At 40.3% G+C, this 50,605-nt stretch overlaps 1 protein-coding gene and 1 long non-coding RNA gene across 4 annotated transcripts; one reads left to right on the top strand and one right to left on the bottom strand.

Annotated features, from left to right (window-relative positions):
• Positions 1-2,386: 2,386 nt before the first annotated feature.
• Positions 2,387-21,911, bottom strand: snx2 (sorting nexin 2). Of its 3 annotated transcripts, none has more exons than XM_017721826.2 (16): positions 21,727-21,911; positions 17,494-17,608; positions 16,117-16,256; positions 15,124-15,193; positions 12,630-12,673; positions 12,405-12,546; positions 12,065-12,143; positions 10,092-10,167; positions 9,193-9,306; positions 8,569-8,662; positions 6,947-7,152; positions 5,773-5,916; positions 5,302-5,313; positions 4,380-4,460; positions 3,501-3,572; positions 2,387-2,579 (listed from the first exon to the last, which is right to left on the bottom strand). In XM_017721826.2, exons 1-16 carry the CDS (start codon positions 21,898-21,900, stop codon positions 2,529-2,531), a joined length of 1,614 nt encoding a protein of 537 aa, XP_017577315.1. In that variant the 5' UTR covers positions 21,901-21,911; the 3' UTR covers positions 2,387-2,528. The 3 variants fall into 3 exon arrangements, with proteins under 3 accessions (XP_017577315.1, XP_017577314.1, XP_017577316.1); XM_017721825.2 differs by having other exon boundaries at positions 16,117-16,259; XM_017721827.2 differs by lacking the exon at positions 5,302-5,313 and having other exon boundaries at positions 16,117-16,259.
• A 17,607-nt stretch (positions 21,912-39,518) lies between these two features.
• Positions 39,519-40,010, top strand: LOC119262662. Its single transcript, XR_005129802.1, has 3 exons — positions 39,519-39,634; positions 39,732-39,791; positions 39,912-40,010. It is a non-coding gene; the product is annotated as an uncharacterized LOC119262662 (long non-coding RNA).
• The last annotated feature ends 10,595 nt before the right edge of the window (positions 40,011-50,605 follow it).

The raw sequence follows: 50,605 nt of genomic DNA on the forward strand, positions 1-50,605 counted from the left end.
CCGATTTATATTAAGACACAGGGGTAGGGTGGTGTGTTAGAGCTACATGGCCCTCCAAACAGAAGTGGAGTGTAATCAGAAAGAAAAGAGAAAAACCAGCAAGACAGCTGCACAAATGACCGGTCAAACCCACAGATGTAAGTATTTTCTCTGTTAAAAACTGAAGGCTATCATTGTGTTGTCTTAGTTTCATTTTGGGTTTATTGTATTATGGTCCTTTTCTTCAAAACAAGCTTTAAAAATCACTTGTAGTATCTGAGGTCTCAGCTAGATTTCCCATTCCACCTTAAATGGTGCCCCCTCTTTGAAGGCATATGATTCCCTAAATTTAACTAAAGACTGCTACTCTGCTATCACTTGCAGGACTGTCTATAAGGCACTGCTAGTAGCCTGATAATGAAGGAACATTCTTTTTTACTCAAGGGTCGTCCGATTTCATACAAGAAGATTTCAACCACTACCCCTTGCGAAGTAGTTCAGAGAGGCAAGGTGACACTCAAAAACAAGGGGTAATGACTATCTCATTGAAGGCCCTTCATAGACCTTCCCTTGTGTCCGGGGCACAGTCATGCTGGAACAGGAAAGAGCCTTCCCCAAACTTCCCCAAATTAACCCTTCACTGGAACTAAGGGGCCAGACCAAAAAACTCTTTATCATCACTCTTTAACATTATCCCTCCTCCACCAAATTTTAGGCATTCTGCATTCCAGTAAGTAGCGTTTTCCTGGTATTTGCCAAAACCAGACTCATCCATCAGACTACTAGATAATGAAACGTGATTAATCACTACAGAGAACATGTTTCCCTTGCTCCAGAGACCAAGGGTGTTGTGCTTTACACCATTCCAGCCAATGCTTAGCATTGTACCTAATGAGCTTAGGCTTGTGTGCAGGTGCTCAGCCATGAAAAACCCATTTCACCAAGCTCCTGAAAAACAGTCCTTGTGCTGGTGTGGTTTCCAGAGGCAGTTTGAAACTCTGTACCATGCAAGAGAGGACAGGTGATTTTTATGCACAATACACTTCAACACTCAGCTGCCCTACTCACTAGCGACCCTACACACTAGTTTGTGTGGTCTACTGCTTCAGGACTGAGATGCTGTTGTTCCATTTCACCGTAACAGCACTTACAGTTGACTGGAGCAGATCTAGCAGGACACAGATTTCACAAACGAACTTTTGGTAAAGACAGCATTCTTTATCAGTGTCATGTTTTAAGTCACTGACCTCTTCAGTACAACCCCCTTCTACTGCCAAAGTTTGTCTATGGCGATTGCATGGCTATGTGCATAAATTTATACCCCTGTTTGCTACAGCAAAAAAAAGCAAGTTTGCATGTTCTCCCCGTGTCTGCGTGGGTTTCCTCCGGGTTCTCCGGTTTCCTCCCACAGTCCAAAGACATGCAGTCAGGCCAATTGGACATGCTACATTGCTCCTAGGTGGGAGTGTGTGAGTGACTGTCTGTGTCTGTCTGTCTGCCCTGAGATAGACTGGCGACCTGTCCAGGGTGTACCCTGCCTTCCGCCCACTGACCGCCGGGATAGACTCCAGCACCCACCCCCGCGGCCCAGAGGGAGAAGCAGCTTAGAAAAAATGTGTGTTTGCAATAAGTGTGTAGCATTTAGACTCAATAATTTGGAGGAGTCTCCACATATTTCTGGCCATAGGGTGTATGTGAAGTATGAACCAAAACCATGAATGACTAAATATCGGACATGTTCGATACTGAAGTACATTCCTTTATTAGAATTTCAGCATTGTAGCACAGGAATGTAATGTAAAAAATTCATGAATTAAAAAAATCTGTCATAACATTGCTTTGAAAGAAAGAATCAACTCCATTTTCAACATTCAAAAATTTCAGGCTAAGAAGCAAAATAATAATAAAAAAAAAGATAGATATATATAAAATGTAAAATGTGTGTGTATAGCTACAGGCTACGGCAGCAGGGTCCAAGCACTACAGCCCTGCATAGTGTGGAAAAGGAGCGAACAAGAAAAAAGTTTGACTATTCATGTTTCAAACAAAACATGCTCAATTCATTCACTTGACAGAAATGTAAGGGATAAATTTGCAAAAATCAAAAGAGATGAAAACACATTCTTCTCAAAGGCTCTCCCTTTTTGGATCATTGCCTATGGAGGAAATAGTATCTGCTGGATTACAATCTGTGAAAACTGATTTCCAAGTAATGGCAAGAATTAACCACTGAACAGGAGATAGAGCCACTGTGGTGCTTGGACGACCTTTAAAGACAGAGCAGTCGTGTTTAAATAAGCAGGAAGCGCAATCTCTCACCACTGCCTCAAACCTCCCCTTTAAGAACAAACAACAAGCAGGTGTTCTGCTTAATACACCAAAAAGGTGAAAAGTAGGGACTAAGCAATTAAAAGATTCATAGTGTTTTTATTAGGAGTAGTATTTAAGTTCATTAAGTCCGTGCATCCTTTTTGCGTGATTATGCTGTACATTAAAAGAAAACAAAAAGTGTGATCAGTCCCGTTGCATCTGCGCAGGGGTTTGACAGCTTATGCGATAGCTTTGGCTTCAGGCAGGAACGCTTCCCAATATTTTATCAGCTAGAAAACAAGAGAGAAGAATTAATTCAACTGTTGAAAATTTGAAAAGATTAAAAAAAATGCTGCACTTTAATTCTGAAACTATAATATATACACACACCGGCCACTTTATTAGGTGTTTATTAACACAAATAGCTAATCAGCCAATCACACGGCCGCAACTCAGTGCATTTAGGCCTGTAGAGGTGGTCAAGACAACTTGCTGAAGTGCAGACCGAGCATCAGAACGGGGAAGAAAGGGGATTTAAGGGGCTTTGAACGTGGCGTGGTTGTTGGTGCCAGACGGGCTGGTCTGAGTATTTCAGAAACTGCTGATCTACTGGGATTTTCACACACAACCATCTCTAGGGTTTACAGAGAACGGTCAGAAAAAGAGGAAATATCCAGTGAGCAGTCAGTTGTGTGGACGAAAATGCCTTGTTGATGTGAGAGGTCAGCGGAGAATGGACAGACTGGTTCCAGATGATAGAAAGGCAGCAGTAAGGTACCACCTAACCAAGTGGCCGGTGAGTGTACATACAATATAACATACACTATATTGTCCACTTTTAACGTGTATGGTGATGAGAACCAAAAACATAATTAAAAAAAAAAAAAATAATAATAAAATTTTACATGACCATTTTACAACTCTCTCTCTATCCCTTAAATTAAAACCTTTTTTGTTATTGCTCCTTCAAGACTTTATGTATGATGCTGCTAACTTTTAACTGATGGGTGGAACTAAACTGCTGAACATTAGAAAAACAGCTCAGAACAAGATGTGGTTAGTTTCCATATTAAGAATGTAGGGATGTAGTGGTACATTTAGAAGCTTTAACAAGGTTTGCATTGCACAATAACTCAGTTTAAAAATTGTAAAACATTTTTTCATGATACAGGCCCTTTAAATGGTATAGGATTATAGTAAATAATGCATACTTGCTGCTGCGTATGTACTAGTGACTCTAGATATTTAATGATGACAACTTTGAAGTCCTTCACTCTTTGTTTCTGTAAAGAAAAACAGAAAGTCAGGCAACTGAACATGATAATAACCATAAAATGTTTGAAATGAGCTACAAGAGGATGTGTGTTCCTGTGATTTTATCATGGGTAAGGAATGTTTTGAAATCCTCTTACCCCGCAGTAAAATCACTGCAAAGTACAGCCTCAAGTGGCTTATTCATTTGAATAAAACAGCAACAACGTAATGACAAAATGCACCATTTTTCAGTAAACAGTTAAGGTTATGACTAATAATAATCACAAAACAGTACTTCCACCAAGAAATCTAGTCATTCACAGTATACGATCGCCAAGTAGCCATGGCCTCTGAACCAAGTAACCACAGTCCACTAACAGCACAATGGCTTTTAATGAGTTGGTGCAATAATATAGAAAATCACTTGTCGTGAGGAGGTCATACATGTGTATATCAGGTATTTTACAATGGCTCTAAACACAGCTCAGGCAGTATATCAGGACCTGTTTTTTAATACTACATACGCGTGATCACACACATTAGTCGAATTCACTACTCATATGCAAAGGAAATGTATTTCCATTTATTTTTCATTTTCAGTTTTTAATATATTTTTGACATATGTAAACATGTCAATATACTGAAATTTATATGTACAGTACATGTTCCTATACTGGCATACATTTACTCAAAAAAAGCACTTTTTTTTTGGTATGGATATTAATGCAGCAGAGGATGAATTGATGGATATATAAATAACTATACATATTATGCATCTTGTCAACAACACATTTTTTGGACTGAGGGGGGAAAAAATCCCTGACATGCCAACTCACCTCGAACCTTTCCACTTCCCGGCGAATGTTTTTAGATATCTGCTCAAAATCTCTCTCTCCCTGCTGTACTTTAGCCTCCCACTAAAACAAGAGTCAAACAGACAAGAGAACCATCATGCTGACAGATATAGTGGATTGTGTGTCTGAAGTGCTATGTGTTTGTGAGAATGTGATTCTTCTGTTCAACTCTCTTCACAGGAGAACAGAAAAGAAAAAGGAATGGCATGGAAAAAAAAAAACATACAAAAGGTACAACAAGCAGAACTGTCTATTTGAGCTTGACAAAATATTAGGAATATTAGTAGTACTCTTAGTAGTGTTTAGGATAGCTTGCATAAAATTTTGAATATGGTGAGAATTAGGCTCCACAGTGAACATTTGATAGTACTGCATGTGATGAGTCATGTGGCCAGTTATGTGACTAGCATTAAAACAAGTTTTACTTGCTGTACCTTTATGCAGATGTCTTGCTAATTACAATAAGGGTCACTGTCCAAAGTGTCAAAAAAAAGTGGCCAAATGAAACAAAAAAGACGGAGGATCTTATTTTTCTCTGCTACGGATGTTCATTTGTAAGACTTGACCAGTGGCACAATGTACTACATATTTTTTTGTGATTGACAACAGGATGCAACTATTAACCTAGGTCAGAATTCCCAAATAAAGGCCAAATAAAAAAATAAAAAAAAGAGAGATTATCAACCTACATTGATTTGAGTTCATGTTAGTTGATAACCTGTTCACGCTCATGTTTCATTTGAATGTGAAAGCATGGCAAAGAATGAATAAGTCATTATCAGCATGGAAAGATCTGATATGCATTAATTCAATGCGATATGCATTAAAGGACCACATCTGATGGAGGAAAGCATAAATAAATAAATAAATAAATAAATAAACAAACTAGAGCCAAGGGTCCTACCTCCTCAATCTCCTTTGTGGGGCATGACAGGGAAAATGCAAAAATTAAAAGAGGCTGATAATGTTCTGTGGTTAAAGAAATCAATAACTCATGAACTCATCAAGTGGAAGAGCGGCTTCTGAGGAGACATGAATGGACTCAAAAGCAAGAGAAAAGGCAGCATGCTTCATCATCAACAGCAACACCAGGGCTCTCGCTAACAAGTGTTGATGCTGAAAACAACTGGACGTTTGGGCCAAAGCCAGAGGCTTATTTTCTGTCATTCACTTTAAAGGGACTGAGGCACATCTTCTGTGACATACAGACGTTAAAATCTATGGTGCACAATTTTGCTTAGCAGTATCAAAGTGGGAAAACAATTTGTGGCCAATTCATGTAAATTTCATCTACATTATTTACTGCTAAGCTTTTAATATGATGAGCTTTTTCTCATACTAAGAAAACATATTTATCAAAATGTTTCTTTTTTACCTCCTTTATCTCATCCTTGGCCTGTTGGAGCTTATCCGGCTTGTTGGCGTACTGTAGCTTAGCTTCAGCCTCTCTTTTGCGCTGCAGCATGACCTGGGCATCCTGCCATTTGGACCACGTTTTCATGCGCTGGTCAAACACTCCCTAGCAGCATAAAGAGACTTTAATGTCAGGTTTATATAGGGTCATAAAGTTGGGATCTTTGGAGCACAGCACTCTTAGCCCTCAGCAACTGTGCACAAAAGAACCTAAAGTGAAGCAACAGCCTTTTCCAAAGGTTTCCTTGGTGTCTTGTCATTTTTGATGATGCTTTAAAAGAATTTTCCCGAGACCTTTCCTAAGAAAGTCAGTGAATGAAACTAACATGCAATTATGAAAACAATCCAGTTTTATCATCATGCACTGACACTTGGATCGAGGTCTGGAGCCAGCTATAGTAATGGGTGTTGCTTATTGGATTTTTTCTTATCGGACATGTTGGTTGGTTGTTACTACTTACCTCACTGGTGTCAGGCAATACACACTACATAGAACAGTTTGTGCCAAGCAGTCCAACATATAAATTTATTTCTGTGCCTTTGTCTTCAGACCGTGCGAATGCTCTCTGGGATGGTGTATATAATAACTGTATTTTATATTGCTTTATATCGCCATTCTTCAAGACATGTTTCAGCAAAGTGAGGCTTAGCATCGTCCTGTGAACAGTGCTTGTGGTTCTGCTTGGGTTCTGCGAGGTTCATAGCTCTTTGGCACCCCCTCTGGTGCATTGATAATCTCTTAAGTAAAGCATCACATTCCACAACGTGGTCATTTGGAAAAAGAGCCAAACAATGTCAGCAATAGGGAGCGTTAATTACTTTCTACACCATGTATATATGGTTTATACGAGACTCTGGGGCTTTTATATAAAGTAACTTCACACCATGTTGTGATTAAATAGTGTATTAATGCCATAGTTTTGCATGCTAGCCACAGGAGTTCAAATCTAGTCTTAGAAACCGTAGCAGAAAACTCCTAATACTGCATTTGGTTTTATCTGAGACATGTTCATGTTGCCCCTTTTCCCCCCCTTGTGCCCCCACAGAAATGACTATGTACATCAACATAAATAATCAACAAACAAGTTATCAAGCTTCCCAAATTCATTGACGCTGGAAGTATGAAACCTGCTCACCTTGACAGCAGTGATGAGGCGTACATAGTCCCCCAGCAGCTCTGAAAACAGGTAGAAGTCAGCGTAGGCCTGTTCATGATGCAGCTGATCAATCTTCTCCTCCACCTCAGCCAGCTGCGACAGGGCCCGCGACAGAGCCGTGTGGTCCTCAGAGTTTCCCAGCATAGCAGCACTCTTTGCGAAAGAGGCAGTGTTCACTGATAACTCTGCAGACAGGTGGAGAGACTCAGACTGCATGGTGATGATACTACCACTAGCATGGAATATAAATAGTGTGGCGTGGTCTAATATGAGGCAGAAGGTACAGGAGGACGGTGGAGGTCATAACGTATTGTTGCTGTCCTGCCAAAACCTCACATCTCTAAAATGTAACTTCACAGAATAAAGGCAACAATTTTAACTTTGAATTTTATTTAATGGAATAAGATGTTTTTCCATGTAAATGTGGAGCATTTCTACTGCTCCAATCTACATGACATTTGTATTTATTATATTTGGCTGACAGTATTTTCAGATTCAGCAAAAAAAATGAATAAATAAAAAAAATAAATAAATAATAATAATAATTTTAAATTAGAATTAGAATGCAAGGTTTGTTTTCCACCAGTGACTACATGCCTTCTTTTACATGAGGAGGAGGCATACGCACCTATCCATTTTAACATCCAATACTGACAGCAACAGCAGGCTACTATTCTGACAATTACCTTAAATTCTCCATATTACAAAGGGATTATATAATTAACATAGGCACACATGCATATTTAGTGTGCATTCTGTGCAATAAAACAAGAGTAACTGAAGTTCAGCACAGAATTGATTTAATAATTTATTTTATTTTAAACAGGATAATTAAAGGTGAAAGATCTGGTTATCCTCAATATAACACCAAAGTGAAAAAGGACCCAAACAATAGCCGGTACAATATCTTATTAATTTCATGTTCATATTTTACATTATAATTTTGAACTTTCTACTTAGTGGTTTGTTAAACGGTCAGGCTTGCTTAACTCAAAAAGTAGAAACTTGCAGATCTTCTTTTTTTTTTATTATTATTATTATTATTATTATTAATTAATTAATAATAGTGCTAAATCGTGTTCCTTATTTTTACTTCGATATCTTCAGAGCACAGGTTTTGGTGTTGCATTATGTTTCTGTTAAATGTTAAGTTTGGATGCATGTTACATGTTTTTGTTTTACTACCCATGAGGATCCCTGTGGAAGAGCTACCTAAGCTTTTCTCCAATCATCTAATGATTCTGGTTATCCAGACGCAATGCCTGACTAAAAAAGTAGCTAATTACCAATTACCACCAATAGACCACCCATAAAATTGCAGGTCTTCAACAGCAGCTCATACTATTAGCCACCTGATAAGTCGTTCAGACCCAAAAGTGAACTTACGTCCACTTCACTGTGACACTCTATATTATGGTGCATGTAGTCAAATATACCATATTTAATGACAAGCATTTAATCGTACAATTTGTTCAGACACGTCTAGTAAATGCAGTGCGTGCATATAATGGAACAGCTGTCTTAACCTTATTTCCTGGCTCTTACAACTGGTATGTTATTTCATGTTACATCTCACAGATCAAGCTGAAAAACAACTTTACCTTTCCTGTGACACACCAATGACTCCACACTGGCATGTAGTTTTCTGAGCTGGATGTCAAGGTTCTCAAACTGCTGTTGTTTCTCCTCAAACCACTTTATACAGAGAAAAATGTCAACACAAAGCTTTAACAATAACATTGGGAGAGAAAACATGAAACCGAAACAAACTACACAATAAAAGACTGACAGACACGATGAACATAACAGCAAAGAACTATACAAACGACACCAAATGGCAAAAATGTAATTTCACGATACGTTTATTATTTGGAATCATTAGCTGATATACTGCAATGCACTAAATCCAACCAAACAGGACTAATTATGTTCTCTTTGTAATGGCACAGAGTTGGTCAATGTTCCTTAAGCACCGGTGATCCACAGTCTGCTCAGAAAAAGCATATTGTGACATATCATATAGTTCATTGCACAGCAAAGAATACTGTCATATTGGCTACTCCTATGCTTAATGTATATTGAATGTACAATTCTAAATGTACATTACGGTACATTTGTCTACAGTACACACACACACACACACAAGGGCAAGGATCTTAGAATTCAAGCCAGAGAGTGGCTCATTAATTCGTCTCATTATTCAAGTCCAAAAATCAGCCCCTTACCGCATCCGATTCATTCATCTTGATTGTCATTTTGTTGACAGCGTCGGCCGCTTTGTTTACCATCCTCAATATTCCGGCCCCACTCAGTGCCTGGGTGCTAACTGCTCGCGGCAGCTGGGATAAAATGACAAATAAGGGCAAACAAACCGGTTAACAGGCCGGGGCCCGGACCCAATCCCACAGGGAGCTTCACTCCCTCCTTCCCCACCACCAGCCCAAGCCTGGACCACAAGAAGCCTGGGGTTTTCTCCACTCCCATACATTTCAATGCTGGATCCAATTTAATGCAATTTCGCCCCCAGAAAACTCTCTGAGGGCCAACAAGCAAAAATAGCTTTCAATTGCCCTCGGACAGTTTAGCCTCCATAGAATCATTGAGGGCTTGCGTTACAATTGCATTAATATAGTTTTCCTCAGGATTGTGGCAAAACCTAAGAAATGGCCTGTAAATTATTGACATTAACTATAAATATTTCAGCTGGAGATCTAAGATGAGGAGGAGGATCTGTTGCTTATAATGAGTGATGTACCAAAATAAATTGTTGACTGAAATCAAACTTCAGCACACAAAAAAACCAAAAGAGTCTTTTACCGCTGATCTGCTGCCGCTCAAACCGTCTGGATGCATGTGTACTGACCAGACATGAGCGTGTAGGAAAAAAGCTGCATTTAACCTCCATTTCCATTGAAATTATTCATTAAGTCTTACATTTTGTTTCTTCATTTTAGAGATATTTTAGCTTTATTTTTGGCCAAATTTTTTCGGTAAAGCGATATATTCTAACAATTATTTTCAATAGCAGAAATTTCAGGGCATCCCCATTTATAAAACCTGAAAAAGAGAGAATTCACTTTTCAACAGAATTGCTAGCACGAGTTATGAAGCACGAACACACTACCTCCGTGTTCTCCAGAAACTGAATCACATCAGGATCTTTCACCAGAGCAGGATGGTTCACTGTTCTCATTAGGTATCTGTTTGAAAATATAAGGGGGGGAAAAAAAAAAAAAAACATCAGTACATAGAGAAAGATCAACACAGCAGACTCATCTTCTTCAAAAAAGGAAGCTGTTGACAGAATCAATGCCCTACAAATAGTAACGCTTCGAAAAAACATTTCTCTTCAATATAAAACTTCACACTACACAAACTATAAAACTCTTTTTCCATGCATTAAACATCCTACGCAGGCCGCTCCTACATTAAGGGCTGCCATCAAGATTCAGTTCTTCAATGGATGAAGTGTATAAGCTGACATCCAGGGCCCCCATCCAAGCCGCTGACCTTCACGTCAATCAATGAGCAGATAAAAAGGGCAGAGAAATGTCAGCGCCTCACTTAACGTTAATTTTTATTCGATTCATCAGGCAGCGCAAAAACCAGGAGTACAGCAGCAAATCAGCTACGTACAGAATGTGCGAGAGACGGGAACACGAAAGCTCGAGAGAAAACTGCCAGCGCAAGCCTGCTTACACTGACAGCATGAAACCCTCCTGAGTTCAGTGATAATTATTTATCTAATACTTGTTGGTTAACCTTTCATCCACAAAAGACCGGAACAAGAATGCTCTTTCCACTTGAATCGTTTTTGTTCCAAAAAAAAAAAAAAAGTTTCAGCCAAAGCCAGACGCACTGGAAAGGAAGAGACTATCAGCTAGACAGGGATTTTATTTTTACCCTATCATAACAAAACCAACAAAGGGGATAAAAGACGGTGGTCAGAATTGACTGAAACTATTAATTACCTATTATTCAATTCAGTTAATCTTCGTACGTATGCTACCAGTCAAACAGTGTCCTTATATCTACTATTACAAAAATACTGAAGACAAAACCCATATGGACTCAAAAATGTGTTAAACAAGTCAGAAGATACAGCTGGGGTCCAAAAGTCTGAAAATGCTTCCATTTTGCATTCTTTTCTAATTTACATTTACGGCATTTGGCTGACGCTCTTATCCAGAGCGACTTACAGTTTGATCATTTATACACAGGTAGGCGAAGGTGGTGTTAGGAGTCTTGCCCAAGGACTCTTATTGGTGTAGTGTAGGGTGTTTACCCAGGTGGGGATTGAACCCCAGTCTACAGCGTAGAAGGCAGAGGTGTTACCCACTGCACTAACCGACCACTAACTAACGCAACAATTTTTCATTACAAATTATATTACCAGCAATGATAACCGTTTGAGCGAGAAGTAGAAGGTTTGAAATGTTTACATTCATTTCAGAATTTTAGTATTTGGTATGTTATAGGGCACTCAAGCCTCTGATACGGCGATGGAATTAAAGGCCTTACCAAGGACACTGTCTCAAATATAGTGCAGAATCTTGACCTTTCTTCAATATGCTTCACATAACTTTTCTTTCTTAGACATTCTTCTTCGACTCCAAATTGTTCTTTATTTCCAGGTTTAAATGAAAAAGAGACCTTACTGAAAACCAAACATAAATAAACGCACAATAAAAGTAAATAAATAAATAAATAACGATGAACTTTTTGAATTGTAAACATTTTGGACATGGGCAACAACTTCACGGTTCGCATTTTTCTCAGACCAAACATCCATTTGCTTTTATGCAGGAGCCTTTAGACCGAAACGTTTTAAGATTAGGAAAAATGCTAATTGGAAGTGTATCGGTTGAGGCTGATGCTGATGCAGACTAAAACTAGACACTGTAGTAAAGCCACCTAAATTAGTATAAAGAGACAAATGCAGCCAACTGAATAAAATGGAGATACTGCAGGTCAGTAGCCCAGAGTCACGTAAACGGAGGGGTTCTTTCAGAGTACAATATATATATATGTCTTTAAATATAAATGTTTTTAAAACAATTATTCGCCCATCTAGATGCGATGTCTTTTCCACAATACCTTTCCAAGGCAGATCTTCTTTTCTCTACAAATTCTGCGGATGATAAATCCTCTTTTCCAACCTTGACCTTGGTCATTCCTGCAGAAGTGAAGCGAATATTACATTAAATGTACTGTATTTACAGTCAACTATAGTCTTTCACAGGCCACAAGACAAAGGGCAGGTGTCCCGGACGTGAATTAAGCCTCTGTTTGGAATAAATTGTAGTGCGAGTAGTGAATCCCCACTGGAAATTGTTTTTAAGTCTCCACTTAGGCTTAATCTGGGTCTGGGAAACCAGCCCGTGCTGTATTAAGTTAGGTTTTTGTTTAAAGGAAAAAAGAAGAAAAAGACACTTACCCACAATGCTTTTCTCAGGTGCAGGAGGGACTATGTAGCCAATGTGCATGTACTTGGAAGCTAATTTGCTATGCAACCCCAGGAAATCACTAAACCTCCTTTTTACGGAAAACTCATTTCTGCTGAAGAGGCTGAGGGACGTCTAGAGGAAAGAAAACAAGATGTCTTGGTACAAGCTACATACAATAGCTGCTCCTCGATAAGCACTCAGTGGCTCATTCTCACCTTAGTGGTCACCTTGTATGCCATGTACGCATTCATTCCGTCACCTTGAAGACAAAAATAAAAAGCCTGAATAATTGAGAAAAGACTCCTTTAGACTTTTTTGGAACATGCACAAACATTCTGTCGTTCCTCACAGGACAACGTTTGAGGACGAAGCTCACTTGTGAAATCGATTGTTTCACATTTTTTGCTCCTGGTATTGATTTTAAGACTATTTAATTAGTCTGTCAGTCCTTACAATACTAAAAGTAGACTACATAAATCAAAACCACTGCACTATTTTAACCCCTGTTGAACATAAAGGCATATTATTCAAGTAATTAATAATTATTTATTATTGTTATTAATTTATTATTAACCCATTATTAACCCACTACAATGGAACTGGCATGCAAGCTATGCAGTTCTCATACTAAGGAACTGAAGCAATTATTAAAAGTACTGTCCACTCCCTTATTGTCCATACAGTCAAACTTTTCTGAGGTCACAAAAGCTGACAAATTTACAAATGCGCCATTATAGTTAATCTACTGACCCGCCGAAGTTATAAGGAGTGTTTTAACGCAAGATGAGGCGAGATTATAAAAATATAAAGATAATATTAAAACCACCTTCATGTGTCTACACTCACTGTCGATTTTACCAGCTCCACTTAACATACAGATGCACTCTGTAGATCCACAATTACAGACATACTTTGTTGGACCCTTATACCCTGTTCTTTGTTTACATTCCCTGTTTATGTACAAACGGATAGATTAAAACTAATTCCATCTCCCTGCTTTCTTTCCGAGTATATAATTCACCCATATGTCTGGCTGGACACTGAAGGACGACTGACTGCTGAGCCCTCCTGCTACCCACTTCAGACCAGCTGCCCACGCCCCAGCTACCACCACCTACCTTGGACGAGCTGCCCACCCCACGCTGATGTTCTCATAGACTCCTAGTTATTCCTAATACCAATATTACTGCTATTAATATTAGTAGTATAATAACTCTGTAGGTAGTCTGGCCAGAGGAGGATGGGTCCCCCCTGGTGAGCCTGGTTCCTCCCAAGGTTTCTTCCTCAGTTCTGAGGGAGTTTTTCCTTGCCACTGTTGCCCCTGGCTTGCCCACCAGGGGGTTTCTGTACATTCTTACAGTCCTGTTAAAACTTCTGAAATTCTGTAAAGCTGCTTTGTGACAACATCCGTTGTAAAAAGCGCTAAATAAATTTGATTTGATTTGATTCTTCAATTGTCAGGACCACCACAGAGAAGGTACTATTTGGGTGGTGGATCATTCTCAGCACTGCAGCGACACTGACGTGGTGGTGATGGTGTATTAGTGTGTGTTGTGCTGGTATGAGTGGATCAGACACAGCAGTGCTGCTGGAGTTTTTAAACACCTCAGTGTCACAGCTTGACTGAGAAGAGTCCACCAACCAATAACATCCAGCCAACAGCGTCCTGTGACCAGTGATGAAGGACTAGAGGATGACCAACACAAACTGTGCTACTGTCTCTGACGTTACATCTACAAGGTGGACCAACAAGGAAGGCGTGTCCAATAGAGTGGCCGGCTTGTGGACACAATGGAGCCCTGAATATTAAGACTTCTATGCCTGTTAAACAGTGTAGACGTCCAACATTATTAAAATATGACAAACTACCACTGTCACACTGTGATGCCATGGTTGAACTGGAGTCAGTCTTACGGAAAATAAGACAATCAAAATAGTTTTTCTCTCGAGTTTTTCACTCTCGCTAAAGTTGGAAAGGCTGAATGATGTGTTAAAGTTAAATAAGATATTTAGCCGGTTGGTCCTCACTCAGTGGACAAGACAGCAATGTTTCATTTGATGTGGCCAAGAGAATGGCAGCCTATTAATAAAATGATTTTGTCTATATGTTATTAATTGAAAAATTGCTTGCTTTATACAATGTATTCAAACAGTAATAGACATGTACACCACAGTAGGTAATGCTGTGTCTGATCCACTCAACAGGCACAACACACACTAACACACCACCACCATGTCAGTCAGTATAACTGCAGTGCTGAGAATGATCCACCACCCAAAATAATGCCTTCTCTGTGGTGGTCGTGACCACTGAAAAACAGGATAAAAGGGGGGTAAAATAATGCAGATAAACTACAAACGGCACCTATATAGTAAGTGGAGCTGATAAAATAGACAATGACTTAATAAGCATGTATGGTTAGGCATCTTCTTATTTTTGCTATGGCCCGAACAGAGCTATGTGATGTGCGGATGAAGCCCTAATTCCCACACCTTTCCTCGGAGAGCTAGAGTCCAAATCCTACACCTGATAACATTTGAAAAGGTCTATTGATTTTACACCATACTGCAACCTCCTGCAAAAGAGCTACCCATACAGAGCACTCTCAGGAGATGAAAGCCTCTCCAGATGCCAAAAGGCTCCCTTCAAAAACATTACAGCGCAAGAACACAGAGAGTGCTCAAACCCAAACACTCAGCTAAACTCACCGACTTTCTCTGGATCGGATACCGTTATCTGCATATCAAAGGTGTCCCCATTTTCCTCCGCTTCTTCATCCTATAAAACACAAGGCAGATTACTAGGAAATGAGTCTGCACCGCAACAGGAATTAGCGATAGGAAACGAGTCTGCAGACTCGACACAAATCTGCTGAAAGAGTCTGAGCTACACTCGTGCTGCAATGATGAAATAAGGTACCAAGACTCTTCTAGTTTAATTTGGCACTCAGTCCAAAGACAGTAAACATGGTGTTATCTTAGACGCTCGGTGGAGTAAAAATAACCTTTTCCTCCTCTCGCTGATTATTGAACCTGCCTGTGTGCTTCAAAACTGCATCAATAAAGGAATATGTGGCGATTTCTCTCGTTTTCTGTTGCTTTACTGCGCCCAGTGGAACAGAAGCACCCGGCTTTCCAGTTCAATTCAAAACAAGAACGAACTTTCGCCTTTCCTTTGTTCTGCAATCATGAAAGCACATCACACAAACTCTAAAACATGAACATTAAGAGCTTTGCTGGATGGCGCATTTTGAACAGCAAGAGAAACACGGTTCGTTCCTCAGGCACAATAACAACAAACCACAAGCTACCAAGTGCCTGTAGCTTGTAGACAGTTCATGTATCATTGCATTCTATTATTTATTCATGTTTAATAATTAATGAGGGGTGGTTATAGCAATTACCTTCAGTGTTTGCAAACAAAGGGAAAATGAACAAGAATAATATTATTTCGCTTTCGAAAAAAAAATGAAATCCCCTGTACCTCCATTTCACACGTCCAACGTAATAGAAAATGAGACAGACGTTAATTTAAAGCTGAGTTTTTTGTTAAAGTAGCTCTACTGAGGGAATTTTTTTAGACCACGTCATGTGTCTTTACACACTAATATCAGGACATTAAACATTTAATCATTGCTATAGAACATTTACTTCATCTAAACCACCTCCGTAATATTACAAGAAGCTGGAAATCTGCTTTACCTCATCAAGAGATCTGTCAAACAAAGCATCGACTCTTGGAGTGATTATGACAGTGGGAGTGACTGGAGTGATGGCAGGAGATGGGCCATCGGACAGAATGGGCTCCCTCTCTGGACTGTCCAGCGACACCTCCTCCGTGGCTTCTTCGGTGATATGAGAATAGAGCAGATGAGATATAACCAGTAATTAGATTACAGCCACATGATATGACCAAAGCCACACACTGCCCTTCAATACATTAAAACACAGCGGTGAACCTTTGATGTGACATCCAATAGTCTGCATTAATTAGACCAAATTCACTCAGGTTTTGCTGAATTACACGCGTCACTTGGAGCATCAGAGATTACTCAGAATGCTCATACAGTCATATGGAAAAGTTTGGGTGCAGCAGTGTAAAATTTTGGGAGTCTATTCAACATAAATGATGGAACTAACCTAACTTTGTATAAATAGGCCACAATATAGAAATATGTACACCTATGCAGTCGTGACCGACATGTTTTGTGCTTCTGATCATTTTAATAGACGTCAGCGTCACTAATTAATGACGTTCTATTAAAAGACTGGTTTACCAAGAGAGACGCTGGAGGACTTTCACCTGAAATGAGTTCATTAAGCCAGTCTGGTTATAAAAATGATAACAGGACCAGATCAGAGCCAGAAATACTCTTTTAGTACTTTTACTTTATACTTAAGTACATTTGAAGATAAATACTTTAGTACTTTTACTCAATTGAAGGTCTAAAGGGAGGAACTTCTACTTTTACTGGAGGGATATTTTACCCTGGGTATCTCTACTTTAACTCAAGTACCTGACTCGTCCACCTCTGTAAAATAATTTCTTTAGAGTCGTTTTCTGAATGAGTTCCCTCACAACACACTGCATGTATTGTGACGTTTTAGACCAAAACTTCTCAGGCCTCCGGCAACATATTTGTAACCACTTCATGCAATGGCTTTTTGTGAGGGAGCTTTTAGCGACATTAACCTCTTCAGAAACCCAGTTCCTATCACCACCACTCTTAACAACTCAGGCTCTGTAAAACAGAGCATTTCACATCAAACCACCCCGAATGACTTCGTGGACATCTTAATCCGTTATTTACGTGAAAATCCGGAAAAAATGGTGAACTGCCCTTTAATATGCTGTTGCTAAGTAAACACTAAGTCTTAAATAGTTCACAATCAGTCAACAGAACAGCAAACATACATATCACAGTGTACGTAATGCCTCTCCATTACAGGAGATGCTGTATTATCATCTTACCATCTTGACATATTCATTCCACATCATCTATGCTCATGCTAAGGCTTGGAACCTCAACCTAACTGACATCCCTCCAAAAACATAATGCTCAACCACAAATTACACACCAGCAAAAAGGTCCTCCTGGTCATCGTCTAATAATATTTCTTGCTTGGGTCCGTTGGAGTTAGTGCTGATGTCTTCTGCAGGAAAGCTGGCTGGCTCTGGGGACGTTGGGCTGAGCTGAAAGCAGAGCAGACAGACAAGATGTGGATGGATGAGAGTAACCCGTGTTTCCCATGTTATCTCCTCCTGTTCACTTGCATTGTGTGACATTACAGGCAACACATTAGCTGCTCATTAGTGGATGCAAATGCTTAAAACCTTTTCATACTCACAAAGACGCTACTGCGAACCAGCTTTCAACACGGTGGACACAAGGACTGTATTTAGATATGCTCTGGAGGTTAGCTCAAGGAGAACAGAGCGCAATTAGCCAAGCAGTCTACTTATACACTCTGTTTGAATATCACATGGCTTTGATATGGACTTCAAATAACACCCTACTGCTGGGCTGCCTGGCAGACATTAAGGGGGCCTTTAAAGCAAGCTTCAGTCTGCTCTGTACATCATTTCATTGTTATTTTTGGTTGTTTCATATGACTAGCAAGGTGTTTTTAGGTCATTAAAAACATTACAGAGCTGTGAAGGAAGACGGAACAAGCTGCTTCCTCTAAACATTCAGCACAAGCCGAAAGAGATACTGTGGAATCTCGTTGACCCTGAATTCAACCTTCGGGAATAACAGCTGACAATGCAACCTGCTGAAACTGGCCAAAACCACTCAGACTTAACAGGATGCATTTCTGATAATATGTAACACAGACTTGATAAAGTTGAGGAAAATGTATACAACATGCACAGATAGCCTGTTCATACCCCACAACAACATTAAACATAACGTTGCTGTCGGAAGAAAACCTTGTATCTCCCTCATCTTGGCATTTTCCAGTTATTGACATAATTTGAAAGTACCTGTTACTCTTTACATTGTTTGTAAATTTTATGATGAATGGCCTAAAAGAAATTACCCAATATGAGATGGGAAAAATTCTGGTTCCATTGACTTACATTGTAAAGTAAAGTATGTTTTTTCCTTCTCCTGTAAAGTTACTATTTTGGAGATACAAGGTTTTCTTCCGACAGCAGCGATAAGGAAAATGTCGCAGAACTCACCCCAAAAGGGTCTAGAGTGATGACCCAAGGTAGAGTTATATCTTAGATGAATAATCAATATTTCATTTTTTTTATTATATCTCATTTTCATACTTTTAATAACAACGAAACTTGGATTTTCAGCAGTTTTCCAAATAGGAATCCCACCATTTTTTCTAAACTTCTGCATAATTCAATTGTTGATATGTCAGCAAAGTCATTCAAAGTGGTTTGATGTGAGATGGTTAATTCTAGGAAACTTGCTGACTCCAATCTCTTCGCAATGTCTACAACACATTTATAACCATTTTATGTGCTATTAACAACAACCAGTGAACCTACACGTGTCAGTCTTTTTATGTGTAATGTGGAAAATGAACAATAGTGGTAAATCTGAATAAATCAAATAGTGGTAAAAGTTCTCTTTGGGGACTATTTTGCCTCTCAATGTCCTGCATGTGCTTTTAAAAATAAGTTTTACAGTGTAAAAGTGTCTCAGGCCTCAGACAGCACCCTGTAATGATTTCATGTATTAACTTTCTGTGAGGGAGCTTCAGATGTCTGGTTCCCATCATCATCACTGTGAACAATTCGGACTTGATCATTTCTCTAGAATGGAGCGTTTCACATCCAAACATTGTGAATTACTTATAGCCTATATAATGAATTAATTATACCAAACATTTGAAAAATGGGTGCACTTTCTCTTTAAACATCAGCAGACCCATTAAAAATGGGGGCAATCGTGGTCTGGTAGTTTCGGAACTGGCCCTGTGACCGGAAGGTTGCCGGTTCAATCCCCAGCGCCTACAGTCCATGAATGAGGTGTCCACCTAACCCCCGATTGCTCCCAGGGCGCCGTGGATAGGGCTGCCCACCGCTCTGGGCAAGTGTGCTCACTGCCCCTTAGTGTGTGTGTCTATTCACTAGTGTGTATGTGGTGTTTCACTTCACGGATGGGTTAAATGCGGAGGTGAAATTTTTCCCGTTTGTGGGATTAACGTAACATGAGGACGTGTACTTGGTAGCCACACCGTTCGATTTGTGCTGAAGCAAGCTCACTGACCAAATTTAAAACTTCAAATATGGGCACAAATGGGTTAATAAGTAGTCAAAGTCCATTTCACCCTTTGCCTCACAAGCGTTGCTGTAGCCAATTACATAAAACAATGTCAGAGGTCGGTTAATGTTCACACTTTACTTTCCAGCAGTGTAATTGACAAACACAGACTTTGTTGCTGTAAACAATAAACAAACTAACCGCTCACAAGCAAAACATATGACTTTCTTAACAGGAGGGGTAACCGTAGGTGAAATGAGAAGACACCTCTGAGCTTCCCTGCCTCCTTTTCCTTCCTTTTCCCATTTCTCTGCTCCAGAACTGCTGAGATGACAAAGAATGAAAACAACTGGCAACCTGGATCAGCTTAGCTGGATGGCTGTCACATGCTTTAGGCGGTGCAGTCATCTGATTAAACTGTGCTTCTTGTACTTGAGCTCCACCTGTGATGTTTGTGTGCTTCTTTACGTACAAGAACAGTCAGAATTCTTTTCTACGTGACCATCCAATCAATCTTCATCCCTTAGAATTAACCAACCTGTTTATTTGTTACTGTGCCTTTAAGACTGATGGGACAATATATGTAAATCGCCTGTTATGACTGTACTGCGCCTCATTCAGAAAGCAATCCAAACTAAACACTCCTTATAACTTTGCACTGTTAGAAATAAAGCTACTTTGCAGGTACATTTTTCGTTAATCAAGGTACAAACAATGTAAATGTGGTACAACAGAGGTTTTAAGGTCCAATTTTGAACCGTATGCAAGCTTCTCCCAGTGGAAAAGTACATTTGCACTCCTATTCATAACCTAATGTTTCAAAACAGAAGAGTAGAATAAAAGCCTGGAGGCGAGGCAGGGTGTGTGGAGTCAGTACAGCTTAGAAAATATCATTACAGTGGTAATATCATTATGGTTCAGTTATGTTCCCTGACTAAAAGTACTGAGATGTACCCCTGAGGGTACCACACCAGAGACAAGAGAGGTACTGCCCCAGTGACAGTCCCATGCCTTTATTTCTGAGAGTATGGTGTAAATGGGTGATACTAGACTGGCACAGGCCAAACGGCTGGATATACTCAAATGGACTGGGTTTCATGACCTCAACAACAGGCTGTTCTTGCAGCTTAGTTTTCAAATGCTGACTAATAGGAGTGAACGGCACTTGATAACTATGTTAACACAGCACTTCAAACTATCTCATTTGACGACACAACGTTGTACAATTCTGGGTTTCCCATTGTGTGGCCCTTTAAGGGACCACACTGAAATGATGGGCAAAGCAGGCTTACAACACACCGCAACAGAAATCAGCCACAGTGGATTAAAATGCGTTAGAGCTTTCTTTGAACTGCACCAAAGCATAAATCAGAAGACATGGATTTGTGTGGCGGCCAAAAGCTTCTTGTAAGCAGCTAGCAGCTCTGTTTCTAGATGTCATACGCCATTTGCAAGTGTTTATTCCCCCATACAGGATTAAGAGTTCATCTAAAACTATTAGTACTTTGGCATAGTTTATTTGGAACTTTCAAGCTACTTTCTTACAAAAGCTGTTCACAGAATGTCTATTTGAATGGCATATATATATATATATATATATATATATATATATATATATATACACACACACACACACACACACACACACACACACACACATACATACATACATATATATATATATATAAATAACACGGTTTTATTTGTGGTGTGTGTGGTTTGTTTATCTCTCCATCCTCATCTGCGCTACAAGCTGTCGACGTGACACTACTTGGACTTTTTGGCGATTCTGCGTTCACCGATTGCAGAGTTGACATCCACGAAACGAGGCCCACGCATGCGCACTAAATAAAAATATCTGTGGGTTTCATCGCATTTCAATGAAACGTCGTTGACTAATCTGTGATTTCACAAATTCCGGCCCGCGGAGGGGGGAAATCGGCAGATTCGCGGTGGACCTCCGCTCTCCGGCTGCACGGAGGGTTTAGAAACTACCCTTCGCCGTGTCTTGTTGGCTTAGTGAGCGCGGCGGCTATGCTAAGCTAGCGGCGGTGCTGAGCAGCCCGGGCGCCCGTCCGGCTCTTACCTGCTCTGCTGTGGAAACGGTGCTGACAAACAGGTCCTCGCCCTCCTCCACCTCCCTAAAGTCCGTCTGAACCGCGTCTGCCAGCGGTGGGGGCTCCCTGTCTTCCGCCATCTTCTCCGGGCAGCAGTAAGCGAGCCGACTCCGTGGACGGTCAGGAGGTTCCCAGGCTGTCATGTGATTCGCAGGAGCGGTTCGGTCTTATGACAGTTGTGGCGCCTTTCATTGAGCTGCTGCTCCGCCCTGACGCTTCGTAGCAGTGTGATAACGGCCGAGCCGGGCCTCAGTGGCAGCTCCACGCTGCTGTGGGTGGAAAAGAGATGCAGATAATAATCATCATCATCATAATAATAATAATAATAATGATAATAATAATAATATTAAGTTCAGTTTCTATGGTGTCTTTCCACATACCCAGTGCACATGATGATGGCCCTGGCCTGGAGCTCTGAAGGATTGGTCACTGAATTAGTTGTATATTTAGACTGTGCTGGCTTTGAAAAAGGCGGCCCTGATAGGTGTGATTGTTCATGCCATTGAAGCACTTTCTTACCTCAGAAAATAAGTGTGGAGGAAAAACTCCTTTATTTCTTACATGAATACACACACACACACACTTCTCCCTCAGGGTCACAGTGGGGCAGGGTGCTGGAGCCTATCCCAGCGGTCATTGGACAGAAGGCAGGATACACCCTGGGCAGGTCGCCAGTCCATCGCAGGGCAAACAGACAGACAGAATCACACACTCCTAGGGGCAGTGTAGCATGTCCAGTTGACCTGACTGCATGTCTTTGGACTGTGGGAGGAAACCCACGTAGACACGGGGAGAACATGCAAACTCCACACAGAGAGGACCCCGGTCAGGGAATCGAACCCAGGCCCTCCTTGTTGTGAGGCGACAGCGCTACCCACCTGCCACTGTGCCGCCCCTTAGATAAATACATTATATTTTATTTGAGTGTGTACATATGGACACTGCACCCCCACAACCCCCCAGACTAAAGTTAGAGAAGTAATGCCAACTAAATAAATGTAATTAAATGGATCAGCATCACTAAATCTGCAAACAGCAATTCCCATAGCCATCCATTTTCTAAGCTGCTTCTCTGTCAGGGTCACTGGAGCCTATCCCAGCAGTCTTCAGGCAGAAGGCAGGATACACCCTGGACAGGTCACCAGTCCATTGCAGGGCAGACAGACACTCACACCTAGGGGCAATTTAGCATGTCTTTGGACTCTGGGAAGAAACCAGAGGAAACCCACACAGCCACAGGTAGAACACACAAACTCCACACAGAGAGGACCGCCCGGCCGGGGAATCAAACCCAGGCCCTGCCTTGCTGTGAGGCGACAGCGCTACCCACCATGCCACTGTGCCGCCATAGCCAGTGACATCAAATGTAAACATCAAACTGTAGAAAAGGTAAACTCTCCAAGACCAGGCTTTCGGTGTGTCCTGTCAGACACAGGCCTGCTATCACACATACTAATAATACTAATAGATGTCAGCCCCATTCCCCTGGACCCCATGCAGTTAACACACTAGTGTCCCTCCGCCCTGATTCACCTGATTCTCAACTTGGGTAACCGTCAAGCCCTTCATGAGCTGAATCGAGTGTGTGAAAAAATGTCCCTGTGGTCACCAAGACTGGACCTGAGAACTTATGACCTTATAGTACTGAAAGTTGCATAAGCACAACTGAAATGAAGGGAACAGCAAGCTGCTCATACTGAATTACATTTCTGCTTTGACGTTTTTCATTGATAAAGTACTTACAATGAAGAAATGTGAACTTACTGAATAGCACTGCTGCTACTGCCGTCTTCGAGAGGTTCTGGAGCCAGATCTGTTGTTCTTCAGCAGTTTTATCTGACTTCCCACATAGTCAATCCTACAGACAGACGCTTGTTCAGACACATGCTAAGGCTAAGAAATGGGCATTAACATATTCAGTTAAACCCCAAAGGTTTAGAACATTGCTCTGAGAGATGTCTGACCTAACTCAGATCCGGGTTTGAGGGTGTTTACAGAGTGCATCTTTTCATATGCTTAAATAACAGGTGCACCATTCTTATCTGCAAAGGACTGTTGTGGCACCAGGTTTTCATTCACTGCCATGCAGGAGTTCGCCTCATGTAACTACTCAATTGTTAGAGGACTGAAGCCAATGGATTAAACAGCTGCAATCAGGTGTACTTCTGCTTGATTGGAATAAGAACCTGCATCCATATCAGCCCTTTGTTCATAAGTCTGATGCCCGTTTTATAGTGTTGTGTGCACTAGTGGCCTCTACACTCACCGGTCACTTTATTAGGTACTTCTATAGCTTGTTAACACAAGTAGCTAATGAGCCAATCACATGGCCGCAACTCAGTGCATTTAGGCATGTAGAGGTGGTCAAGACAACTTGCTGAAGTGCAGACCGAGCATCAGAACGGGGAAGAAAGGGGATTTACAGTGGGGCAAAAAAGTATTTAGTCAGCCACTGATTGTGCAAGTTCTCCTACTTAGAAAGATGAGAGAGGTCTGTAATTTTCATCATAGGTACACTTCAACTATGAGAGACAATATGATAAATAAAGAATTTATTTGTAAATTATGGTGGAAAATAAGTATTTGGTCACCCACAAACAAGCAAGATTTCTGGCTCTCACAGACCTGTAACTTCTTCTTTAAGAAGCTCTTCTGTCCTCGACTCGTTACCTGTATTAATAGCACCTGTTTGACCTTGTTATCTGTATAAAAGACACCTGTCCACAGCCTCAAACAGTCAGACTCCAAACTCAACCATGGTCAAGACCAAAGAGCTGTTGAAGGACACCAGGAAGAAAATTGTAGACCTGCACCAGGCTGGGAAGAGTGAATCCACAACAGGCAAGCAGGTTGATGGGAATAAATCAACTGTGGGAGCAATTGTAAGAAAATGGAAGACATACAAGACCATTGATGATCTCCCTCGATCTGGGGTCCATTCAAGATCTCATCCCGTGGGGTCAAAATGATCATGAGTAACAGTGCCAGGTGTGTCCCCCTGCTTAAGCCAGTACATGTCCAGGCCTGTCTGAAGTTTGCCAGAAAGCATATGGATGATCCAGAAGAGGACTGGGAGAATATCATGTGGTCAGATGAAACCAAAATAGAACTTTTTGGTAAAAACTCAACTCGTCGTGTTTGGAGGAAGAAGAATGCTGAGTTGCATCGATACCAGCTGTGAAGCATGGGGGTGGAAACATCAGGCTTTGGCGCTGTTTCTCTACAATTTTCTTCCTGATGTCCTTCAACAGCTCTTTGGTCTTGACCATGGTTGAGTTTGGAGTCTGACTGTTTGAGGCTGTGGACAGGTGTCTTTTATACAGATAACAAGGTCAAACAGGTGCTATTAATACAGGTAACGAGTGGAGGACAGAAGAGCTTCTTAAAGAAGAAATTACAGGTCTGTGAGAGCCAGAAATCTTGCTTGTTTGTGGGTGACCAAATACTTATTTTCCACCATAATTTACAAATAAATTCTTTAAAAATCCTCCAATGTGATTTCCTGGATTTTTTTTTCTCATTTTGTCTCTCATATTTGAAGTTTACCTATGATGAAAATTACAGACCTCTCTCATCTTTCTAAGAAGGAGAACTTGCACAATCAGTGGCTGACTAAATACTTTTTTGCCCCACTGTAAGTGACTTTGAACGTGGCGTGGTTGTTGGAGCCAGACTGGCTGGTCTGAGTATTTCAGAAACTGCTGATCTGCTGGGATTTTCACACATAACCATCTCTAGGGTTTACAGAGAACGGTCCAAAAAAGAGGAAATATCCAGTGAGCGGTCAGTTGTGTGGACGAAAATGCCTTGTTGATGTGAGAGGTCAGAGGAGAATGGGCAGACTGGTTCCAGATGATAGAAAGACAACAGGAACACAAATAACCAACCAGAATCTCTGAGGAACGTTTCCAACACCTTGTTGAAAGTCTGCCACAAAGAATTAAGGCAGTTCTGAAGGCAAAAGGGTGTCCAAACTTTTCTAGCAAGGTACCACCTAACAAAGTGGCCGGTGAGTGTACATGCACTATAACATACACTATATTGTCCACTTTTAACGTGCATGGTGTTGAGAACCAAAAACATAATTAAAATAAATAATAATAATAATAAAAATTTACATGGCCATTTTACATCGTCTGCTAAATGTAAATGTAATGTAATCTCTCTCTTTATCCCTTTAAACCTTTTTGTTATTGCTCCTTCAAGACTTTGTGTTACACTGCTAACATTTAACTGATGGGTGGAACTAACCTTTAACTAGCAAGGTGTACCTAATAAAGTGGCTGGTGAGTGTATAGGGTATGTGTGCATGTTTGAAAGAGTAAATAACCGCTGTGCCTTCTCTGTGTATGTGTTGTTCATTTGTTGCTCACCTCACTCCTGCCCAGCTGCTCCAGGTCCCTCTAAACCAGTGGTTCTCAGTCTTGATCCTAGATTACCTCTGCCCTGAGTTTCCCCTGCTCACAACACCCCTGATGCTACTACTGAACTAATTATCTGGCCATTTCTGTGGTGAAGTGGGTTTGCAGCCACAGTGGACTGTTGACCCCTTCTTGAAACACAATTGTGCGTATTCAGTTTGAATGTTCAACTCATTCTAAACCAGAGACCACCAATCTTATCCACAAAGTCCGGGGTGGCTGCAGGTTATCAGTCAGGTCAAGCAGAAGCACACCTGATTTTAAGATCTAGGAATTTGTTCATTTATTACTTATTTAGGGGGCATGAAGTCTTAAGGACAGACATTTCAACCCCAAAGTGCAAAGATGAAACATTTTCACATTCAGTAGAAACATACTGAACTCCAAATTGCCTCATTGGAATTGAACTCATTGGAAACCAGAGTGAACATGTCATAAACCGACTATGGTAAAGAGTTAATTAACTAAGAAAAGTAAAAAGAATAATAAAGTCAACCTACCAAAAATATAAAACATTAAAAAAGATATATATATATATATATATATATATATATATATATATATATATATATATCATTAAACAAGATAATTAAAAACAAAGAATGTGGTTGAAATACTTTACAAATTAAGCCTTTTTACATCTGTGAAAAGAATGTTGAGCTTCAGTCGTTTACCGACTTCTGAAGGGATCAGCTGTTTCTCTTGTGCCCCGATCACGGACTTTTCCCTCAGCTATGAACTCTGTCACCTCACCTTCAGCGACTCTTCTTGGCTGGGGTTGCGGCCTCTGCTGCTCATAGCCGGAGCAGCCGCCACCATCGCAGGACTTTATTATCTTCACTACAGGCTTGGAGATCGAGAGCGGCGACGAACAGCGACGGAAAGCTCCCGAGCCTGAGAGTCACTAACAAACTCACTCAGTGTTCTGGTTTCTATGTTAACTAATGTTAGCTGAATTATTTGTGGCGAGAGCTTTATTAGCTTATCGTGGAAGCTTTTTAAATGATGATGTCTAACTGAACATGCTGGGCTAGCTGACACTAGATTCAAGAGTTCGAGAGCAGAACAGGCAGTTACACTGTACAATGAAATTCTTACTTTGCTGTATCTCCATTCACCAAATATAAACTTAAGAGAAAAAAAAAAGAAAATATAAGAATAACTCTAAAAACAGTAGAAGAAAGTAAAAGTAAAAATGTACACTATGTGCAAAGTTGAAATAAAATTAAAGTTACACGTGCGTATGTGCAAATATGTAAAGCAGCTGTTCATAAAGTGCATCAAGTAATAGATGTAAACAGTAAACAGTAAACAGTATTGTTCTGTGCAGGTAATAGATGTAAACAGTAAACAGTAAACAGTATTGTTCTGTGCAGGTAATAGATGTAAACAGTATTGTTCTAACAGCAAACCGCTAGCTAAAGGTGAGGGCCAGTTATTTGCAGGAAGTGTCCAGTCGTGTTTTCTCTGACTGTTTTTATTTATTTATCAATCCATTTATCTTTTCATTCTTCCTTACTTCATTCTTTATATTCAAATGGCAGTATCTGACAGCTACATTGCGCTGTTCTGTCAGTTTCCGTTACTTTCTGTCTCCATTTTCTGTGATGTTCCCGTTTATATATTATAATATATATATATATATATATATATATATATTATATAATATATATATATTTAAGTGGGTAGTGCTGTCTCCTCACAGCGAGGAGGGCCTGGGTTCGATTCCCCGGCCGGGCGACTGGGGTCATCTCTGTGTGAAGTTTGCATGTTCTCCCCATGTCAGAATGGGTTTTCTCCTACAGGCCAATTGGACATGCTACATTGCCTAGGTGTGATTGTGTTTGTATGTATGTCTGTCTGTCTGCCCTGTGATGGACCAGGGTGTATCCTGCCTTCCTCTGCTAGGATAGGCTCCAGTAACCCCCCAAATCTAATTTAATCACATTAAATTGACTAACATTAATTATGAAGGCATTTAGGTCATTAGTGAAAGGCCCTTATTGTCTTTCTCTGTATTTTTCCCAGTGCAGACCATTGAGGCTGAGGTCACTTTTCTATTAAGCCTTCTTTAAATGAAGTAGCACTTTGTTTATATGTTCATGTCTGTAGATGTGATAACTAAACCTCTAAGATTTAAGGTGTTCTCTCTTTATTCACTGATACGTGCAGACCTCTGCTCTATGGACCAGTGGTTATGTACACTGTAAGTGAGTTGATATGCTGCATGTGTTTGTAACATATTTTAATGGTTTTGACTTTTATTATTTCTTATCTGACCACTTTCCACATTAAATGTGTTTATGGGTCTGAAAGGCACTTTCAGTCTTCCTGATTCCATATTTCTTTCTTTCCTCACTCTTTCTGTATGTATGATTTTGTGATGGATCTTCGAGACTGAACTTCGCACAGGAAGCCCTTTTATTACCATCAGCCTCATCAGCACATGGTCATCTTCAAGACGAGAAGACAAGGAGAAGGACCAGCCCTTATACTGTCATCATAAATGGAGAGGTAATATAAAAACTTTTCTAAAAGACTATTTTATATGAACAACAGTAAATAGACACAAATGTATCCAATGTGTGAAAACAATGCATCTGTTCTCTAATCAAGAAACTTTTTTTTTTTTTTGATCCTGCAGAATCTCACTGCCTTTCCAGGAGGCATATGGCCAATTCAGAATCCTTCCTATGTTGGATGGATTGAAGCAGAGCTGGCTCAGATTGGAGTGAGTTTAAATAGCTGGGCTTCAATCAGAACCATGGCACTATGTACAGTACTATGTAGAGTAAAAGGAATGTTCAGATAAGATGGTATAAGCTACGGTAAAATAAGAGTTTATAATAGGGTAAGCTTAACGTTTAAGGTAAGGTAACAGCATAAGATCATTTAAGACAAGATAGGATTAAATGATATAAGGTAATATAGAAAAATATACTGAACGATAGTTAAAGATTAGATAAGTTAATATATAATGAGTTACATTAAATGGGATAAAATATGAAATTTCAGTATCTGTATATAAGTTAAGTGATACTTTTTTAATCCCACCTCCACATTTAACCAATCCATGAAGTGAAACACCACACACACACACAGCAGTGGGCAGCCCTATCCACAACACTCAGGGAGCAGTTGGGGGTTAGGTGTCTTGCTCAAGGACACTTCAGTCATGGACTGCTGGTGCTGGGGATCGAACCAGCAACCTTCCGGTCACAGGGCCAGTTCCCTAACCTCCAGCCCACAACTTCCCCCAAATGTGCATTCTGTGTTGCTTGTTACTTTCTGTGTGAAAAATGAAGACAACAAAACTTCATTATTTATGTTTAGAATACAGATGTATGGTTTTCACATGTTGAACACATTTGTGTCTAATTAATATTGTTTGTATAAAATAGTCTTTTAGAAAGGTTTTATTTTACCTTGTCACTTATGATGAGAGTATAAGAGTCTCCTGGTCTTGAAGATGATCGTGTGCTGATGAGGCTGATGGTATCGAAGAGCTTCCTGTGTGAAGTTCAGTCTTGAAGCTCCATCACATAACATATGCATACATCTATAACTTATTGGCTGTGTAAATACACATTAATGACAGCTTAATCGTTTTTTACCTTTTTGTGCATTTATTTAAAGATTGTCAGTGCTGTCCTTTCATCACTTGTGTGACTTTACAAATTTTGGCATTATTAAAGGCTTTTATGAAATATTGTTCTGAGTGTTTTCAGCACATGCAGTCAGAGTCAGTTTATACATCACCCCTACACATGTCACTGTATACATCACCCCTACACACATCAGTTTATACATCACCCCTACACATGTCAGTTTATACATCACCCCTACACATGTCAGTTTATACATCACCCCTACACATGTCAGTTTATACATCACCCCTACACATGTCACTGTATACATCACCCCTACACATGTCAGTTTATACATCACCCCTACACATGTCAGTTTATACATCACCCCTACACATGTCACTGTATACATCACCCCTACACACGTCAGTTTATACATCACCCCTACACACGTCACTGTATACATCACCCCTACACACGTCACTGTATACATCACCCCTACACATGTCACTGTATACATCACCCCTACATATGTCAGTTTATACATCACCCCTACACATGTCAGTTTATACATCACCCCTACACATGTCACTGTATACATCACCCCTACATATGTCAGTTTATACATCACCCCTACACACGTCAGTTTATACATCACCCCTACACGTCACTGTATACATCACCCCTACACATGTCAGTTTATACATCACCCCTACACGTCACTGTATACATCACCCCTACACATGTCAGTTTATACATCATCCCTACACATGTCAGTTTATACATCACCCCTACACGTCACTGTATACATCACCCCTACACATGTCAGTTTATACATCACCCCTACACATGTCAGTTTTTGTACATCACCCCTACACATGTCAGTTTATACATCACCCCTACACATGTCAGTTTATACATCACCCCTACACACGTCACTGTATACATCACCCCTACACATGTCAGTTTATACATCACCCCTACACATGTCACTGTATACATCACCCCTACACATGTCAGTTTATTCATCACCCCTACACACGTCACTGTATACATCACCCCTACACACGTCACTGTATACATCACCCCTACACATGTCACTGTATACATCACCCCTACATATGTCAGTTTATACATCACCCCTACACATGTCAGTTTATACATCACCCCTACACATGTCACTGTATACATCACCCCTACACATGTCAGTTTATACATCACCCCTACACATGTCACTGTATACATCACCCCTACACATGTCAGTTTATACATCACCCCTACACATGTCAGTTTATACATCACCCCTACACGTCACTGTATACATCACCCCTACACATGTCAGTTTATACATCACCCCTACACGTCACTGTATACATCACCCCTACACATGTCAGTTTATACATCATCCCTACACATGTCAGTTTATACATCACCCCTACACGTCACTGTATACATCACCCCTACACATGTCAATTTATACATCACCCCTACACATGTCAGTTTATACATCACCCCTACACATGTCAGTTTATACATCACCCCTACACATGTCACTGTATACATCACCCCTACACACGTCACTGTATACATCACCCCTACACACGTCACTGTATACATCACCCCTACACACGTCACTGTATACATCACCCCTACACACGTCACTGTATACATCACCCCTACACATGTCACTGTATACATCACCCCTACACACGTCACTGTATACATCACCCCTACACATGTCAGTTTATACATGTCACTTTATACATTACCAGTATTAAGCTGTACACTTTCTACCTCGTACTCCTGCTGCTGTTTTGCACCGTACTATTTATTGTTTATTGTTACTTTTGGGAGCTAACTGGGACCTTGAGTGCACCATTTCGTTCCACCTCATGTACCAGAGAGATTTTCCAGCTTTTCTTTTTACTGTGGTGGTGACAGAAACCAGGTGTCACAATATCTACAGCCATTTTATTTACCATCCCAAACCTGTGAACCTACACGTCTCTACTGAGATGTTAAATATAATGTTAGTTAATGTTTAAAACAATCAGTATTTGATGTCACAGGCAGTTGGAGAACTGAGGCTTATTATTATATTATATTATTTTTAAATTATTATTCATAATTAAATTAATTTAGCAGCAAGAGTGAAAGGGAAGGTTTACAAGACAGTAGTGCGTCCTGCTATGATGTCTGGTTTGGAGACTGTGGCTCTGTCTAAAAGACAGGAGGCTGAGCTGGAGGTGGCGGAGATGAAGATGCTGAGATTTTCGTTGGGAGTGACAAGGCTGGACAAGATTAGAAATGAGCAGATCAGAGGGACGGTGAAGGTGGAGCAGTTTGGAGATAAAGCCAGAGAGGCCAGGTAGAGATGGTTTGGACATGTGTTGAGGAGGAATAGTGGATATATTGGGCAAAGAATGTTGGAGACGGAGCTGCCGGGTAGAAGGAGAAGAGGTAGACCTCAGAGAAGGTTTATGGATGTAGTGAAGGTGGACATGGAGATGGTTGGTGTGAAAGTAGAGGAGGCAGTGGATAGGGCAAGATGGAGGCAGATGATCCGCTGTGGCGACCACTAAAGGGAGCAGCTGAAAGAAGAAGAAGATTATTAAATTATTATTTAAAAAGCATCAACATTTGCATTATACTATTATATTTATATTATATTATATTTTTGTGTATTTTATATTATATTATAACTTAGAACTAATATATTAATTTGTCATTTATTTGTTAATCTATTAAGTTACTATTATTATTGTTGTTGTTATTGTTATTATTATTATTGTTTTTTTCATTGTTGTTGGTGGAATTTGTGATGAAGTTTTTTGATGGTTGCAAATATTTGAAATTATCTATCTATCTATCTATCTATCTATCTATCTATCTATCTATCTATCTATCTATCTATAATATCTGTATTTATTCATTTATTGATCATATTTATTTGTGCATTTCCTAACTCATTAATCTCTCTACTTTTTCTAATGATGTGCTGGGGGTCCTCTTATAGTCGTTAGTTGATGGATATCAGACTCTGTTGATGGACTGTTGATGCTTAATTCTATCATCAGTAGCTCTGAATACAGACACACAGAGATTACAGACTCTTGGCTGCCTTGTCTGAAAATGCGCGTGCATGTGATTTACTCTAGTGAAGAAGCTCTTAATACGTTAATGATCGATCATTGTGAGCATATCTGGAACTATAAAGATGCTCAGATCTATAATAGCAAAACCAACTTTGCCAACATATCATAAAGCATGAAAAATAAATCAAACAATACAATCAATATCAATTTAACTTTGTTTACATCACATCACATCAGCGCCTCTCTGGCTTTGATCACTATGCCTGTATGTGAAAAAACACACCCTTATTTTCATATAATTAGACAAAAGGGACGAAGTAGTAAGGAGTTCATTAATATAAAGAAAATAACAAAAGATGAATTGTAATTGCTTCATGTTGTGCTACGTATCTTGTTGCCTCTTGTATTTTGTATTATACTGGAGTACTGTCGTAAAAAAAAAAAACATTTAATCACAAAAATAAATAAATAAATAGTACTTTTAAACGAATTCATATATAATTAATAAATAAATGCAAAAATAAAAAAGTTACCTGTTCACATATGGACACTGGTGAGGAATAAAGACTATTTCTGGTGTATTTATGGAGATATCTGTTCACTGTGTAATGTTTTCTTCACTGGCAGATCAGCTGGAAACGAGTTCGGTTGTTTGTAACGGTTCCAGGCTCGGTGTGACGTCACGGAACCTAAGCTTCACGGATCTCTCCCACATCCAGCGGAGCTTCTCGGCCTCCGCCGGTCGTAGCCTGACGGTGGACAAACAGATAGCAGGCCGGACACAGAGAGTCGTGAACATGCTCGCTTAATTCTAGTATCTGTTTTCAGCTCAAGTTAGCAGAACTATTCACGGAGAGAGCTTTATTAGCTTATTGCGCTAGCCTTTTAACCGATATCTAACCGAGGTGTACAGTTCAGGTCCAGAAGGTAAAAATTCCTTCCCAGGATTTTGTTGCAACAGCCTGGCTTCTCCGGTTAGATCAAGCCACCAGCAGAGCTGTCCAGGCAGTTGGAACAAAATCCTGGGATGGATTTTTACTTTCTGGACCTGAAATCTACACCTCTGCTAGCCAGGCTAACTGCTAGCTGAAATCGGTCGACGGTTGGTTGCAGGAGCTGTTCCGTTGGGCTCTTCCAGCGTTTCCATTTGATTATCAGTCCATCCAGCAATCCGTTCCTCCTTAACCTACGCAACGTAGCTAATTCGTTACATTTAAATGGCACTTTCTCTGTTCCTGACTCCTTTCCTTCGTCTTTCTTTCTGTAACCGTCGAAGGAGAAGCAGAGAGTTCGTACACATTTAAAAGGCCAGTGCTTTATCTGTACATGACTGGGATTAAAGACGCGCTAAATGGTGTGGAAAACTAACGAGAGTTCAGTATTGAAACGTCAACAAAGTCGTTTCTGCCCCACAGTCTGTCACGTGATGGGCCTAAACGCGCGTCAGAAACGGCATGTCGTCATAAACAGTGGTAACTGACGTCAGATGTACAGAGGTGTGGAGAGATGTGCAGCAGAGAGGTGGACCAAGAAATCGAGCTCCTAACTAAGTCAGCAACAAAGGCGCCTCTGCTCTCCTGACCGCGCTGACACTGAGCCAGACTTTCGGACTTAATTATTAATTATTCCGCCACTAATTCTAAAGCGTGCATTGACCATAAACTACATTTCCCACAATTCATGCCGATTATGTTACCCGTGAAGCGACGGCATTAAGCCACTAGATTACAGTGATTTTTTTTCAACAAGTAGAATTAAGATATAGCTACAAATATTGATCCCAAAATGTCCAGGAAAAGAAAAATTGAAGCCGATGGAAGTTTCAGGAGATGGGAAGACGAATACTTGTTTGTGCTTCAAGGAGATAAACCGGTATGTCTTTTGTGTTATGAGGCGGTGGCGGTTGTCAAGGAGTACAATTTACATTGGCACTTTGATACCGAACACGGAGCCATGTATGCCAAAGTTAGCCTTCAAGAAAAGCAACAAATTGTACAAGAATTAAAAGTCAAACTGCGATCGCAGCAGAATGTGTTCACGAGAGCTACGGCCCAGAACGACGCAGCTGTGAAAGCTTAGCTTTATTGTAGCTGAATAAACCGCTTGTGCGTCTAAGTCTTTTTCAGAGGGTGCATTTTTGAAGCAGTGTATGCTGAAGGTCTGTGAGCAGGTAAATAAATAAACCCTGTTTATTACATATACTAATTTATATGTGTAGCAGTGTATTTAGTGTTTACGCCGGTTTGGGTTTTTTGCAGACAATTGTTTACTGTAATCAAACCATCTGTTGTTAAGTGTATGTATGACCTCTGCAAGGATGTCTGCAGCCATTCGTTTTTTGTAAAATGCCACATCTGTTACACATGTTCTTAGCAGCTCACAGCTGGTGGTTTTATTGTTATTCTGCCCCTTTCAACTGTGACAAAGTTTTGAGTTAATTAGTGTCGTAACTTGTGTTTGATGATATTTTTCTTTATTCACTTGGACAGTTTGATCGCTGATTGATGGAGTAATGTGAGTTTCTTAATCTGGCAAATTAACAGGATTTATGTTATGTTAACAGAGCAACAAGCAAACACATTTTTACACCTATGCAAATATTCATAAGTTGAATAAGTAATAAATTCAGAGTTATTTAACATTAAGGAGCACTTACATTTATACTGTCTTACAGTTACATCTGGCCCTTTGAGGGCAACCATTATGCTGATGTGGCAATGATTTTGACACCCCTGCCTTACACGAAAGCCGTCCTGCCGTATCTACATCCTTCCGTTTGTGCTGCTGCCTGTTTGAATGCATCTGAACCAAGCTCAACGTTTCGCTTTGAGTAGAAAGTAAAAATAGACTCAAAGTGATGTGCGAAATTTTCTTCAAGCTCTTGTTTCTCTATGATATCACATTTGCCCATGTAAGATACGCCTGTACTGTAAAGGAAAATCAGTTGTAAACATCGGTAGAGCGACGTTAGAGTTTCAGAGATAGTTCAATAAATGTAAAGAGCACCAAGAAAAAAGGATCTTTGTCAGTCCCAGCCTAATTTACCTCGTTGGCTTGTATCGAAGCGGCTTTAGTAGTTGGTCTGATCAGCATATTTCTATCCTGGATATTACGCCAGAAGAAAGACATGTATTTTGTCTCGATCATTGAATATTATGGGAAGTCATTGAATATTCAGTACATCCTGTCATCAGAGGAATGTCTGAATGTGGGGGATTGTTCTTGGCCCGCAACCAGCGAGAAACACAGTCGATTTGCGGCCTATTAAAAGGCGCCTGTTAGGGCTTAAGATGCTACGTATGGTGTGAGCAGTTGATAGGGGTGATACAGCCAGCAGTCACATCGTGGATTTTTGCCAATTTCGTGTACACATGTCTTGAATGTGGACATAACGAAGAAGATGGTTGCTGACTTCAGCAGAGCACAGAGTGACCACTCTCCGCTCACCATCAACATCTCCCCTGTGGAGATCATTGTGAGCGCCAAGTTCCTTGGTTTTCAGCTAACTGAGAACCTCACCTGGACCCTGACTACCAGCTTCATAACCAAGAAAGCGCAGTGGCCTCTCTGTTTCTTGCGGAAGTTAAGGAAAACTCATGCCCCGCCCACCATCCTTACTGCTTTCTACAGAGGATCTGTAGAGAGCATCCTGAGCAGCTGCATGACTGCCTGGTTTGGGATCGCACTGCCTCGGACTGCAGAACCCTCCAGCGAATAGTGAGGACAGCTGAAAAGATCATCTGGGTCTCCCTGCCCTCCATTACAGACATTTACAGCACACTCTGCATCTAAAAAGCCTCTGGCATTGTGACTGACCCCACACCCCCTCACAGGAACGGTTCTCTTCTCTGGAAGAACGTACCACAGCATTCAGGCCCTCACAGCCAGACTGTTTCTTTCCACAAGCCATCAGATTCCTCAGCTCCCACGGTCTGAATTGAAGGATACAGACACACACACACACACACACACCTACACACACACACACACACACACACACACACACAACAATAACTTACTCCTCACTCCTTCTAGAATTATTGTATCAACCAAATATTGTATTTCATTAGTGTTCTAGTTGCCACGTTGCCACGGTGACTGTGATGCTCATACTAAGCTATCTGCTAATATTTCATAGTATGTCTCATCTCCTTATATTTTGTATTTATTGTGCTGTATTGTCTGCACTGTGTATATTGTGTTGTTTTGCACTTGTTGTCCTAAAGCAATGTTGTTTTGTTTCACTGTGTATTTGTATGTAGCTGAAATGCCAATAAAGCCTTGACTTGACTTAAATGTGCGCGAGTACCTTCTCTCTACCGCATGTCTAATTCATTTTATGGTTGTTTGGTATATTTGATGTCATTACATCATCTGTATATGCATCTTTAAAGTATTTTGTGCTGCTGTAATAAATAACTTTCCCTCTGGAATTAATGCAGTGATCTATCTATCTAACACTAGATACGGCCCCGCCAAGGCGACAGTGTCCTGTGAGCAGTATCTTTTGACCAGTGCTGTGCTGAGAACGATCCGCCTCTCAGTGACTGCCTTCTCTTTGGTGGTCCTGACCATTGAACAGAGTGAAAGTGGATCAACAATTCATACAGTGAAACAGATGGATTACAGTCTTCAAATGTACAACTACAAAGTGCACCTAATGATAAACTTACCAGACAAAAATGGACAAAGTGTAGATGGGAGAAAATACATAGTGCTTTAACATAGGTTTGCGATGCCTATATAAAGTCTGCATTTTAACAAGTAAACTTTTATTGTAAACTACAGAAAGAATGTAGTTCATTATACACACTAAATTTTGTTCTCTATAAAGAAATATTACAGGCTAATCATCACAAAAAGTGCCATTTGAAACACAGATACTGAAAAATGAATGATCTGGAATCTTAAATTTGTGAAAAACGGAATTTTTTGTATGCAGATCTTGGGCGTCTGGCTGATGCTATTTGAGAGTATTTTCAGTCAGCTGCTCTTGGAGATGCTGGAGGCCATCTGACGTACCCAAACTTCACTTGTTTATTTCCCTTTTTCCTTAATTTCTCTTATTGTGTGATTAGCTCATTGTTTGTCACTCCTGGGCCTGTATTCATGAAACTCCAGTCAGTCCAGTAGTGTGGTGATTCTGCTGGACTAACTGACTTGTAAGTACATGATTCACTTAATCAGCTAATTTCTTATCAGAACGCTTTCCATGTTAAAATGTCTTTATGGGTCTGAATGGCACTTTCGGTGTTCCTGATTCCATATTTCTTTCTTTCTTCCCTCTTTCTGTCTGTATGATTTTGTGATGGACCTTCCAGACTGAAGTTCTCGCAATTTTAATCAGCAGAATCTCACTGCCTTCCAGGAGGCATATGACCACTTCCATCTGGTGGCTCAAACTCTTTTCTAGGTTGGATGGATTGAAGAAAAGGTCTCAGATTGGGGTGAGTTTGAATAGCTAGGCTTTATTTAGAACCATGTCACTATTTCCAGAGTGTGGACTGTGAGTTATGGTATGTTTAGAGTATCATCTCTTCTTGTCTGTGTCTGCAGGGATTACAGCTCATCACATTTAGATTATGATCGTTATTTCATCATCAATTAGGAAACTCCAGTCAGTGCAGTAGTGTGGTGACTCTGCTGGACTGACTGGCCTGTAAGTACATAATTCACTTAATCAGATTTTTCTTATTTGACCTTGTTTTCCATGTTAAAATGTCTTTATGGATCTGAACAGCACTTTCGGTGTTCCTGATTCCATATTTCTTTCTTTCCTCCCTCTTTCTGTATGATTGTCAGATGGACCTTCAAGACTGAAGTTCATGCAGGAAGCTCTTTTTCACAATCAGCCTCGTCAACACACGATCATCTTCAAGACCAGGAGAAGGACCAGCCCTTATATACTGTCATCATGTGTGACTAGGTAATATAAAACTTTTCTACAAGATTATTTTATATGAGCAACATTAATTAGACACAGATGTGTTCAACATGTGAAAACTATGCATCTATTGTCCAATGAAGAAACATCCATCCATCCATTTCCTAAGCCGCTTCTCCGTCAGGGTGGGGGGGGTGCCGGAGCCTATCCCAGCAGTCTTCGGGCAGAAGGCAGGATACACCCCGGACAGGTCGCCAGTCCATCACAGGGACAGACACAGACAGACACAGACAGTCACTCACACCCAGGGGCAATTTAGCATGTCCAATTGGCCTGACTGCAAGTCTTTGGATTGTGGGAGGAAACCGGAGAACCCGGAGGAAACCCACGCAGACACGGGGAGAACATACAAACTCCACACAGAGAGGACCCCGGTCGCCCGGCCAGGGAATCGAACCCAGGCCCTCCTTGCTGTGAGGCGACAGCGCCGCCCCCAATGAAGAAACATTATTTATTTATTTATTTTAATTTTGCAGAATCTCGCTGCCTTCCAGGAGGCATATGACCACTTCCTTCTGGTGGCTCACAATCCTTCTTATGTTTGAGCTCATTGATGTGATGCTGACCATCGTTTCACCATCAATTAGGAAACCCCAGTCAGTCCACTAGTGTGGTGGCTCTGCTGGACTGGCTGGCCTGTAAGTACATCATTCACTTTATCAGATATTTCTTATTTGAATACTTTTAATATTAAAATATCTATTCTGGTTGTAAATGGAACTTACATGATTCCTTGTTTCTCTGTCTGTTTAACTGTTTGAGCTTCAAGGCTGCACTTCACACTTTCATGGACAACAGGAAGGTTTTTATTACCATCACTGAAAGTTGAGGTATTACACACTCACATTGCTTATCTTTTTTCTGCCATTGAATACATTGGATTATATTTGAAAAATTCAGTTTCTTACGATTTTTCTCTTTTCACAGCCTCATCTGCACAGTAACATCAGAGGGACTGACTGCTATACCTTCATGATAAGTCACAAGGTAAGCTAATACCTTTCTAGAAGACTATTCTATATGAATAACATTAGACACAAATGCGTTCAACATGCCAAGAGCACGCATCTGTTGTCTAATCAAGAAAATTTTTTTTTGATCATGCAGAATCTCACTGCCTTCCAGGAGGCATATGACCACTTCCATCTGGTGGCTCAAACTATTTTCTAGGTTGGATGGATTGAAGAACATCTGTCTGAGATTGGGGTGAGTTTGAATAGCTAGGCTTTATTCAGAACCATGGCACTACTTCCAGAGTGTGGACTGTGAGTTATGGTATGTTTAGAGTATCATCTCTTCTTGTCTGTGTCTGCAGGGATTACTGCTCATCACATTTAGATTAACAAGCTCATTTCAGTGATGCTGACTGTCATTTCACCATCTATTAGGACACTAGCAGCATCCTCTAGACCTGCAGAAGAACCAACTGTTATATTGTCATCATAAGGAACAAGGTGTAATAACTTTCTAGAAGACTCTTTCATATGAGTATCAGTAACTAGCAAAAAAATGTGGTCAATATGTGAAGAACATGCATCTGTTGTCTGATCAAGACATCTTGTTTATGTTTATTTTTCACACAGGGAGTGACTCTATTCAATGCTGATTCCTTATGAACTGCTTCATCCCTCACTCCTTCCAGCCTAGAGCACAAATGACCTTCGCTTGTTCTTGCTTCTGAATGCGCTTTTATTTGTATTAAAAAAATGTTGTTTCATACATTTGGGGTCGGGCGGCACGGTGGCGTGGTGGGTAGCGCTGTCGCCTCACAGCGAGGAGGGCCTGGGTTCGATTCCCCGGCCGGGCGGCCAGGGTCCTCTCTGTGTGGAGTTTGCATGTTCTCCCTGTGTCTGCGTGGGTTTCCTCCGGGTTCTCTGGTTTCCTCCCACAGTCCAAAGACATGCAGTCAGGCCAATTGGACGTGCTAAATTGCCCCTAGGTGTGAGTGACTGTGTGTGTCTGTCTGTCTGCCCTGCGATGGACTGGCGACCTGTCCAGGGTGTATCCTGCCTTCCGCCCGATGACTGCTGGGATAGGCTCCAGCATCCCCCCGCGACCCTGACGGAGAAGCGGCTTAGAAAATGGATGGATGGATGGATGGACATTTGGGGTCATCATTTACAAGTGGGTTCCTTATAATCTTGCTTCTGTTTAATGTTCTTTTGGATATGAGCATATATTGCATATTTTACAGCAGGACGTGTTAATAAAGTCATACCTAAAAGATGGAATTGTTCTCAAGATGCAGTTTAAGCAGATTATTTTACAGCAAAAAAAATCTCAGTGGTGAATTAGACTCAGACTGAAAGTTGAGCACTTGTAACTAGAGACTTGCCTCAAACCTGAGACGAAGTTAACTGACTATACCACAGACTGATCCATGTGAACAAACTGGCCCACATTTCTTCATTTATGTACTGACCACAAACTACAATTCACATACATACCATGACATACTAGTGGATCTCAGTCCCTCTCCTATGGACCCCATGCAGTAATCACTCCAGTGTCCCTCTGATCAGTGTTGAGTGTGTTGAATAGAGATAAAACAGTATGCAGTGATTGGGGTTAGCGGGACTGGAAATGAAAAGCACTGCTTCATCCTGGTTCATAAATGTGATGCTGAAACTACAATACATATACAACCATATATAGAGGAGCAGTATTCATGCCTAATGAAAATTACATTGAAAACCTGGGGTGAAACATTTACAATGAGGGGATTTGAACCTTATGATGAACAAAGTGCCAGTGACTTATCTTTAATGTGATGATGCATTTTGGGGTTTGGCTTAGCAGCTGGGTCTGTGTATCTTGCAAACGCTCAAAGATTAAGAATGCCTTCTTAATATCTTTAGTTCTGTTGATGTTTGAGTAAGCTATGAACTTCTGGAGGTACTTGATTTACTGGAACTTGTGGTGAGCTTTGCTTCTCTTACTTCTGCGTCTTTCATTTACTGCTGTCTTCTGCTCTCACTTCTAGGTGATGATCTGGATATTGCCTTCCTTGCCTCACACCTACCATCATAATCATCATCATTATGGAGGATCCGTAAAGAACAGCGAGTAATGTGAGTAAGCAGTGTGTAGGTGGTTTCATTTTGCTTTTGGAAGCAATTTAGTGGTCAATTTCTCGTTTCACTGTATGTTGATGGGGTATAATTTGTCCCCATATTCAAGCCTTTTAATATATAATATATTTCATAGGAATATATACACTCACTGGCAACCTTATTAGGCCAGTCTACCTTGTATCTACACTCACTGTCCATTATATCAGCTGCACTTACCATATAGGTCCACTTTGTAGTTCTGCAACTGCAGACTGTGCCACTTGTTTCTCAATTTGTTAGCCTTTCTTTCTTTTCCCATGTATCAGTAGTCAGGACACCCAGAGCAGGTGTTATTTGGGTGGTGGATCATTCTCAGCACTGCAGTGACACTGACGTGGTGGTGTGTTAGTGTGTGTTGTCCTGGTACGTGAGAACCAGAATCAGCAGTGCTGCTGGAGTTTCTAAAACACTGAGTCCACTCACTGTCCACTCTATTAGACACTCATATCTTGTTGCGCCACCTTGTAGATGTAAAGTCAGAGACAGTAGCACATCTCTTGCTTCACAGTTTGTGTTAGTCATACTTGGGTCCTTCATCAGTGGTCAGTTTTCTGTCTTTTCTCTGCTCTGAATGTCTACTCTTGGCATGATCCCTGGGTTTTGCCTGTGAAGACTGCAGTTGTTGTTAAAACAGATAAACCAACATGAAGACTAGAGCTGTCTAGGGTAGAAAGCAAGCCATTTTGAAGCTGAGAAAGGAGGAAAAAATGATTTGAGGCATTGTACAAGCATCGGGCATAGCCAATAGTACAATTTGGAATGTTCTGGTGTACTAACGACCAGACACTGAACAGGTCAGCCAAGGAAAAGAATAGCAGTTAATGACAGAAACACTGTATGAAGAAAAAACCCAAACCAAAAGTCTGTGATATAACCCACTTCCACAGGGTGGGAACGAAGGTATCACAATCCACCATTCAAAGAAGACTTTGAGAGCAGAAATGTAGAGGCCATACCACAAGATGTAAACCACTCAGCAGCAGTAAGACCTAGAAGGCCAGATTGGAATTCAGGAAAAATATAGAGATGGGCCACAAACATTCTGGAGTTTTAAGGACTAATGAGACCAAGATGAACCTCTCCTCAAGTGAAAGGAGGCCAACAAGTGGAGAAAGAAAGCATCTGCTCAGGACCCTAAACACACAAGCTCATCGGTCAAGCGCGGCGGAGGTGGTGTCATGGCTTGGGCTTGCACGGCTGCTTCTGGAACAGGCCTACTAATCTTTATTGATGGTGTAATTTATAATGGTGTCAGCGGAATAAAAGACAAAGCCTACAGAAACATTCTGTCCGCCGATTTACAGAGAAACGCATACAATCTAAATGGGAGGAGCCTCATCATACCGCAGGACAATGACCCAAAACATACTACATAGTTGACCGTGGAGACTGAAGGGAGAAAACCAAACAGCAGCTGAAAGAAGCTATGGTAAAAACCTGGAAAAGCATTACAACAAAAGAATGCAACAGTTTGGTTATGTTATTTTTCCTGTGAAGGGTTATTTACATTATATTACTTGAAGACTATCAGCTTCTTTACTTTTATTCACATAAAAAAATGCTGGTCTGCCACGAAAGGTGTCACGTTCTAGGTTAACGTATCTAGAGGTACATAGCAAGAAATAAATCACTTAAAAAGGCTGTTTTTTTGTTGCATGTACTTCAATATGAGTGGGTGCAGCTAAATTTCTGTAGACTGAATAGAAGGATATGGATCTTTCTACTGAACTGGTTCAAAGTCAGAGTTCAAAACACATTTTGGACTTAATTGATTTGAGCTTTAGTCTAAAATCTTTGTTTTGAGAGACCCTGTGCCTTAATTATGTTTGTTTTATTAAAACAAAGGATTAAATGCTCCATTTTCTCACAAATAAAACTATAATAATACTGAATACTAACCAAATGTTTCAGGAGTGACTGTACCGGCAGTGACAATTTAGCTAATTGTGAGCACAACTCAAAATCGGTAGCGAGCACATGACTGGTAAACACAGTTTTGAACTGTTTGTGTTCACACAATAAACCACTATATTATTATTATAATACAAAAACATTACAAGGGCAGAAAATGTGCTTTTTGTGTTAGTGGCAATTCTTAATGCCACGAGGCCACGAGGGACACGGATACAGTCTCATTTGCTGCTCTAAAATGCAGGGGTGTGGATAAAATGAGGCTTCGCCAATGGACTAACAGTCTTTGTGTTTCAGTAGTGAGAGGAAAATGAGGGACAGCATTTTTTATATAAAAAAAGGAAAGTCAGTATTTTTCCACTGTTGAAGAAATCAAAAAGATCTTAAAACATTTGGAAAAAATGTAAGCATTATTATTGAAATTGAAGTTGAAATTTTAGGACAGCCTCCTCCCAACAGAAAGTACCTTATAAATGATGGTTTTGTATATATTTAGCTTATTATTTTCTCTGTTAATGCCTTGTGTTTAAACAGATCAAAGTCGGCATATATGTATACAGTACTGTGTGAAACTCTTAGACACCCAAGACACATTTTCAAAATGTATTTATTTGTGTAGTTTGTGTTTATTTGCTGAGAAAAGTGTTAATATTTGAATAAACAAAATTTATAGAATATGAATTTATAATGATTATGTATATATATATATATATATATATATATATATATATATATATATATATATATATATATATATATAAACAGTGAATTTATGGATGTTGGTGTGTTTGTTTACCCATCTCCAAGCCTCTCCTCAAGGAAGTCCAGTATTGTATGTAGTTAAAAAGCAGCTCCTGGTTTGACCAATCAGTGTTCAGTAAATTGATCTCATGATGTCATTGATGATTTTAACGAGTCTCTGTGGCGGCTGTGAAGGTGTCCAGGAAAAATATGGACCCGAGAAATTCTTGTTACGTTTTATTGTTTTTCTGTTTATTTGAATTATGAATACGACTTTATTCTAATGTATATTGTGATAAACTCACTGATGAGGTCAACGGTTTAAAAATTTGCTTAGATGCCCAAAACCTTCGCGCAGTGCTGCATGTGTAAATGTACATTTTTACTTTTCTGTTTTACCTTTCCTTTAGTGTGTTGTCTAGTTTTTTGTGCATGTAAAGTTCAAAGTACACACCAGAAGGAATAACTCTCTCCCACAGAAACTACTTTTCTCAGCTGCCTAAACCGGCTTATTGGAAGTCCAGCCCTTTTCCTTTGTTTCAAGATGACATAATCTTGTAAAATATACCTTTATAACTGCCTACCGGCAAACTAGGCACACCCTCACACAAGACAAACCAGCTACTGGAGGTCCGGGAAGAGATGGTTCGGTTTTGTAGCTGTATCAATAAGATGCTGACCTGACTTTCAGGTTCGGACTGATGCAGCAGAACCAATGACAATTGACCAATTGCAAAAATAGCCACACAGATGTTAGAGCTGCTCAGGAGAGAACGGTGAAAACGGCAGACTGTAAGACAGGGGGAACGTGTAGGAACGGAACCACTCTTGCGATTAACCAGTCAGAACAGAGTGGACGAGCTGACCAATCAGAGCACACTAGGCTCATCAGGAGGTGGAGCTTAAAGACACAGGAGCTTTAACAGTATCACGATTGGCTCCTCCCACCTGTGTTTTCCCCTGTATGTTTGATCGTGTCTGATGTGTTGGATGTATTGCATTGTATTGCATTCTCGTGGCGTTTGGTTCTTGTTTGAGGTTCTGTGTTCATTTTCCCATGTCTGTCCCTCCCGCTCTCCATATCGGCTGTTTGAACCCAGACCGTTTTGACCATGACCCTGGATTTGCCCTTAATAAAAGTCTCCGCATATGCGTCCACCTCCTCGCTCCCCATCGTCACAAACAGAGCATTTCACACAGAGGATTAATAGAAATGTATATGAGAAAAAGAATGTGTTTGAAGCATGTAATTCTAGTAGACCCCCAAAGTAAAATTAAAAACTCTAAATAGTAGGTCCCCTTTAAATAGCAAGAACTTGATATATCAATTGATATAGTTTGACACATTCAACAGCTGCACACATCAAACAGAGTAATAAATAAATATAATAATTAAATAATAAACAGGTCATTTTACCAGTTTTTGTAGAAATAATGCCAATGGCCCAAGAAGTAATGTGCATGTTTGCTGGCGTATACCTAACAATGCAGAAGACCCTCATCAGCGCTCAGCCTTCATCCAAGGGCTGTTGTTGAAGCCTATAAACATTACATCAGCTGTGTTGTCAGAGACAAACACTCAAATCATAGCCACCAAGAACCATCTGAAAACAACTCATGTTTTCTTGTCAAACTAAGTGCCGTAAATGTCTCAGCTGTGTTTTGTTCCTTTGGAATGCAATCGAGCTGTGTATTTTTTAGTTTTTAGGCTTGAGTGATTTGACAAAAGTCGGCTGTATATCGTCTTTAAGTCTGATGTCATCATTAAAAATCACTTCCACAAGATAAAAAGGGACAATATAGGGAAAAATGTTTGCAATCCCTAAACATGACTGTCATCTCTAGAGCCTACCGTTTGAGAGCCCATGGCTAGGCCCTGAGGGACTTTTTTTCCCCCCTCGGCCAGCTGCCGTCCCCTGGCAACAGAATTGCAAATGAACTGCCCTGTGCCACTGAGCCATGACAACACGACTTTGCTGTAATGAACTGCTATTTACGGCAAATAAGGTGGATGGTGGAACACGGGTCTAATTGATGTGCTTCTGTTGCTGCCACTATCAAGAGGCCGCGGCAAGGGGGCTTTCGCTGGCAGCCTGAGCCTGCTTAGCCCCCTCCTTTCAGATGGAGCTGGCTGCCTTTAATGGGAGATACTCAGAGATCAATGGAATAGGTTAAAAGAGCCACTGCATTCCAATGAATAAATGACACAGTGCCAGTGGCGGCGATGCCTAAGAAGACAAAGGGAGAGATGTCAAACACTGAAAGGCAGGGGAAATGCTCTACAATAAAGAAAACAAATAGAATCTTCCAGCACGCTCAGTGTTAGTTTGATAAGTAGGTACACTCTTTACTTCGATAGTCCACTAGATGCTCACGTTGTCATTAACTAACTTTCAAATAAATATCCCATAATTGGCACATACTCTACATTATTCTTGTACTTTATTTTTTCCCTGAGATATTTTATTTTTACGTGATCATAGAATTGAACTATTTTTGACTGTGCCTCTAAGAATGGCATATGTAAATGAGCTCTGTTCTGATTGGCTGGTATTGTGCCTCATCCAAGGAGAAGTCTGAGTTGAAACACTCTTTATAGCTTCAGCCCAAACACGGCAAATGTCAAATGACCACTGAAAGCTGATAAGTTGACGGTGGCCACAATTTTCCAATTAAAAGTTCAGGTCAAAACCCACTTTCAGGGACACGGGAAGGTGTTTTAAGCTGGAGGTGTGGAAATTTTAAGCAATATATACAAGATGTGAAAGGTGATGTCATGCAAAACGATTTTCTTGTTTCATTATTTTTGTTTTCCTAATTATTTACATAATTTACATCATCACAGCGTGTCACAACTTGCCATAATGTGGAGGGAGACGACAATTTACCCACATAAGTTACACATTAAACTGCTGATGCACACCCTGATTTCTCTGCTCAATCTCCTTGATAAACTTTATGCAAATCATTTGAGTGAAATCCAGTCAGACTAACTAACTGTGCCACAGCCACACACTCAAACACACACTGAGTGGGAGACATAATGATTGAAAAGTGATTGAAATTATTAAAAAAGAACACATTCAAGAAGAGGGTGGCACGGTGGCGTGGTGGGTAGCGCTGTTGCCTCACAGCGAGGAGGGCCTGGGTTCGATTCCCCGGCCGGGCGACCGGGGTCCTCTCTGTGTGGAGTTTGCATGTTCTGCGTGGGTTTCCTCTGGGTTCTCCGGTTTCCTCCCACAGTCCAAAGACATGCAGTCAGGCCAATTGGATGTGCTAAATTACCCCTGGGTGTGAGTGATTGTCTGTGTTTGTCTGTCTGCCCTGCGATGGACTGGCAACCTGTCCGGGGTGTATCCTGCCTTCCGCCCGAGGACTGCTGGGATAGGCCCCCGTGACCCTGACGGAGAAGCGGCTTAGAGGATGGATGGATATTCAAGAAGCTGGACATCATTACAGGCTTTTTTTTTTAAGTTTAAAAAGCAATGTGGCCAACAGTGGGCGAGGGAAACGGTTTGGCTCACTGTAATGAAAATACATTGCTACTGTAGACTTTATATGAATAAAAGACAAAAATACATACTCCACTCTAAAACAAGCACATATAGGCCTGTACTACATTCAAATTAGTCTCAAGTTCAGTACCTGCCCAATTAAAAGTAACTTATCTTATAATTACTCCCTGTTGACCAAGTCATGTCTGTTGGTCTTATGGTTTGGTCTACTTGATTCATTTGAGGGGAGAAAACTAATTTATGCGAATCTGAGCAAAAACAATAAGGATCCGGTACCATTGGTGCTTGGACCCCTAATAATCATGAAACAAAGGCATCAAATGTCCTTTTGAGCGAAACCATAAGAGTAAATGTATCCAATAAGAGAGCATGTTTGGTTTCTGGGAAACAGAAAATCAATTGTTGAAGATTTGATTCTATTCATTCCTTTCCATAATATCTTCAAAAGAGCAGAAGCAGTTATTCACTTCAGTGTTTCCCATGGGCAAAAAAAACACACAGGGAGGCAAAAATTGCAGACTTTATTTCAATAATTGAATGTTTGATTTGGAAGAATGTCAGTGTTTTCTCTCAAAGCATTTTTGCCGTTCCACAGTTGACAGAGATTTATGGAGAAAGTGGGCATGGCACTGAAACACATCATGAGAAATAGTTGGGGTACGTTCTAATCACACTGCCAGAGCCAGATAGAAGACAGATTGTGTTATTTGATAAAAATCAGGCTAAAACTCACATCTCTAGCAAGTAGCAGTTTCAAACATGAATTATATGAGCGGTGGTTTATTGACGTATTTCAGGCTTAATATCTGTGTTTATCTAAGTCTCATAAACGTATGGATAAATGTATCTAACCTCTCTGTAACTCAGACATGAGTGTTGTCCTTTCTTTTTACATCATGTGTTTTTTTAAGGCAGCAGATAAACAGTGAACATGAAAGTGTGATGTTTCATAAGTAACACTTGGCTAATATGTGCCACTAATAGATAGATAGACAGACAGACAGACAGACAGACAGATAGATAGATAGATAGATAGATAGATAGATAGATAGATAGATAGATAGATAGATAGATAGATAGAAGGATAGACAGACAGACAGACAGACAGACAGACAGACAGATAGATAGATAGATAGATAGATAGATAGATAGATAGATAGATAGAAGGATAGACAGACGGACAGATAGATAGATAGATAGATAGATAGATAGATAGATAGATAGATAGATAGATAGATAGAAGGATAGACAGACGGACAGATAGATAGATAGATAGATAGATAGATAGATAGATAGATAGATAGATAGATAGATAGATAGATAGAAGGATAGACAGACGGACAGACAGACAGACAGACAGATAGATAGATAGATAGATAGATAGATAGATAGATAGATAGATAGATAGATAGATAGATAGATAGATAGAAGGATGGACAGAAAGACAGACAGACAGACAGACAGACAGACAGATAGATAGATAGATAGATAGATAGATAGATAGATTTTTTTAGAATTTTCTACACATCCAAAATTCAGTCTTAATAGTTGATTGTATTTTCAAGTTTTTCTCATTTTCTCACGATCCAAATAATCCCAGACACTTTCAGTGACGCTGGGGTCTGGACTCTGGGGTGGTCAGTCCAATGTTCTGAGAACACCGGCAGCTTCTTTGCTTGTTTTGTGAGTTTTCTTTTTTTTTCTGTTTCCTTTTTCTCAGCTACAGCTTCTTGACAGCTACACATCCTTTCAAAATCATAGTGTTGAGTTGCTTCCTCACAGTGGAGCGATGGACAGAAACACCTGTGGATTTTTTCAGACCTGAAGAAAGCGGCGCTTGATTTTTTCCTCTCTCTCAAAGATGAAAGCTGTACGTGCTGTTTGTCTGATGGTGGTCTAGTAGGTCTTGCTTGGTTGTTAGGAGCCCAGGATTCTCTAACTTTTAATCAATTTTTAGCTCCAGCTTCAGAAACTTGTGCTTTTTTTTCCTTTATTTTGCTCTTTCTTTATGCAAATCTCTTCAGAAATATGGCCTGAAAAATGTATAACTTGTTGGCTATTTTGACTGGAAATTAAATAAATAAAGCATGGTTTCTGATTATAATGCTAAATACTGTTGTTATTAATATTGCCAGGAATTATAATGATAATAATAATAATAACAAAATAGATTTTGCTAGATTAGGCATTTACACTAGGGGCCAAAAGACAAACCAATACACAAACAATTTTAAATTGTTTCACTACAGATTTAAGTTTCACTACAGATCACTACATTATATTTTCTTATTTAAGAACATTTTAGTTAGTTATTTTAAATGTAGCTTTAGTTAGGTATTGAAATCTGTACTGTGTTATAATTTTAAAGGGAAAAAGAATGGACTAACACACAGTAAAAAAGTTTGTTCTCTGGGTGAGGGGGTGGAGGCAACAGCGTGGAGGGTGATGGTGGTATATGTTGGGGTTCTGTGCTCAACTTCCGTCAAGTTGGAGGAAAAGCGTGATGGTTTTCAGCTCAAGC

This window comes from Pygocentrus nattereri, chromosome 28 (genome assembly GCF_015220715.1).
Source record: "Pygocentrus nattereri isolate fPygNat1 chromosome 28, fPygNat1.pri, whole genome shotgun sequence".
Lineage (NCBI taxonomy): Eukaryota > Metazoa > Chordata > Actinopteri > Characiformes > Serrasalmidae > Pygocentrus > Pygocentrus nattereri.

Coding starts and splice junctions, on each gene's coding strand:
- snx2 (XM_017721825.2), bottom strand. CDS start 21,900: ATGACAGCCTGGGAACCTCCTGACCGTCCACGGAGTCGGCTCGCTTAC. Junction 10,168..12,064: donor AGAAGATCTGCCTTGGAAAG/GTATTGTGGAAA, acceptor ATTTTCAAACAG/ATACCTAATGAGAACAGTGA. Junction 2,580..3,500: donor TAGTACATACGCAGCAGCAA/GTATGCATTATT, acceptor CTTGTTTTCTAG/CTGATAAAATATTGGGAAGC.